Raw genomic sequence first — 72,089 nt, forward strand, 5'->3', positions numbered from 1 at the left:
AAGGAGGTGATGGAATGTAGAGTACAGTGTATGTTTCATAAGGGAGGAGGAAACACCTCTTTCACTTAGACTGGAGGGGAGGAAGAAAGGATGGACACTAACAGGACACTTAAAGAGATGACAGGGTAAGGACTGTTTTCTAGAGGATCTTCATTTTCACTGTGAAAGAGGAGACAAGGCTCAAATTTCAGGTGACTTCTCAGTATGGGCATCGAATCAGCCAGGATGAAGGCAGGGCTGGGGCTGTGATGGTGGGTGGGGGAGCTATAACCTGGGTGCCCACATCCTTCCTCCAGGAAGTCGTTAGGTGACAAGGAATGGAGAGTGTTAGAGCTTAAAATGAAGGCTGGAGGAGTGATGAGCTTGGAATAACAATGAAGTGAGCTGAGTGGCAATCCCTTCAGGACACATGATACAGGGCATGAGTTGCCAGTATATATGTGTGCATGTATAGGACAGTGGGGTGGTGAGGAAATAAATTGCACTGGCTGAAACAGCTTCAGAGCACATGATGTTCTGAGTGAGACTCAAGTACCAGTTAAAGGAAGAGGCAGAAGGAACATCAGTGCAGCAACTGGGTAGGGTTGAGAGAGGGGTACATTCTCAGTGGAGCCAAAACTCATGGGGATTGGCTCACTTGATAGAGTTACTGCCCTCTCAAGATTCCTCCTGGAACTGTGATATAAAGGTGTGACTGGGTGAGGGAGCACACTAAGTTGCTGGGGCCTGTAAATAGGTAGAGTCTGGCACTTGAAGACGTTTGCTTATTGTGGTCAAGCAAGCAATTTCTGACTTTGGGGTTGTTGGGTTTTTTTTTTTTTCAAGTTCCTAACACTAAGAGACTGAGAAATGATTTTGTGCTGAGGCAAAACAGCCTCAGATTAGGTGGTTAGGCCTAAAGAAACAGGTAAATTAATTTGCTAGGTCTTCTGGGGTAACCAAGATAGGTCTGGGGAGGGGCCAGCGGGGAGACTGGGAACGATCCTTACCTGGGTTCCTTATACGCCAGCCCTGTATGAACAGGGCAGTGTAGTTAGGCTGGAGCCAGAGTCTAGGGGACAGGCAGCCTTGACATTTCTTGGGAAGGTACAGACAGACCCAGATACTATCCAAAGAAAATGGGCTCACAGTCCCTGGGATAGTTCCCGATGCGACAGGGACAGAATTTGGAGTTGAACACCGGTTCTGGGTCTTAAAAAAAAAAAGCTCACTATCCTCACAGAACTTAAAGAGCTGGTTAGTGGGAGTGAATCCAGAATGGAGTAGCTTGGAGTTGCCTGGATGTTATTTGTCTTAGCAAGGGGGTTATATGGCCACAAGATGAAAACGTTTGAGAATCAGGACTTCCAGGCAGAATGATAGGAATTGGACTGATAGCACCACTGGTGATATGCAAAATTTGAGAAAGAATTCATGTTTGTAAGGGGGGAAATGAGCTCATTTTAAAGCACTTGTAGTTGTTGAGCTTTGTAGGTCCCACAGCAAGATGTGCTTAGTATCCCACTAGTGGGTAGAGGACCGAAGGGAGAGTGACAGGTCAGGGCTTGGGATTTGTAGTGCATCCATGTAGAGGTATAAATGAAAGTCCAGAGAAAGCAAAAAGCCCACACAGACTACGATGTGATTTTGTTAAGTATGGAGACAACAGGAAGCCACTGTTCTTGAAGAGGCAAGAACTGTGGATCTTCTGGTGTGTGCCATGTAGAGAGGCTGAGAGTAGAGAAAATGCTCTTGGAGGAAGAGAGATGAGAAAGGGTGTCAAAGGTGACTTCCCAGCCAAGGAAATCTGCGTTAAAACAGCAGGAAAAGGGAGCAAGAGGGGGGTAGAAAAGCACCACACCTCAAAAGATTTCCTCTTTGGGAAGGGAGAAGAGTGTTTGGAGCTCGGGTAAATTTGAGCACACGGATTGAATCTTCTCTGCGAGATGGACGAGTGTCTCTGTACAGGTTTCTGATGTGAGAGAGGATTCGCACCTGAGCATACAGACACATGCATATTCCTTGCCTTTGAGTCAGTTCTTTTATGAACTACTACAGTGGTGTTTTTTTTTTTCCCCAGTGAGAACAGAACAAGGAGAATCCGATTTATTTATTTTTTAAGAATTTATTTATTTATTCATGGCAGACACACACACACAGAGGCAGAGACACAGGCAAAGGGAGAAGCAGGCTCCAGGCAGGGATCCCGACGTGGGACTCATCCTGGGACTCCAGGATCACGCCCCAGGCCAAAGGCGGCGCTAAACCGCTGAGCCACCGGGGCTGCCCGAATCCGATTTAAATGACAGAGATGGAGTTTTAGGCATCTCCCAAGGGGACAACTTCTTATCCAGTTAAGAGACACTGGGGGACAATATTGAGATGGTTTATGAACGCTTGATTCCCCTGAGATCTCTAAGAATAGGACCAAAGTAGACCTAGCTTGATCCACCTCTTCTTGATTACCCCGAGCTGAGGTCTCTTTTCCAGAAGGCCATGGGCTAGATTCGACAGCCTTTCGTTCCCTGGCAGCACCTGAGCGTCCGTGTCCGGGGCTAAGGGGGAGCTGGTGCGGTGGAGGCCGGAAGGGCAAAGGAATGGGGCTGAGCTAGCCGGGTTGGGGGGGGGATGGGGGAAATGTGTGTGACGCGTCCCCTTTAAGAGCAGCGCGGTGGAGGCGGCGGCGGCGGCGCGCGCTCCGGCGGCTACCCTGGGGCCCCGCCCCTTTCCCGTGAGCCCTCGGGGAGTGGTCCGACCGCGGGCGGCTGCGGGTGAGAAGCGGGGCGGGGGGCGGGGGGAGTCATGGCTCGGCGCGGCTGGCAGCGGGCGCCCCTCAGCCGCGGCGGCGGTGGCGGTGGCGGCGGCTCCGGGGCCCGCGGGCTCATGCGGCCGCTCTGGTTGCTCCTCGCAGTGGGCGTCTTTGGCTGGGCCGGGGCTTCGGACGGCGCCAGCGGCACGGCGAGAGCCATGGACGAGGAGATAGTGTCCGAGAAGCAAGCGGAGGAGAGCCACCGGCAGGACAGCGCCAACCTGCTCATCTTCATCCTGCTCCTCACCCTCACCATTCTCACCATCTGGCTCTTCAAGCACCGCCGGGCCCGCTTCCTGCACGAAACCGGCCTGGCTATGATTTATGGCAAGTGCCTCAACCCATGTCCGCCCTCTGGCGCTCCCCCTTCCTTTGCCCGCCGGCTGCTTCGCCTCCTCTCTTGGTCCGGCTCGGCCTGTGTTCGACTCCCCTTCTGATTCCTTTCATTTTTGCCTCGCCCACCCCCACCCCCGTTTTCTGCCTTGTCCCCTTTTTTTCTGCTATGTCCCCCTTTCTCTGCCTCACCCCATTTCCTCCTCAGCCTCGCCCCCCGTTTTCTTTGCTTTCGCACACCCTTTCCTTTGCTTGTCCACACCTTTTTTTCCTCCGACCCCACCCCCTTTTTCTTCCACGCATCTCCCCCCACCCCCGCCTCTGCCTACCAAGCTCAAGACCCGGGACTGAGGATGGGAAGGGAGTGGGTGCGGTGTCTCGAATTGGGCTGGGGACTGGGGGAAGGGAAGACAACACAGCGATCTATTTCTCTGGGGTGTCAGTTTGTTTAAGGTCCATTGAAGCTGCAGTAATATCGCTACTGCTCAGGATCTGGTGTTCTTTAGGAGGCAGAGTCCACCTTTTCCCATCACCCAGCTCTTGCTACGCCCTGTCCTTTTGAGGTTGAGAATGAAAACCATACTGCCATGTAGCCCAAGTGAAACTCGAATGCAAAAAAAAAAAAAAAAAAAGCTACAAGAAAGGCTTAGGGTGTTTTTAATGACGTCCTGATTTATTGTACTATGCTCAGCATATCTGATTAGGATACGTACGGTCTACCCTCCTAATCCAGGCGTACCGAGGTGAGGACAGGAAAGAGTTAAAAGATCTCCCAGCAGTGTGTTGTACGATGATCAGGACAGTTCAACCAAATAGTGATTAGGAACACCACGCATATGCAGTATGGGTGACTTGCTGGTGGCATAACGTTATTGATGTGATCGTTGAGTAAATGGCTTCATTTCTTGCATTTTAGAGTGCTTTCTTTTTGAGGTTTCTTATGTATTTTTATATTTTGGTCATAAAGCGAGAAGGGCAAATGAAACCATGGACTCACAGGCATTTTGGCCTGCTGGGAGGCCTCATGAGAGGTAAAGATGCGTATTGCTGTCTTAACGTGACTGTGAGGGTATAGATGGCTGAAGAGATGGTGCACAAACAATCCTTTCCGTGCAGTCTCTGAATGAAGATTATCTTCATATGGAATGGGCTTAAAACTGATGAGCTTGTTGAGCTTTACTTCTCAGACTTGCAAATAGGTAGAAGCAGTTTTGGCACACACAAAAAAGATATTTCTCCAGGACCTCCCTCCCCAGCCCATTCCAGTAAATACAGACTTCTGGAATATGCATATGTTCATCTCAAGGGTGGCAAAACAAGGTAGTTGTGTGCATCAGGAAAATGCATGAACTCAAGGTTATGTTTCATCTGTAAGGTAATACGATTCTAAGCCTGTGTACAAATATCTGTTTCTTAGGATTCTTAGTTTTTAAACATGTTAGGTGGTTTTCATATTTCATATTTTTGGCATTTTACTTGCAGCACCCTTTAAGCTACACCTCTATATTATTTCTCTGTAGAACAATGTATGATTTATATTTACTATCTTCAAACATTTGCTAGTCAGCCAACTATCTATTAAGCACAGAAAATACAAAAGAAAGATCCCCACTTTCAAGGAACTTAGCTTTCCTGGGTAGACAGGTCATATAAAGAAAACAGTGGTGTCTTAAATTCAATTAAATGTCAAATGAGTATTATGGTGTTAAAATAAGGAGCCCATCACAGAAGCCTCTTTCCTTCATATGGAGAGAGTATGATGTATTGGTTAAAGGTGCAGGGCTTTAGGCCAGAGGTCTGCAAATTTTTTCTGTAAAGGGCCAGAGAGTAAATACTCTTGGCTTTGTGGATCACAATAGGTCTCTATATTCTCTCTTGCATTTTCTTCTTTTTGTTTTTTCTTTTTACAAACCTAAAACACTTAAAAACTGTTCTTAGCTCTTGAGCTATACAGAAACAAACCATCGCTGTGGTTTGCCAACCCCTGCTTTAGAGTCCGACCTGGATTCCTGTCCCATTGTGCCAGTAGTTCTGTGTGATCTTAGGCAAGTCTCTTACCCTTTTACACTGTCATCTATAAATTGGGGAAAATGATAGAAGGATTTTGTGAGGAAGAAACGTTTTTAGCTTAGTACCTGACCCCTAAGTAAGTGTTCAATAAACAATAGCTGTAATACTATTATTATTGCTTTCATAACCGCATTTTCTCAGGTTAGGCTCAAAACAGTTCTTTTAATTGCTTAGTCTGATAAGAGGCAAATACAGTATTTATTTTTAATATCAAATAAGGACTTAGAAGTGCCCTGAAAATATTTGCTCCTCAGTAGTTGATATCATTAACTTCCTCTAATTCTTGAGTAAAATAGAAAAGTGGGATTATTTACTGCATTTCCTGATGTTTTTGAGTCAGTAAAAGGTAATGGAGTACCTTAGTGTTAGTGTTTTGTGAAGGAAAAACAAGGGTATTTCTTGTGGAATATAAAGGGGATGGGTTATCTGGGAGTCAGATCTGGGCTTGATTTGCCACGACTTGGCATTCTTTAGCCTGTTTCATTTTCTCAATATGGCAATGGGGGCTATGAATAAACAGCCTCCTGACCAATTCCCAAGTCTAGTTTGTGAATAGATGGGATTGGATCAAAGTATTTTAAGTGCCATGGAAATCGATATTTTCTAATACTAATTACTGTCTGCCATTTACCTTTTATTTGAGTCTTATACCATCATAGCTGTTATACTAATATATTATAAGACCTTTATTTTTCAACTTGACTTCTGGATGAAAAAGCTCCATATTCTGGGAATATCCAGCCCTCCAAGATTCAGTTCACTGATGATTTTATGTCTGTGATGTTGGTTTAGCTACCTAACTTCTGGAAAAATGCTATTTAAAATAAGCCTCTCCTTTATCTTTTTGAGAATCAAGAGTAAAAAAAGAAAAGATTAAATTGTGGTCAGTTTCTAGATTGTAATATAGCCTAATTACTCCAGTTACAAACACAATGTGAAAGCACCGATGTGTTCTGTTCTTTGGGCTAGCTTGCTTAAGAAGCTTAAAAGCGAGTAAAAATTGTCAGGGTAGTTAAGTCTGAAAAGTTATCACTCACTGTAGTATGCTTACAGATGGTATAGAAAGCGAGGGACTGGGAAGAAATATTTTGCCTGAAACTTAGAGAAACTAGAGTCCTACACTTAACTGACATGATTCATCAGTAAATATTAAGTGTCTTTGACGTATGAGATATGATGGGAAATACAGATATGAGTCATCATCCCAAACCACAATGCACTTACAATCTTGTGCCTTAATAGGTAATGTTTATTGACCATTCTAATATATTTATTTAAACCTCTTAACACTGTAAGATGGATACTATTATTTTTCCCATTTTGTAGACAAGGAAATTGGGGCAGAGAGAAGTTAAATGACCTTCCTGAAGTCCCATAATTTGTAAGTATTGAGCCAGGATTCAGACCCAGTCAGTCTGGCTCAGAAATCCCATTCTCTTAGCCCCTAACTTTATTGCCTTATATTGAAGAGATAAAACTTAATTATAAAGATAAACTGGTTAGTGTTATTATCACTACACATAAGGAAACTGAGATTCAAGGAGAGGTTATCCATCCTAAAGTCACAGACTAGAACTTGATGAAGCTGGAATTCATACATCCATCTGACTTTCAAAGTTGTGCTTTTTTTCCTACATCATACTATACTAAATTTTGTAAGATCATATATGTAGAGAGATAATACTTAGGTTGTAGGGGTTTTGGAGGTGGATTGTGAGGGAAGGCTGTGAGGGAGTAGAAGCCTTAACCACTGGAGCAGTTCATTGTGACATGAGAGCAAGGAGATGATTAGAAAATTAGAGAGGCTTACGCCTCCTGGGGTGTTCAGTTGGTTAAGTGTCCACTTCTTGATTTCAGCTCAGGTCTAGATCTCAGAGTCGTGAGTTCAAGCCCCACATTGAGCTCCACACCAACATGGAGCCTACTACTTAAAGAAGAAGGAGAAGGAAAAGATTAGAGAGGCTTTGGAAATAGAAAAACCAGACTTCAATGCTGGTTTTATCACCTAATGCCAAATACTGTTGGCCAAGTCATTTATCCCCATTTTAGAGATAAGGAAACAATGACTGAGAGATTTATAGTATTATCTACTGCATAAGATTATGAGGAGCAGATTATATGTGCAGAAAGAATTAGGATGGGGACTGATTGGAAAGAATCCCCTTGGAAAAGAGGTTGATCTTTCCCCAGAATGGGGGCTAAAGACAAATGAGCTAATGTTGACACAGGGAGGCTTGGAATTGAGGCAGCTTACATCAGATGGCCTGCGGCTTCTCTGAAAAGTAGGCAGTGAGATTGAGGATTTGAGAAGGAAGATAAAGGTTGGAGGAACTGCTGTAGAGAATGTGCTAGGAGACAAAAAGTTGAATGAACACATGTAAAACTAACCAGAGGATGGCAAAGACCTTGCTTTTTTTTTTTTTTTTTTTTTTAGCTGTCTTGGAGTTGAATTAGCTTTTAAGACAAAATCTAACAGCATTCTTCAAGAAGTAGATAAACATTATACACACACACACATATAAATCTATGTACATACACTTGTTTATCTGTAGAAATTTTATCAATTTTGACTACTTTTGATATCCCAGTGTTGTTTCTTCCATATTTTTGACTATCAGAGGCACCTAGTGTCATAGCCTGGGAGAATGGGCTGAGATCCGTTAGAAAACCAATTTCCATTGACCGTGAGCCCCATCCAGTATTGGGGCCTTGGGTGATACTGGGTTCTTTATCCCTGGAAGGGGGTCCAGCGTCCAGCACAAGAGGGTCAGGAATGTGTAGGAGAGGTGGTACCTCTCTGTTTTGTGAACAATATCTCTTTGCAGTTGAATTCTTTGTTGCCTGTTAGTGGTAATTTTAAACTTTGAGATACCAATATTTTTTGTGCCTCTATGTAGGAGCCTAGAAGTTTCTGCCTTATCCCCTTAACAAAGCACTTTTTTGTATACTTTCTCTTCACTGAGAATTACTTTAACTCTATGATTACGATTTGACCTTTTACAGAACCCAAAGTAAACTATCAACTTTATTCAGAGAAATTCCAATTTTTCAGATATCTGATGCTGTAATGAAAGGATCTCAATTTTTTTCCAGCCTAAGTAATTATTCTCCCTGCTGAAGCTTTAACTGCCAAAGCATGTGTTTCAAATTTGTCCAAGTGTTGATCCCTCCTTAAGGTGCCCAGCAACATTTCGGCATTGGGTTGGAGTGCTGTAGAACTGGTAGATACCATTCCTTACACAATCAGACTGTGTTAGGACACGGAAAGAATTTGTACTGCTGTTATTATTACTTACAGTAGCTTAGCTATGATTTTTGCACATAAATATAAGGGGGGCAACTTTTACTGAGCCTCTTAATTAGGAGATCTTATGGGATAGCAGAGAAAAGAGCTCTTTATTTATCATATAAGCAGGATGACTATGGATCTATAGCCTTTTCTCACCCAGGTAATGTTTATCAAACTCAGCTGATACCCAACCATAACTTTTTTATTTTGTTTATTAAGAGAATAGATATTTTCACGATATATTTTTCATTTTTAAAATTTTTAAATAAATGAATACATCTTGACTCATTTCTTCCACCTCCCACTCCCCACCTCTGGCAATCACCAGTCTGTTCTCTGTATCTATGAACTTGGTCTTTTGTTTTGTTTTATTCTTTTTTTTTTTTAGATTTTTTTAAATTTTTATTTATTTATGATAGTCACACAGGGAGAGAGAGAGAAAGGCAGAGACACAGGCAGAGGGAGAAGCAGGCTCCATGCACCGGGAGCCCGACGCGGGACTCGATCCGGGGTCTCCAGGATCGCGCCCCGGGCCAAAGGCAGGCGCCAAACCGCTGCGCCACCCAGGGATCCCTTTTGTTTTGTTTTAGATATAAGAGGGATCATATGGTATCTGTCTTTCTCTGTATGACTTGTTTTCACTTGGCATAATGCCTTCAGGGTCTAGCCATATTGTTGCAGATGACAAGATTTCATTCTTTTTTATGGCTGGATAATATTCCATAGTGCATATACAGCACATTTCCTTTATCTTTTTTGTCCATTGATGGGCACTTAGGTTGTTTCCATGTCTTGGCTATTGTAGATGATTTTGCAATGAACATGCAAGTACATAGATCTTTTTGAGTTAGTGTTTTTGTTTACTTCAGATAAATACCCAAAAGTGGAATTGCTAGATCATATGGTAGTTCTGTTTTTAAATTTTTTTAAGATTTTATTTATTTATTCATGAGAAACACAGAGAGAGAGGCAGAGACATAGGCAGAGGGATAAGTAGGCTCCCTGCAGGGAGCCTGATATGGAACTGGATCCCAGGATCCTGGGATCACAACCTGAGCCGCAGGCAGATGCTCAACCACTGAGCCACCCAGGCATCCCTATTTTAAATTTTTTAATTAACCTCTGTACTGTTTTCCACAATGACTGCACCAGTTTTCATTCCCACCAACAGTGCATGAGGGTTTCCTGTTCTCCACAGCCTTGCCAGCACTTGTTATTTCTTGTCTTTTTGATCTTGCCATTCTGAAAGGTGTAAGGTGATTTCATCATGGTTTTAATTTGTACTTCCCTGATGCTTAATGATGTTGAGCATTTTTTCATATACCTGGTGGCCATCTCTATGTCTTCTTTGGAAAAATGTCCAGATCTTCTGGCCATTTTTTAATCAGATTTTTTTTTCCTATTGACTTATGTGAGTTCTTTATGTGTTTTGCATATTAGCCCCTTATCAGATAGATGATTTGCAAATATTTTCTCTTCCATTTATTTTCAACCTGGAACTTTGTTAAAAACTTTTTTAAAGAGTTTATTTATTCATTAATGAAAGACATAAAGAGAGAGAGGCAGAGACACAGGCAGAGGGAGAAGCAGGCTCCATGCAGGAAGCCTGATGTGGGACTCGATCCTAGGACTCCAGGATCATGCCCTGGGCCAAAGGCAGACACTCAACCATTGAGCCATGCTGATGTCCCTGTTAAAAACTTTTTTAAAAGTTGAGGTCATCCTACTGTTTAGCAGTTATTCATTGCCACTCACTTTAAAAATCGTGTGACTGCAAGTTGCCTCAAAGAATCCCCCATCTCTGTGCCTTCCCCACTTCCCAGCTCCTTTCCCCTCCCTGCATTTTATCATTTCCCACTCTGGACTGGCTTCTGCTCCCTCTGCTCCACTGGAACTACCCTTACCAAGGTCACCCGTGAGCTCCTCATTCCCAAACCTGACGGACACTTCATAACACCTGTCATCCTTGACTTGACCACAGAATTGGCTAGTTTTCATCACTTCTTCCTGTTCTCTTCCTACTCCTGCTACTTGTCGTCCTTTGATTCCTTCATCAGCTCCTCTTCCCCACCAGCTCCTTTATGTTGGCTAGTAAATGTTGGGGTAAAACTCTGGGCATATATCCATAGTCCTCTTCGCATTTTATTTGCTCTTCAGGTTATCTCAGAGGTACCTGGCTTCAGCTATCTCCACTCAAGACCCCCCCAAACACTTCCTTGAGCTTCAGATCCTATACACTCGACAGTGCCTGTGTCACAAGTACTTCACACTCAACAGATCCGAAACAGAACTGTAGGATTTCCACCATGAACCTGTTCCCTTTCTCCCCAAATGGCCCTGCTACATATCTGGCTGCTTAGGCCAGCTTACCCACCCAATTGCCAAGTCAGCTTGGCTTCCCTTAGTCTTTCTCCCCATCTCCCTTCCTCCTGGTGTACTCAGTCACTGAGTTCTTCTAAAAACTAATACCTTCCAAAAATCTCTCCATGCCTTTCTCTGCTCTCTGGGATGAGGCCCGAAGCCCTCAGTGCCTGAAAGACTGCAGTGGCCTTCTGTCTGGACTTTTCGAACCTCTGTGGTCTAGAGCAATCTGTCTTTCTAAAATAGAAATCTTATGTCAAGCCCCTGTTTATTTATAACCCTTCCATGGCTTCCTTTTGCTTTTGAGATAAAGTCTAACTTCCCTTCCCCAACTCACAAGGTCTTTTATGACAGTGCTCCTGCCAATCTTGCACACCTCAACTCCATCACTTTGTAACCCAGCCATCCCAAATTACGTGCAATTCCCTGAATGGACTGTGTTCTCTCACTCTTCTATGACTGGATGTGTACTACTGTACCTCCTACCTGGAAAACCATTTCTTTTCCTTTGTTTCCTTGCTTATGTGACACCTCTGGAAAGATTTCCCTGTTGTCCCTCTTCCGTCTGGCTTGGTTAGGCACCAGGTACCTCTTTTCCATTTTTATAACACCTTGTCTCCATATATATCATACTGTCACTGTTTATTCAGTCTGTTTTCACTAACTAGACTGAGAGCTACATGAAGGAGGGACCTTGTTTTCATCTCAGAACCCTGGGGGCCTATTCAGCATGGTACTCTAGCCTCTGTACCTCTTGGAGTAAAGGAAAGTTCCAGAAGTTTGAGTTCAATTTGCAGTTGAGATAGATCCATACCATGGAATATTATTTAACTACGAAAAGGAATGAAGTTCTAATACATGCTACAACATGGATAAACCTTAAAAACATGATGCTGAATGAAAAATGCCAGACATGAAAATTCACATATTGTTGGATTCTGTTTCTTTTTTTTTTTAGATTTTTAATTTATTTATTCATAAGAAATACAGAGAAAGAGACAGAGACATACACAGAGAATCAAGTTCCCTGCAGGGAGCCTGATGCGAGACTTGATCCCAGGACCCTGGGATCAACACCCTGAGCCAAAGGCAGATGCTCAACCACTGAGCCACCCAGGCATCCCTAGGATTCTGTTTCTATGAAATGTCCAGAGTTGGCAAATCTATATAGAAAGTAAGGATAGTAGTGGTTTCCAGGGGCTGGGAGTTGGGGGGTAAGGTGGAAAATTACTGCTAATAGGTATGGGGTTTCTTTTTGGAGCAATGAAAATGTTTTGGAATTAGATTGTGATGATCAATATACGACTTTGTGAATATAGTAAAAGCCACTGAACTGTATGGTTTAAAAGGGTAAACTTTATGATATGTGAATTACATCTCAATAAAGCCATTATTAAACAGGTCAATGTAGGTTTTAGTACCTAGAACATTGTGTACGTTTGAATATCAATATGATTATCCAAGTACAATTCTTGGGACACCCAGGTGGCTAAGCATTTGGGTGTCTGCCTTTGGCTCAGGGCGCGATTCTGGAGTTCCCGGATCGAGTCCCACATCAGGCTCCCTGCGTGGAGCCTGCTTCTCCCTCTGCCTGTGTCTCTGCCTCTCTCTCTCTCTCATGAATAAATAAATAAAATCTTAAAAAAAATCCAAGTACAATTCTTGCAATATATTGATGTCATAGTGTTGGACGGAGGACTTCTATTCCATGTTTTGATTTTGAAACACATGTTTTTAAATAAAAATCTGAGCTTTTAGTGGTAGAAGAACTCAGTTGATCTACAAATATTATTGATGCTCCAATTTGTTAAATGTGTATTATTTGGCCAGCCAGGTGCTGGAGGAATAATTTGAGAAGTGTTGTGTGTTTAAGTCTTATAAATTGATGGATGGAGATGGAGGTGGTAAACACATTTCTAACATGATTGCACTGTCATGTTGGGATACCTTATTCTATGTACAGATAATTTGAAGTTATTTTTTATTTTGTTACATTCCTAATCACTTACTTCTATCTTGATCTAGAAATGCCGTGATATATGCTGTACCCTAGGGAATGTTTTCCCCTCTTGTCCCACTGGATTATATGAATATTAAACTCTTAGATTTGCAAATATAGTAATACTTTTAAATGTAACTGCATTCAGTCTAGAAATTTGTTCTGAACCACAGAGGACTATGCTAAGAGTTCTTCTGTTATCAATCCAAAGGGACGTGTGTGGTACAGAAGTAACCTTTGTCCAAAAGAAGAGCTTATATGGTTCTTTTATTATTTCCAGGTCTTTTGGTGGGCCTTGTGCTTCGATATGGCATTCACGTTCCGAGTGATGTAAATAATGTGACCCTGAGCTGTGAAGTACAGTCAAGCCCAACTACCTTATTGGTAAATGTTAGTGGAAAGTTTTATGAATATACGCTTAAAGGAGAGATTAGTTCACACGAACTCAATAACGTTCAAGATAATGAAATGCTTAGAAAGGTAAGTTCTTTGTTAAAGGGAACATTTGGATTTTTTTAAGTGTATAACTAGCAGCAAAGCAATTCAGGAGAAGAATTAATAATTTTTAATGATGTTTAAAATCATTCTTTTAAAATGGAGAAAAATCTCAAGTGTAATATAATGCTAAGGAAATGAATGGACATCTGTCCATTTCATTTTCTGATTGAGGCTAAGTACTCTAATCCTTTTTGTTTCATTCAGTGATATTTATAATTGTAATAAATGGTGATCTGTATTGACTTAAGTAGAATTTATAAGCATTTCTTTCAATTTACAGATGGTCCTTAGAGTTTTATGGTCCTTCAGCACATTGAGTTTATTTAATAATACCTAAAATATTCCATTAATATTTCTTAGGATATTATTATTTTTTTCTTGTTTTGACTGCATTGTGTCTGGAGGACAATTCAATCTTTCTTTGATTCATAATCTGGCACAACGTCAGGGGCTTCATTCTGAGTATCAGTCACTGTACCATGCTGTGTATCGAGCTCCATGTGGGAGGCTATACTGCAGTTTTCCTGGCACCCAGACATTCCTGGCACTGCTTTCTGCTGTCCCCTGCCATAGTCCCCCTGCCGAAGCTTCTCGGGGCCTCTTTGCTCGTGTCTCTTCTCTTCCACCCACCCATGGCTATGTGCCTCCACTTCTGTCTTCTGCATGGGCAGGACTTGGCTTTCATAGCTACTTGGTTGTGGTTCAGACCATCTTTAATGCTTTTTACAATTTCATCCGAGCTTACTTGACTTTGCAAGAGTTCTTTCTACCTGTGGAAAATTCCAGTTCCTTAAAAGTCCTAGTAAACGAAAATTTTAGCATGGATATGTGTGTAGCTGCTTTGTGTTCATGTCAGATCCTGTTGCAGCCTCATGAACAGAAAAGGGCACCTATGTTATTATAGGGACTAGAATGAAAACAAATAGGCTGTCAGGACTAGAAATCTTAGTCATACCATAATATGCTGCCATATACCTTTAGAGGCATGACCTATACAAGAAGTCAGTTTCTTCTTGCCAGCAATCGTGCCATACCTCCAAATTTTGTTACCAGCTTAGGGTCTCTTTTATTTAAAGCAAAGATATGTTCATGCTTTTTCCTATTTTTAAGATTTTTAATGTCATAGTATTTTATCACCCTTTCCACAGATATGACTTAACTGATTGCTCCAATACTGTCTCCTTGTCATTTGGTTGAGAAATATAACAACAGCTATCCTATATGAAATACTTTTCAGTGACCACAATAATGTACTTGCCTTTTCCCCAGTTTAACAATCTTTTTTCTTTTTGATTATTTGATAATGTAATACGAACTCTTCTAAGGGATTTCATCTAAAAGAACTCTTTATTTTAACAGGTTACCTTTGATCCAGAAGTATTTTTCAACATATTACTTCCTCCTATCATATTTTATGCAGGATATAGTCTGAAAAGAGTAAGTGCTTGTGTATTTCATATACTTTGAACAACTTGAAACTCCATGGACTTTGTCATTGTCTGACACTTCAGAAACAGGCAGTTTTTTTTCCAGCTTTCCCTCCTTTCTCCTCTCCTTGCTGAAATTTATGCCTGTACAAAAAATTCTCTTACTTATTTCCTTTAATGAATAATACATTTAATATTAGCAAAGCACCCTAGAATAGAAAGCCTTTTCTTTTTCAAATAATCGGTAAGTATTCTAACACACTGTAACTTTTTTCTTTTCTTTCTTTCTTTTTTTTTGTTAGAGACATTTCTTTCGAAACCTTGGGTCTATCCTAGCATATGCTTTTCTTGGAACAGCAATTTCTTGTTTTGTAATTGGGTAAGTACTTGAAGGTGAAAACACTTTTTATCCTTCTAATTATGCTTTTTTAAAAACAATGCATATTTAATTTATGCAGTACTGTATTCCTGAGTGTGTTTGCGGACCTTTTTCAGTAAAATGCATTCACTTAGATAATAAATTGTGTGAATTTTCCTTAAAGGTCAAGGTATTACCATACTTAAATGACATGAGTTAAATTTGAGATTAGTCACAGAATACTACAGCAGACACATCTTTTTCTTCCTACTATATTCTAACTTCTTTAACAGTTGCTGTTTTTTCTAAAGTAGAAATGTGTCTATTGACCAGGTCAATAATGTACGGCTGTGTTACACTGATGAAAGTAACCGGACAGCTTGCAGGAGATTTTTACTTTACAGACTGTCTGCTATTTGGTGCCATTGTATCAGCAACTGACCCAGGTACGTGCATGTGAGAGTGGAACTTCAGGACTTAACGTACCATGTTTTGCTAGCAAAAGCACACATGTGTAATCCTTCCTTTAGGTGTAGATTCATAAATTCCCACAGTATGATACTTCCATTTGTAGAGGAAAAAACAAAATTCATGGATCCTTTTGGCTTAAACACACTGATTTTATTTTATTTTATTTTATTTTATTTTATTTTATTTATTTTATTTTATTTTATTTCATTTCATTTCATTTCATTTCACTTTATTTATTTTATGCTCATTACTGGCCCTCAGTTTGATGCTGTTGAGATGAGGGCTTTATGGCCTTTTCTTCAGAAATTCAGGTTGGTGTCTATCTTTAGTAATTGGGGATTTGGAGAATATGAACTAGATTAGTTAAAATGGGTAATAATGGTACACACTTATTTCATGCTTCGGGAAAGCCAGTTCCCTAAATATCCTCTGTTTGTATTCAGCTATCCGCATGTGAGAGCAGGAAAAACAGTTATTAAATGATTGTTAGAAGACAGTTCTGCTACTGTCCATGGGATTTGGTGTCACTGGTAGGCCTTACTATGCATTAGTTGTTTTTATATAAAATCGACTTTATGGTTATGAAATAGAGTTTTTTAAAGGTTTTATTTATTTACTTATTTTAGAGAGAGAGAGAGTGTGCGAGCAAGCAGTGGGAGGGGTATAGGGAGGGAATCTCAAGCAGACTCCGTGCTGAGTGCAGAGCTCCATGCAGGGCTCGAGCTCACAACCCTGAGACCATGACCTGAGCCAAAACCAAGAGTCGAACGCTTACTTGACTGAGCCCCCCCAGGCACCCCTGATGTAGTTCTGATATGAGCACAGCTGGAAAATGGATGTCATTCTATATAGTTAGGTTGTAGTTTTCCTACTGTGGTATTGATGAGTCTCACAGCTATGCTTATGGTAGGAACTTAGAGAGGATGCAGGCTGAAGACCTAGCCATGGGACTGGAGACTGGAGTTTTTGAACTAAGGATGCAAGGTTTTTTTCACTGGACTTTAGGACCTTGGCAAAGGTTTGTTCTACCTTTTTAGCCTTGTAAGTTAATCATCCCCTTTAATTGTCATTCAGCACAATAAAAGGTAGGATCCTAAGGTTATCTCTGAATTCCTATATTAACTCTGATAACATAGGGCATTATATATAGAAAGTAGGAAAATTTGTTCTCTATATGAGATGATTTTATAAAGGTCAGAGGGCATTTTAGAGAGGCGTTTGCATAGTTTAGCATTTTAAAAACAAAATCAAATTGTTCCCTTCAAGACCACCAAGGCTGCCCCCTTTACTGTTTAGAGTTGCTCCCATTATCTGTATGAAGATACGATGGTTTTTGCAAGGAGCCAGTGGTCTCCGTTTTCTGTGTCCTTTTGCTTAGAAGCAAGGTCCTCGACTTTTCAATGTCTTTGAGAAATCTTGTCAGTTGGATTGGCTACATTACTTCAACCTTCTGGCTTTGTGTTGGTAGAAGAATTGCCTGAATGGCTCAAGATAAACTGTTTTGCTCATATTAAGTTGGACAGTTACATTTCTTCTGAGTTATATAGGCATTTATTTGCTCCTATAATCATTTGTTATTCTGCAATTGTTTATTTGTTAAAAGAGTGAGCCCTAGGTTCTCTTTGCAAAATTCTTCAGTACTACTTCTGTCCTCCTTTTCTCTTCTTGGTAAGTTTTTGTATCAGTATTTTCCAGATGAAATGCTTTGCAGTAAAAACTACATCTTTTAAAATGCAAGTTTCCTGTTTTGTTGGTTGGCATTTGAAGGGGCTCTCCAATCCCTGGTTATAATAATCTCTCATGTCTGCTTGGATTTATTTAGTGGTGAGCTATATATGACTCAGCAATTAAGGTTATAATGCAACTTCAATCTCATCTGATTTTCTAAGAATTTCTCATAGAATTGTTGCCTAGAAGAAGGGTTGTTTTGTTTTGTTTTTAATCTTCTCAGGCTGTAATAGCCTAATTGTTGGCTTCTCATTAAGTTAAATATAGCAGCTGTAATTCTGATCATAAATTTTATCTCAACCAAAACCAAACTTGTGCTTTCATTTCCTACTGTCTTTGCTAAACTAAACCAGTGTGCTTGAAATTTGCAAGTCAAATAGAAATGAGTTATAAAGCTCCAAGGAGAAGGTGAAGTTTGCAGCAAAAAATGCTTTTAGTAATACCCTTCTTCATCAAAGATTAATGATCACCTGGTCTGTAAGAAATTCTGCATATATTCCTTATGGAGAAGAAATGTACAAGACAAGATTGTTAGTATTTGCATGAAACATGTAGGTCAGCTGAGTCCTCCAGGGTTAATTTCAACTATTTATAAGATAAAGGAAATATTGCGGGTACACAATTAGGGAAAACAGAAGTATGGACAAGGGACATACTGAATCTTTAATATGGTAAAAGAATGTTTATTGGGATCAGATCCTAAGAGGAAAAGATGCATTTCTTAGTAACCATCATAATCATCTATGAAGGAGACTATGTTATTTTTGTAATGTCTAAATACTCCTCTGACTCTTTCTACTTGCTAGTGACTGTACTTGCCATATTCCACGAGCTTCAAGTAGATGTTGAACTCTATGCACTTCTGTTTGGGGAGAGTGTCCTCAACGATGCTGTTGCCATAGTGCTGTCTTCGTAAGTGTTTGTTTTCTTGTTATCTTCTATATTTTGAATGTTAGGGTACTAGGAACCAAAAGTCACTTATTGAATGAAGTGCATTACAAATGCAGACGTTTGAAAGACTGAGGTATTTTTTTCCTCTTAAAGAAATATCTACTTACAGACAACATGGAAAATGTGAGGAAGAAAAAAATGGTATATCCTTCTCACACCTAAAGACAATTACTATAAAAATTTGAGGGCACTGCCTTTTATTCTTACTTTATATGCATGCTGTTTTTACATAGTTGTGATTGTGGTGTGTATATACTTTTTTATTCTGTTTTAACATTATAACATGAACATTTTCTTTTTAAATTAAATTATATTTTTGGAACAGATAATGTATTTACATGGTTCAAGAATCAAAAATGTATAGAGGTAACCTAGAAAAGCCACATTCTTATTCCTGTTCTCATCCACCTGTCCCTCCAGCCCCTTATATGTAACCATTTTGATTAGTTTCTTGTGCATCCTTGTACTTCTTTATCCAAATACAGGCACACATATGAATAAATATACTTATTTGCCTCTTATTTCTTATTTTAAAAGTAGCACGCTAAACATGTTCTATGCCTAGCTTTCTCTCACATAACTATATCCTGGAGATCTTATCATATGGAAGCAGAGAATTTTCTCATTCTTTGTTTGCAGCTACAGAGTATCCTATGTGATTTACTATGAACTTATAGTTGGTTTAATCAGTCTCATATTGCTAGAAGCATAAAAGAGTTTTCAGTCCTCTGCTATCCCAAACAATGGTGCAGTGATTAACCTTGAACTCACCTGTTTTATACATGCATAGATATATTAGTAGGATAATTTTCCAGTAGTAAGATTACTATGTTAAAGGGTAAATACATTCATAATTCTGTTAGACATTGCTACATTACCTGTCAAAGAGATTATGCCATTTTGCACAGTAACCACTGAATTATGGGAGTGCCTGTTTCCTCATAGCTTCCCCAACAGAATATTTGTCAGACTTGTATTTTTGCCAGTTTGATGATTGAGCAATATCTCATTGTAGTTTAATCTGTATTTCTCATATTTAACATAAGCACTGCAGAAATGTCTGTTAATTTTGAGAAGTTTTAAATAATATATACTTTGAAAACACAATTATTGAAATGAGCAATACTTTAATCTACCTATAGAAGTTACTATACATGTTATTAGAAGGTGTTTGCAGGTGAAAAAATGAATCTGAACCTCTTAGGAACTCAGTCCTGCCAACCCACTCCTACTAAGCAAATATCTAGCCCCGTAGACAGTTGCCTTTACTTCATACCATCTAGTGGGTGAAGGCCAGCAATGCTGCTCAATATTCTTCAGTATACAGGGCAGCACCCACCACCCAACACATAATTATCTGGCCCCAAATACCAATAGTGCCAGGACTGAGACACCCTGATGTTTTAATCAAAGTCACTAGAATGTTGTTCTTCATATTGCAATTGGTATCACCTACACTTTTATATATCATCTCTTTGTCTTTATTTATGACAACAAAATTAATACATGTTTGTAACAAAAACATCAAAGTATTTGACTTAAAAGGTAGAAAATTTCTGAAATTTCAGTCCTCAGATAACCACTGTTAAGGTTTTCATCTAGGCTTTTCCTTTAGGATATTAACATGCATCTAAATATATTAATAATTTTTATTTTATTTTTAATTTTATTTAAATTTAGAGTGTATTATTAGTTTCAGAAGTAGAGTTCAGTGATTCATCAGTTGCATATAACACCCAGTGCTCATTCCATCAAGCACCCTCCTTAATGCCCATCACCCACTTATCCTATATCCCCCACCCATATATTAATAATTTTTAAGCAAAAAAAGGCATAGTACTAAACATACTCTTCTGTAATTTGCTTTTCTCACTTGGACATTTTACTGTGTTAATACTTCTATTATCCCATTGTATGGATACAGCACAAGTTTACCTCTCATATCCCTTACTGATTAACGTTTGGTGTTTTCTAATAATGTATTATTGTGAATGGCACTGCAGTGAACATATTTATGTGTAAGTCTCTGTGAATCCTTGTGAGCTTTTCTGTAGAATGCTTTTTAGAAGTAGAATTTCTAGGCTAATGCATATTATCAGTAAAAAAAAATTGAAAAGTACAGTCTTATTTCCCTCTAAAAATGTAATAAACATCTACTTGAAACCAGTTGTACTACATGTAAAAAGAGCTATACGTATGATAATACCCAGCTTCTAGCAATGTAGCATAGGGAAATAGTCATAGGGAAATAGTCCAAAATTTGTAAAAAAGTGCGAATATGCGAATATGCTCTTTCACATTTTTATTTTTAGTAGCAAAAATACTAGAAGCACCTTTTACATGTCTAACAGTGGGGAAATGGTTAAACAAATGCTTACATCCATTTGGACCACTTTTGAAGTCTTAAAAACCGTAGAGAGACTAGTAATTTATGTCATTATCAGATGAAGAAGCAGAATTCAAAACTATATATTCCCTACAGTCATAACTAAACATGAAATAACATACATGTAACAAGAAGAGGGAGAGAAATACAGAAGGCAAATAAGATAGCCTTGTCAGGGCAGTAGAAGGATGGGGTGATTTTTCCCTCTGAGTTGTACACATTGTATTACCTTTATGATTAAAAAAAAGTATTTATAAAATGTTGCTGCCTGAAGATAAAATATTGAAATTTTGGGAAAAATGAGTTAAGATTTCAATCCAGAGGCCAGTGTTTGGCAAAGAAGAAGGAAACAAGGGGCACCTGGGTGGCTCAGTTGGTTCAGTGTCTGCCTTCAGCTCAGGTCATGCTCTCTAGGTCCTGGGATCGAGCCCTGCATTGGGCTTCCTTGCTCAGTGGGGAATCTACTTCTCCTTCTCCTTCTGTCCCTCTCTCCTGCTCTCTCACTGTCTCTCAAATAAAAAAATGAAATCTTAAAAAAAAAGAAAAAGAAGATGAAAACAAGCCTCTCATCTGTTCTCAGCCCACCATGCTTTCATGTGCTCTTGTACATTTTCATGATTAAAAAAATAAAATAATGATTGCTGTGAATCTTGAATTTATATGAATTAATTCAGGGAAAACAGTCTCAGGAGGCATGGCATAGACATTTTGTTCCAGCCAGCATTTTTTTTTTGAGTGAGAGAGAGGGGGCCGGGGAGGAGAAGAGGGACAGAGGGAGAGCGAGAATCCCAAGTAGACTGTCCACACAACACAGAGCCCAACATGAGGCTCGATCTCACAACCCAGAGATCATGACCTGAGCTGAAATAAAGAGTCCAATGCCCAATGGACTGAGCTACCCAGGCACTCCCAAGCTAGCATTTTGAAAATTGTCAGCAGAGAGAAAAAAGGTTGTAGCAGCAAGATTCTTTCTGTTCTCCCAGCAGCTGCTTTATTTTCCTGTTATAATGTGGTCAGATATCATTTATGGTGGTGGGACCCTTTATGTATAGATGAGATAGCATGACATTAGAGGCCATTTCATATTTATTAAAATATTTTTTTAATTGTGAAGGTATGAAAAAGACTTGGTGTACATGGTATAGCAAGCCCACTTTTCAGCCTTGAACGTTAAAATACATCATGGTAACCACAGGGAGAATTACTTATATTCCTAGGAATGTGTTTTTTCTTCTTCTTTTCTTTGACATGACTTGCATGATGTCTTTGAGTCCAGATTTTTTATAAAAACACTAAAATGTCAATTAGCTGCAATGAGAACTGATTTAGTAATGGTAGGCACTCTCGCCAGACACCTGCTGGCAACAGTGATTTTTCTCAGCCATTTCTATTTCCCAGGGTGACCGTTTCAAAAAGAAGTATTTCTAGACCAGGTTTGGACTTGTAAGTTCAAGATGGAAAGTGTCTTCTGTAATTGCGTTTCTTGGCCTCTCACAGAGTGACTTTCTTTCCAGAGTTTGAGGTAGAGGTCCAGCTGGGTAAGCTAAGTGGATTCTAATTCCTTGGATGGACTTTCAAGCCCTTTTCCCTATAAAAGTCCATTTCAGTGAGTGAATAGATGTTAGGCATTGGGCCCATTCTGGTATTCTAAAAGTTGAAAGGGTACTTCAGTCATCTTTTTTTCCCATAAGAAAAACAAAATGTGACCAGGTTGAGTATTGAGCAGTATTCTTTATATTCTTATGCCTCTGCTGAAAACAAGTAGAATTTTTCATTAGTTCATTCACATTAGTATGTTGGGGCTTGTAGGCACTCAGTGCTAGTAAGTCTTGAACAGAGTCATAAAAGAATAATTCTGCACAGTATCTTTACACTGTAGAAAAAGGCTTGGTACAACTTCATATAGAGGACCTTAAAACATTCTCTCTCTTGAAATTATCGTTTAAGTAAAAGAGGGATTTTCTTGCTAGCTAGATCCACCACAGGGTGTTTTGGTAACCTTCTGTCCTTATTTTGGCAATTCAGATCAAAAGTTTTTGTCCTCTTTCCCCTCCCCTTAACCTCTCCCCCCACCCTGATTTTATCTTTTAAGCTACATTCGAGAAGGTATTTATTGTTTTTGATACTACATTAGAGAAGGTGTTTATTATTTTTGAAGATAAATTTTAAAGTAAAAATTGCTTCTAGAAGTAAAAACAATCTCTCTTTTGTAGCTCAATCGTGGCATATCAGCCAGCTGGAGACAACAGCCACACCTTTGATGTCACAGCCATGTTCAAGTCTATTGGGATTTTCCTTGGGATCTTCAGTGGATCTTTTGCGATGGGTGCTGCTACTGGTGTGGTGACAGCTTTAATATCCTTTTATTAATCTTTCCTTGTTAACCTAAAAAGTGGTTGAATACTGTATTCCATGGTCTCTCCTAGTTCCATAATTTCCATTGTGTTAAAATTGTTTTTTTTAAGATTTATTTATTTATTTTAAAGAGAAAGGAAAAACAGAGTGAGAGTGGGGGGTGTGGTGCCAGAGGACAGAAGTCTTCAAGCAGACTCCCCACTGAGTACAGAGCCTGATGTGGGGCTCCATCCCGTGATCCGTGAGATCATGACCTGAGCTGAAACTACAAGTCAGGGCAGCGCCGTTTGCCCAGCGGTTTAGCGCCACCTTCAGCCCAGGGCATGATGCTGGAGACTAGGGATCGAGTCCCACGTCAGGCTCCCTGCATGGAGCCTGTTTATCCCTCTGCCTGTGTCTCTGCCCCTCTCTCTCTCTCTCTCTCTCTCTCTCTCTCTCATGAATAAATAAATAAATCTTAAAAAAAAAGAAACCACGAGTCATATGCTTAACCGACTGAGCTACCCAGGCACCTCCATTGTGTTATAGTTCTTAACCTTTGTTTTTAATGAATTTATTTATTTACTCACGAGAGAGACAGAGAGAGAGGCAGAGAGGCAGAGACACAGGCAGGAGGAGGAGCAGGCTCCATGCAGGGAGCCCGATGTGGGACTTGATCCCAGGACTCCAGGATCACGCCCTGAGCCAAAGGCAGACGCTCAACCTCTGAGCCACCCAGGTATCCCTATAATTCTTAACCTTATGACCAAAGACTTGGTTTGAAAACATTAGGTAATCACCCTTACCAATAAATAAATAAAGGAATTTCATTGTTTTGCATTAGGCTCCATGCTCTCCAACTTTCACTACAAAAGTCTAATTAGACACAGTGACCCTCTGGGAGTGAATTTTAAGGTTGTAGACTAAATTGACATAAAGGTAAATACATTTCAATGAGCCCCTAGATATTCTGCACTGTTGTTCATTTGCTCTTTGTTGAATAGGACAAATAGGAATTGTACGACAATGATGTCAGTTGAACAAAGTAGGCTTCTTGGGTTTGGACAGATGGGAATTCATCTCAGCTCTTACAAGTTTTAACCTTCGGTTCTCGAGTCATTGGCACTGCTACTAGTTTGCTATTAGAAAAGTCATTCTTGTGCTCATTCAGAAAATGCTTCCTGAAATGCTTGCCTGCTGCATGCCAGATGCTATGCTCTGGGCATCAAAGATGGACAAGACAGACATGGCCTCTGCCTTATTGGAGCTTATGGTATAGAAGAACCAACACTTGACCTGTGGGCCCTCAGTCTAGGAAGGTGGCAGATGGGGACAGCAGGAATATGAGTGGGACTAGATGATCTCTAAAGAACTTCTAGCTCTAAAACTTCTAAGAAATTTTCATATAAAACAAATACTTTTGGGGGCACCTGACTGATTCAGTTAATAGAGCAAGTGATTCTTAACCGCAAGGTTATGAGTTTGAGCCCCACATTGGGTGTAGAGATTACTAAAAATTAAGATCTTTAAAGAAAATTTAAAAAACAAATACCCTTTTCAAGGATTTGTAAGTTTGCTCTAAATCAGCTTTGTGCTGGAAGAGACTTGTCTTTTGGCTTTTTACAGGTGAACTGAGGCACAGATAGACAGTAAAAAAGTTCTGAAAGATAAGTCAGGACAAATCATACTGCTGTCCCATTATAATCTTCTTGAGGGTAGGGAGAGAGTTCATCTGAGATTTGTCACAGGTCTACACGGGCCCTTCTCTGGTTGACTAACAAATACTTTTTAGATTAGAGTAAGTGAGTGACATGCCATGGTTTCTTCATCACAGAATACTCTACATCACGGAGGTGCTAGGGGATTAAATAAACATGAAATCTCATGGAAATGCCATATTCTTAGTAAGTGTAAATTGCTATAATTATGGAAGCTGTCTTGCTTTGGATTGCAGGTTAATAGACGCGGCCTGTTGTATATCTGATCTGTTGTTCATGTCTCTGTCCTTTATAATCTGGTTTCTGGCAAGGCGTGCGATACCCATAAAACAATTGGATTGACAAAACTGTGGCTCCCTCATAGAAGCAAAGACTGCTGACTCCTCAGTCCAATGCTCATTTTAAGAGGTCCTTCACGTCGGCACCTCCTTATTCTGTGACCTGTGTTAGATTGGAGAACCCTTCTTGCCCTTTCATGGTTGCCTTGCCTCGACTATTATCTTTTGTAGTCTTACTTCTGTTTTACGAGATCTCATTACCGACCTTGACAGTCTTACGTGACAAAGTTCACCAAATTACGGGAGTTCCAGCTGTTGGAGACAGGCTTGTTCTTCTTGATGTCCTGGAGTACCTTCCTCTTGGCTGAAGCATGGGGTTTCACAGGTAGGGTCCTTTCTCTTTTTGACTATAAGCCTTCATGGGGAATGACTTTGCCAGTCATTTTTTCTACACGTGGGCACATCCTCTAGCATCTGAACATACTTACTAGGGTTGGGATTTATGCTGTCCCTTTAGAATATAAAAAAGATTTTTAATAGAAGTGATTCATCTTAACAAAGTAAGTCACAACTGGAAATGTCAGTGCTAAGCACATGATCTTCTGTAAAATTAAAGCCTCAATATGAATCGGAGAAGGACAAACACTATATGGTCTCATCCATTTGGGGAATATAAAAAATAGTGAAAGGGAATAAAGGGGAAAGGAGAGAAAATGAGTGGGAAATATCAGTGAGGGTGACAGAACATGAGAGACACCTAACTCTGGGAAACGAACAAGGGGAAATGGAAAGGGAGGTGTGCAGGGGGATGGGGTGACTGGGTGACAGGCACTGAGGGGAGCACTTGATGGAATGAGCACTGGGTGTTATTCTGTATGTTGACAAATTGAACACCAATAAAAAATATACAAAAAAAGCCTCAATATGAAAGTCAAGAAGTCTCCTTTGATGTGAACTTGGAACTTGTTGTCTTTATAGGTGTGGTTGCAGTGTTGTTTTGCGGTATCACACAGGCCCATTATACATACAATAATTTGTCCACAGAATCCCAGCATAGAACTAAACAGGTAAGAGAAACTTTATAGTTTGTGAATAAACTTTTCCTCCTTACAGCAAGACCAAAGTTTTTTTAACTGAAAAATCATTAGTTGGTTCCAAACAATGTCTACTCCTTTCAGCTCCTCTTCCTTTGACTCTAGAGATAGATGGGATTGGCGGGTTGAAGAGTAGAAGCTTTAAGGTAGAGATAGTTCAGCAGAATAGCTAGGGGCCATTATTACTGTGGCTCCAGGGATCAGTTGGCTTCCTTTCCTTGTTTCCCTAGTCAAATTGCTTTTAAGAGGAATGTTTTGGAAGTTCACTCAGGTCTGACTAGCAGTACCGCTCAGTGATAGAAACAAGATTAATTTCTGATCTGACTGGATCTACTGCCGGCTGATACAGAGAAGATCGACCTGTTTCAGGCCCTTCGCAGCTGCTCTGTTTCCAGGAATGTCAGCTACACCAGTGGTCAGGTTTCATATGGTACTGAATGATCAGGTGTGCAGAGTACCTGGAAGGAACTATAAAGGAAATAGGCATAGCATTTCCTAGTCTTTGTTTAAGATTTTATTTATTTATTCATTAGAGACACAGAGAGAGGCAGAGATATAGGCAGAGGGAGAAGCAGGCTCCATGCAGGGACCCTGACGCAGGGACTCAGTCCCTGGACCCCAGGATCACGCCCTGAGCCGAAGGCAGATGCTCAACCACTGAGCCATCCAGGTGTCCCAGCATTTCCTAGTCTTATGAGGCATTTGGGACCATGAATGAACAATATGTAATGTCTACAATAGAAACAAATGCATACTTGATTATAATTAGATGCTTTCAGTTTTGCCAGATGACTACACAGTGAGATTAGCCTGGAAAGGGCTCCTTTTTAAAAATTTTTATTTATTTATTCATGAGAGACAGAGAGAGAGGCAGAGAGACACAGGCAGAGGGAGAAGCAGGCTCCGCATGGGGAGCCTGACGCAGGACTCAATCCCAATACCCCGGGGATCATGACCTAAGCCAAAGGCACATGCTTAACCACTGAGCCACCCAGGTACCCTGGAAAGGGCTCCTGATAAAGCAGGAGCAAATGTCCTTATTCTTTTTTTCTTTATTCTGGAGCTACAAATTTAGTATATGGCCTGTGTTTTTTTCCTAACTTCTCAAAAGAGATTAGATTTTTCTTCCCCCAAGCATATACACTGGGCTACAAATCCCTTTTATGAATTAATTCACTGCAGTAAGCATAGAGAGGAAAATCAGCTGGGGTGTTCAGTATTTTTCTAGGCAATGGAGTGGAGAATTCGAGGAAAACAAGGTAGGAGTTTCTAGTCTTGTTGGTAATACGAAGCTGTATAACATTAAAAAAAACAAACCCAGGGGATCCCTGGATGGCTCAGCAGTTTAGTGCCTGCCTTTGGCCGGAGGCATGATCCTGGAATCCCAGGATTGAGTCCCGCATCAGGCTCCCTGCATAGAGCCTGCTTCTCCCTCTGCCTGTGTCTCTGCTTCTCTCTCTCTGTCACTCATGAATAAATAAATAAAATCTTTTTAAAAACCCAGATTAATAGAACTTCTATATTGTGTGTTTCACATGATATGTCATACAAGAGGTCACAAGGGAAATGGTCTGAGGCTTGAGGAGGCTAGAAAACTATCATAGAAGAAATGGTTAACCTAGAAAGACAGGAAGGATTCAGAAAAACAGAAAAAGCATAAGAAAAAAATCAGAAGGGAAACAATACTGGCAAAGACAGGAACAAAAAGGTAGCTAATGTTTGCGAAAGGAAGGCCACAAAGTCTGGCACAGGGGTGGGCAAATGATGGCCAAACCTCCCTGTAAAGTCTGTGAGCTGAGGATGATTTTTACATTTCTAAATGTTTGGAAACAAAAGATTTTGTGACACACGAAAATTATATGACATACAAATTTCAGTGTCCATTAGTAGTTTTATTGGCACACTGCCACTGCGATTTTTTTAACATGTAGTCTGTGGCTGCTTTTGTGCTACATTGGTAGAATTGAATGTGATGGGCCCTATGTGGCCTGCACAGCCTCAAAATATTTACTCTCTCTCTCTGGTCCTTCATAGGAAAAATTTGCCAGCTCTTGATTTTATGGATTAAAGCAGAGAGTCTGTGTTGTTCCAAATCCTGGTTCCACTACTTGCTGACTGTGTGACCAGGGGCAAGTTCCATAACTTCTCTATGCTTCAGTTTTGTCATTCTTAAAATGAGGGTAACAATAGTACCTACCTCGTAGAGTTGTGAGATTAAAATGAAATAATGCTTGTAAAGTCCTTAGCATAGTATCAGGCACATAGTAAAAAAATGGATAAAGTTAAGCCATTATCATTAAACAAATAAGTAACTAATGATAATAGTATATTAAGTCATTTAAATTAAGTACATGCTTACTTATTTCCATTTTTAATTCCCATTTTTCAAGAATGAGGCAAGCCCAGTTTAGAAAGGTTATCTTGCCCAAAGCCACACAGCCAGCAAGTGGGAAAAGCAAGATTCAAGCCAAGGCATTTTGACTCCTGGGCCCATGTTGTTACTTAACCACCACCCTGTTTTAGTGGGACAGAGGGCTTGTGTTCAAGAGCAGTGATAGATAACTCGGATGGACAGAGGGATGCTGGATTACAGAGGGCTTGGAATTCATTTGGCAAGTCACCAGGCTCAGATCCCTGCTCTGTCAGGAACACTTGACAAGCTGTGGCATGAAGGGGCAGGGGTGGGCAGACAGCAGCAGGGGGACAGAGAACAGGGCTATCATGCGTAAACCCATACTCCCTGAACAAGGGCTGAGACCCATGTAAAAAGTGAAATCAGCAACAAGGTGGTGATATGAAAGTTGTCATGAAACATTTGATGCCAAGAGAAAAGAATTTGAACTGGATCTTCCAGTCTAAAAGAGGGTGGCGTCTTCAAACTGCCATGTCAAGAGAGACTCACTGGGTGAGGGTGCAGAACAGGGGCAACAGGAATACAGTTCAGGGCCCTTTGCATTATTATGGGTGGGGTGTAATGAGAGCTATAGACTAAGGCAGTGACAGGCAAGAAACATCCCCAAAGAAAACTTGACAGGGTTTGGAGGAGGAGGAGGAGGAGGACAGTGACTGAACATGGGGATTGACAAAGGAAGCTAATGGGGGATATACGGGAACATTTCTGGCTTTTTCTGAGGGACCAGAAAATGTCATCTCTGCATTTGCTTCCTCCCCAAGCACATATTTTAGGGATATACGTGAGCTTTATGTATGTGAGGTGTCTTCATCTTTATCTCCATGATGTTTGTGTTTTCAGATTACATAACTTAATGTATTTACTGGACTAACCTTTTAAAATTTCGTTTCAGTTGTTTGAGCTTCTCAATTTCTTGGCAGAGAATTTCATCTTCTCCTACATGGGACTGACACTGTTCACTTTCCAGAACCATGTCTTTAACCCAACATTTGTAGTAGGCGCATTTGTATCCTTTATTACGTGTTCTGTTTTGAAAACTTCTTTTCAGTTGAGATTCGCACATGTTTTCTGGATGATGGGTGATAAGAATACATTTAAATATATAAAATTTTCCTCAGTAAAACAAAGAAGGATTCCAACTCTTGTTCCTGTTCTATTTTTTATTCTGTTCTCTTTTCATTTTTGTTTATTACACAAATAACACAGGTTGAAATGACAGACAAAAAAAGCCTTCGCTCATTCCACCAGTCCCTGAGAATAAAACTGTTTATCCTCTGTCACTAAGTGGAAGAGAGAGAGAGAGAGTAGATCCTGGGAAAGAGTTTGCCAGTCTGTACCACAGGGCAGTAGTTGCAAGATGGTGAAAGGCTAAATGAGGCTGCTTTCCTCTGGCTCTGGCTCTGGCTTTAAAAACCAGCCAAAGTGGGAAAGCTGGGTACATGAAAGAGAGCACTCAGTAGTGCCAGCCTCAGGAGAAGGCAGGAGAAAATGAAATCCAACATGTGGGCAGGGTTTGGCCTCCACAAGGAGGAGGAACAGCCCCACCATTGTTCCAGGAGAGGACAGGGAATGTAAGGATGCAGGTAAACACCTGTAAGATGGAGTTCCTGTTTGATGGCTTCTATTTTTATCTGTAAAGTAGGTGGTGAGAGCATCTGCTGAGAGGGAGGGAGGAGTAGGTGGCCTATCAGTTATTTATTGTATAACAAAGTCCCCTAAAATGTAGCAGCTTAAAACAACAAACATGTATTACCTCACACAGTTTCTGAGGGTCAGGAATCCAAGAACAGTTTATTTTTTTAATAAGGATTTTTTTTAATTCATTTATTCAGAGAGAGAGAGAGACTGAGAGGCAGAGACACAGGCAGAGGGAGAAGCGGGCTTCATGCAGGGAGCCCGACACGGGACTCGATCCTGGGTCTCCAGGATCAGACCCCGGGCTGCAGGCGGTGCTAAACCGCTGCGCCACTGGGGGTGCCCCCAAGAACAGTTTAGTTGGGTTCTGGCACAGCGATCTCTCGTGAGGATGCGTCACGCTCTGGACTGGGGCTATACTCTTTCAGGACTTGACTGAGGCTTGCAGGATCCTCCCCAAGTTCACTCACATGGTCATTAATCAGAGGTCTAAGTTTTGCTTCAGGGGACCTCTCCGTGGGGCAGCTCACAACATAGCTTCCCCCAGAGGGAGTAAGCTGAGAGAGCACCAAGATGGAAGCTGAAGTGCTGTTTATAACCTAATCTTGAAAGTGACCATCATCCCTTCCGCCACATTCTATTGGTCACACTGGTGGACCCTGGTATGGTGTGAGCAGGGACTACACGAAGGTGTGAATACCAGGAAGCAGGGATTGGGAACCATCTTGAAGGCTGGCTTCCATGGATGATAGGAGTTTTGAGGAGAAGGCTTGGAAATAGACATAGAGAGCGGACGAGCAAGTGAGTGAGTTGACTGAAGAAATGCAGTAGGATTGCCGAGCAGCACTAAGGACTCATTTGAGTTTGAGGAATAGGTACTAATGGTAGAATCAAGTCTGCCCTGTTGTACAACTTTGTTCAGGAGTACTTGGCTGGAAGCATGGAGGAAAGAGAGAGATGGGTCCTTTGAGGTTTGGGGTTTAGTCAAGTGAGTACAGTGAAAACCCAGAGAGGGGCAAATGAGTGTAGGGTACAGGGAAGAGTGTTATTAAGATGTGGCTGAGAAAGGAAGTGAAAAAATGAGGACTGGTTGTTTGAGGGAAGATTTGAGGCCTCTTTGGATGGGAGGTCCCAGGGAGGTAGAGGTGAGGAGCCATCCAAGGGGAATAGATAAACGTGAAACATGAAAGCAGAGAATGTGTTTAGAGAGGGAGATGTTTAAATTAGTGGTTTCCAAAAGAACTGTTTTTTAAAACTACTTCAGAATGAAGCCAAAGAGATTACCAGAAATATTTTTAAAATTAAAGCTTGAAGCAGGATCTCTATTAGAAAGCAAGGTATTACTGAAATGCCATTCTGTATTTAATCTTCTGGGAATGAACTTCAGGCAAAAAAAAAAAAAAAGAGGAAAACCCTATTAAGAGAAGAAACCTAGCTGGAAGACTCCCATGAGATCAGTCACTTCATATCCTGCTAGTCTTTGAGAAACATTTGAGCAGTCAACTGGCTCGATCTTATCCTGAAATGAGGCTAAATATTCTCTATAGGTTTCTGAGCCTGTGAGGACTCAGGTTCCTCAGTGCAAAAGCCTACCATGAAAATTGACTTTTACCAGGAGAGAGTTGTCCTCTTACTAGCTGTATTAGTTAGGATATAGGTTTGACTTTATGTGCCAGTGACCCAAATTAACCAAGGTTTGTTTATTTTTTTTATTTTTTCAGTTTTTTAAAAAGATTTTTATTTATTTATTCATGAGAGAGAGAGAGAGAGAGAGAGGCAGAGACATAAGCAGGGGGAGAAGCAGGCCCCATGCAGGAAGCCCCATGTGGGACTCGATCCTGGGACTCCAGGATCACGCCCTGGGCTAAAGGTGGAGCTAAACCGCTGAGCCACCTGGGCTGCCCTAACCAAGGTTTAAACAAGACAGAAGTTTCTTTCTTTCTCATGTCAGAGTCTGAACTGTTGTGGCAGCTGTGCTCCACAGGGTCATCAGGGACCCAAGCAGCCTTTTTACACCCATCTTTAGGGAGTTGCCATTATTCTTAGGGACCAGCATGGCTCACCCCTGTGTCTGCTGTTTCCTTTTAAGGACATGACCCCAAATAGGCACACATCACTTCCACTTAACATCCATTGGGTTACATGGACTTACAAGAGAAGCTGGGCATTCTATTCTTTAGGTGTCTATGTATGCAGATGAAATTTGGAGGTAAAAGTGAGGAGGGTCTATGACTAGAGAGGAAGAAAAGTCTAGACAATGAGGATATAACTAGCAGTCACTGCTACATTGGCCCATGTGTTTTGTTACTATTTTCTTATTTTTTTTTTAGGGAATTGCTATTTAATTGTTATTTATTTAATTGTTATTTATTGTTATTAAAACCTTTGCAATCTAAAGTAGTTTTAGATTTATAGGAAAATTGTGAAGATAATACAGGAAGTTCTCATATACCCCACACCCATGTTTGCCTGTTATTAATATCTCACATTAGCATGATACACTTGCCACAATTAATGAACCAGTATTGACACATTATCTTTAGATCAAGCTCATACTTAATGCAGATTCTCAGAATCATCCTCTTGATAATCTGTGAACTCCCATTCCGGTAGTGAGAAACCTGGCTTCCACCGTCCACCATCCTATTCCCTTAATTGTTCCATTCCAGCACATATAGGAGTATCAGAATTGTTAACCAGTACTCCCATAGCAAACAACTTGACTAACAAGCACATGATGCTTATGTGCAGTTCCTTGTGCTGGTAATCTTACAGCCTCTGTCCACCTCCAGTGTTACTTAGGTCAACACTGTTTACTCCAACTAGTTTGTTTTTTCTCCTCCTCCAGTTTCCCCAACCTTGTTTTTTTTTTTCATCTTAAATGTTCCTTTATATCCCTTTTAGAAAATGGGACGGAGACTGTATTATGACAAAATAAACATTGTAATTGCAAAGCAGGAATCTCTATACACAGCAAGCTGGGCAAAAAGACATGAGGACTGGTTTCTAGTTAAAGCCAGTCTGAATTTCCATTAAGACTTCCATTTGAAGCAGGGTGGAAGTGTAGACTTGGAGGAACACATCTAGGCTAGTAGGAATTTCAGTTGTAGGAGAGATTAGAGCTGCCCTTTTCTTTGTTCTGAGGAAGCAAGGGCAAGTTTAGTCTGTATAACTTTCCCTCCCACCAACACAGACTTAAATTAAGATGGCTTAACCTATGATATTAATAATCTTACCAATATACCAAAGAAGATCAGCTTTTAAATGTGTTTCTATTCATCTAATGCATTTTGCATATGTTAGAGCTGTACTGTCCAATTTGGTAGTAATTAACTGTGTGTAATTATTTAAATTTAAGTTAATTTAAATGAAATAAAATTGAAAGTTTATTTCCTTGCTACTCTAGCCACATTTCAGGCACTCACCATGTTAGTGCAGGTATAGAACATTGTTGTCATCACAGAAAGTTGCATTAGATAGCACTGTTAGCAGAGGTAAAAGACTGTTAGAGACTGAATTTTTTTTAAGATTTTATTTATTTATTTGAGAGAGAGTGGGCATGCGTGGTGGTGGGGGGAAGGACAAGCACAGGGCTCAATCTCATGACCTTGAGATGACCTGAGCCAAAAATCAAGAGATGCTTAACTGAGCTACCCAGGTACCCCAGAGACTGAGCTCCTGAAGATAGTCTCTCACCATCTTGAATGTGTAGCCTAGATAATATTAATAGTAAAAAGAAATCTGCCTTAACATTTTAATTTCAGATTGCTATTTTCTTGGGAAGAGCTGCTAATATTTATCCCTTGTCCCTCTTACTTAATTTGGGTAGAAGAAGTAAGATTGGATCAAATTTTCAGCACATGATGATGTTTGCTGGTAAGTTGTAATTTTCCCTCTCTTGGCCCACTCCAAGAAACCACTCACAACACATATGCTAGCTTGATTTTAAACAGAAATGATGTGCTAATAATATAAGACTCCCTTAAACCTTGAAGTTGCAACCTCCAATGGAAAATTCTTTTTATAGTGTCCTGTTCCGTTATGTGAGAATTTTTTTCTGGTTTCAAATTCCTGGTTCAGAAATATGTCACATGTAGTGGATAAGATAAAGATACCTGCATTTTCACACAAAAATCTATATGTGAGTTTTTATGGCAGTTATAGTCATAATTGCCAAAACCTGGAAACAGCCCAGTGGGTGAATGAATAGGCAAATCGTAGGACATCCATGAGGCCATGGGGTGTTCCTTAGCACTAAAACGTCAAACTAGTGATACATACAACAACATGGATGCACCTCAGAGGCATCACCCTGAGTGAATGAAGCCAGTTTCCAAGGATTATATCCTCAAAAAGATAAAAGCACAGTGGTGGTGAACCCCCTTAGTGGCTACCTGGGGTTTGGCAGGGTGACAGAGAGGTTGGGCTAAAAAGATATAGCACCAAGGATTTGGTGAGGGGGAAGGTAGGGGTGGTGACACTGCTCTGTGCTTTGGTTGTGCTAATGGACATGCACCTGTGCATTGTTAAAACTCACAGGACTGAATGTGAAAAAAGAGTGGATTTTACTGGATGTAAATATAAAAATAAATTTTAAAATATTTCTAAAGGCCAGCACATGTCAGGATCCTCTAATTCTCTGTACCTATACATACTTTTGTATGTTAATATATACTACATATTTGTTCACATGCTTCTAAGTTCTTAGACTGTTCCTTATTTTTCTGAATTTCCGAAGCTTGCACTGGTAATGAGTTATTGAAGAAATGCCTCTTTCATGCCCTTGCAGGCCTCCGTGGCGCAATGGCATTTGCTTTGGCCATTCGAGATACCGCCACTTACGCACGGCAAATGATGTTCAGCACCACACTTCTGATTGTGTTTTTTACTGTGTGGGTATTTGGTGGTGGCACCACTGCCATGCTGTCGTGCTTGCATATAAGGTAGGTCATGTCTGGGGACCTCATTTTAATATTAAACTCTAATAGGGTTTTTTTTCTTTCAATTATGAGAAAAGTTTAAGCTTTGGCGAATGTATAATGTTTTATTTTTTCTTTTTAAAAATTGTGTAACCTGTAGTACAGAGAAAATGGGAAATGTGCAAAAGAAAGTTAAAACCATTGTTTGCACTTTGAGGGTTGCCTTTCCAGATCTCTTGCTATGTGTTATATGTATTTTTAACAAAAAGGGACAGCACTGCAGGTATTCTTGTAAAGCGATTTTTAAATGTAATATAGCATGGACATGTATGTTAGGAAATATATTTGCATTAGAAATTTATGGCTGCATACATCATAATTTATTTAACCAAATCCCTATCTTTGTATTTTTGCATAGTTTCTAGGATTTTTCTGTTACCATTACCATTTGAGAATTTTGCTATTAATGTTAACCATTAACAGTGTGAACATTCATAAAAACACACACTATTGTGCACTTGTTTGATTATTTCCTTAAGATCCATTCCTAGGAGTGGCATTGCTTGGTCAAAAGATAATGCATATATTAAGGCTTTTGATCCGTATCACCCGATCAGACCAAAAATGTTTCTTCTCATCTACAGCATATGAAAGAGTCCAGTTTATCCCAACCCTAATCAGTACTAAACATTATCCTTCTTTTTCAGCTTTATGATCAGCGTTGTTTCTAACCTGATTATCCAAACACAAGATTTGGAGGACTTAGTGTTAAATGCATACTAGTTAATGTATTCAATTGGAAAGCTCCGGTCTCTCAAGAGTTCTGTATTGTTTCCATGGATACAGCAGCCTGTGTTGCTAAAGCTTTTGTAGATTTTAGTTCTGTGTTTGGCTGAAACTTCATAGACCTTCTACTGAGCCTATAGAATGTGTAGAGTTCATTACAGAAAACAGTATTTCACATTTTATAGAATCTGTTCTCCATTTTTTCATTGTATTATAACTTTCTTTTAAACATTCTAAAGACCAGCTGGCCCTAAATCACACTTTGTATGTTGTTATTGGTCTTTATTTCTTTTTACTGTTCAAACTCCTTTCTTAACATTTCTGTGCTATTATTGTGTATAATCAAAAAGAATGTTCTTATAATTCTGATAATTACTTCAGGGAGGGCCTGGCATTTGTTGAGCACCTACTATATGCTGGGCATTGTGCTAAGTGCATGTCACATATTTATCTAATCACAATAGCTCCATTTTACAAATGAGGAAATAGTGGCTTTAAAAGTTTCTAAGTTGTTCAAGGTCATACAGAGAATTAAGTAGCAGACAGAGGAGCCTCCAGTCTCACCTCATTTCTCATAGACTATGCTGCCTCAAGAAAGGAGGGTGTTAACTTTTGCAAGGATTAAACTCCTTTCCTTAAGAGCTTGTAAATGAAGATTCTTCCTTATTCTACTGAGAACAAATTAAATATAAGATATTGGATGAAAAATAATGGTCTTCAGTAGAGTCTCAGTGTTTCCATGGACTCCATTCTCTTTCTTGGCAGCTCTCCACACAAAATACTCATGCCTATCCCCCCCCCCAACTAAAAACCCCACCTAGAATTGAATCTACCTCAGCACACTTGCAAGCCCTTTGGCCCCATCTTGCCTGTCCTGGAGCATAGCTTGACACTTAATTATACGCATTGCCTTAGGTTAGTTCTTGTTGTGGTTGTTTGGGGGGTTTTTTGGCCTCTGTGAGCAGAGGCTGGATTTTAAGTTTCTTTTCCCTCCTCCTCCCCACTCCAGATTTGTCTAGGACAATTCTGAAGATGCTGAGAAGTCCTTAAAGTTTAAGATTCATACAGACTGAAGTTTGAGTTTGAGTTCTTGCTCCTTCATTCTCCAATTCTGTATTCTTGGGCAAGTTCTTGACTCTTTTTATCCCTCAAGTTCCTCATTTGTAACCTGTGTGATAGTACCTGCCTCCTCCAGGGTTGTTGTGAGGATTCAGTGAGCTAATGTCTGTAAAGCTCTTAGCACAGCACTTCCAACGTGCCTTTTATTTATTTGTTTGATTAATGCCAAATGATCACCAGCCATGTGCCAGGCACTGTTTTAGGCTTTTAGTGGTTCTCAGTGGAGGAGTGCAATTTGGCAATGTCTGGAGACATTTTTGATTGTCACAATCAAAGAGTGGAGGCTGCTCCCAGCATCTAGTTGGCAGAGGCCAAGGATGCCTCTAGACATCCTATAGGGCACAGAATAGCACCCCTGCAACAAAGAATTGTCTGGGCCAAAATATCAGTAATGCAAAAGCTAAAAGACCCTGCTTTGGAGGGATACAGTGGTAGCAATAAAATAGGAAAGGTCTCTGGTCTCATGAAGTCTACATTTTACTGGAAGAAGACAGTAAGCTAGTAAACAAATGGATGAAAACAATTTAGGTGATGTTAAGTGCTGTGATAACAAACAGAATATTGTGATAGTGACCAGGGATAGAGTGAATTTTATACACAGAGGTCTGGTAAGGTCTCTTTGAGGTTCCATTTGAGCCCAGTCTACCTGAATGACAAGATATGGCGAGTTAAACAGTGAGCAGGAAGAAGAGTGGTCCAAGCAGTACAGGGAAGAAGTGCAAAGGCTCTGAGGCAAGAGCATACTTTGCCTGTTTAGTGAACAGAAAAAAAGCCCACATAGCTGGAATATGGTGATTGCAGGGTAGGTAGGAGATGAGGTAGGCAAGATCCTACAGGGGCAGGGGTTGGCAAATGTGTCCTGTAAAGGGCTAGATAGTAAATATTCTAGGCTTTGCAGGCCATATGGTATCTGTCTCAGCTATTCAACTCTTGCATGAAAGCAGCCATAGACAACACATAAATCAGTTGGCGTGGCTGTATTCCAACAAAACAGGAGGCACACTGGACATGGCCTGTGGGCCGTAGTTTGGTGAACCCTGCTATCTGGCCTTGAAGGCCATAGTAAGGAGTTTGAATTTTAAAATCCAATCGGAAATCTTGTAGGACTTTAAAGAAAAGGAGTGACATGATCTATTTGACAGTGTGAAAGGATCGCTCCAGCTGTTGTGCGGACAAAGGATCCTCAGTGAGCTAGAGCCAGCTAGCCAGCTCTCCCTGCATCTTCTCACATGGTTTGTGACAGTCACACTTGGCTCCCTGTCATTTCCCACATAGACTTGGCACTTATTGGTCTCTGAGCCTTTGCTCATACTGTTTCCTCTGCCGGGACTTCCCCTTCACTCCCAGGAAACAGCACAGCTCACAGCCCTTCCTCCCTTTGCCCTGTTCTGTCATACCCCTCCTCCCTTTGCTTTACGTGGGCATGCCTGTTAGAGCGCTTATCTCAGCCAGCCTTGTAATCATAGCAGTGCCAGAAGGGCTACTGTTCAGGGAGTGTGAGCTGAGGCATCAGACACTTCTAAAATCTTTAGATACATTTTCTCATTTAATCCTTGTATCAACTTTATGTGGTGGATATTGTCCCCGTTTTCCAGGTGATAAAATCAGGGTTCTTCAGGCTACGTAACCTAAGTTCACCTAGCTAGAAAGGAGCTGAGGCCAGACATGGAGCCCAGCTGTCTCCGATTGCAAAGCCCTTGGGGATAGTGCTCTAGTTATGTCTGTACCCCCCACCAGTCTGTGAGCTCCTTGAGGGCAGGCGCTGTGTCTCATTCGTGTCTATGCCCTGTGCCTAGCACAGTGCCTGGCAGATAATAAATGCTCTATAAATGTTTATTACACTGAACTGGCTTCCAGTAACGTTCCATCTTAGTATTACAAATGTGCTATCTCCAAGACCACTAGATGTCACTTTCGATGCACAAATATGCCTAGAGTTTAATGTGGCTGAGAAGGTATTAAACAGCTTCTGGCCATTTAACAAAGACGAGACGAGCCTTTCTTTTAATTATGAATCTGGTCGTGGCCATCTGTTTTCAAGTACTTGACCATGACTCACTTGCCTTCCAGATGAGGTCTTGCATCAGTTTCCTCCCTATGGTGTATTCGCATTCTGGGATGCTACTGCTACAGCTTCTTACACTGCTATTTTTTTGTGTGTTATCTGTAGTAGTGACCTTAATCGATAAACATTTGAGCACCTATTGTGTATCAGGTACTGTGCTAGACTCTGGGGCTACAGAGATGAATTGAGACATGGCCTTTACCCTCAAGGAGCTCACAGTCTATTTGGGGAGACTGACAGGTAAATAATTACACTCTACTGTGTTAAGTATTGTAATAGAGGAATATAGAAAGTGCTGTTGAAGCCCAGAAGAAAGAATGGTTCCACCTGCAGGGGTCATAGAATGGTTTATTTGGAACTCACCAAAGGAATAAGGAAAACATAGGGGACAGTGGATTTCAGATAGAGGGCAAAGGCATGGAGGCTTGGGAGAGGACGAGTTTGGGAAGAGGAGTAGATGGTATAAATATATGTCTAATGTAAGGTATGTAGAAGAGAATGAGAGGAATGAGAGTGGAAAGGTAGCTTGGGGTGGCAGGGCTCGCTAGTCTATAGAGAGCCTTCAGTGCCACCCAAAGGGCTTTAGACCTGACCCTCTAGGTTGTAAGCCACTCTGAGAGTCTTTTGCCGGGGGAACGACCCAGTGTGTTTTATGCTTTAGACAGCTAACTGCAGAGGACAGCCTGGCAGCTGGACAACCTTATTACCAATTGCGACAGACCTCATGAGTCACAACGAGGCCTTGAGCTTGAGCTGTTGGAATGGAAATGAGAGAAGATGTGAGAAATGGAATGGTTTAGAGAAAGAACAGACAGAGTAGTGGGTGCCGGTGTTGAGAGAGTGGAGTCAAAACTTCATAATGAAGCTGTTCCCTGGGATACAGGAAGCAGGAATTTTAAGCAGATGAAAGAGAATTATGAAGAACCCAGGCTAATATCTGTCCATTAGCCTACGGGGCGGGGCGGCGGTAGGGGGGACTGTAACTGGGCCCTCTCTTCAGTCATCATAACAGAATGTTGTCATGAGAGCCGAGAGGTCTGAAAACACGCAGCTCTCTCCTGGAACTGCACTATGCCAGCCTTGCTTTTGGAACTACCCATTGGTTCCTATTTAGCAACTAGGGCAGTGTTGCTTTCCCCGCCTCTGCTTCCAGTGCCCTGCCATTCAGGGAAGAGAATGTTATTTTTCTGAAACTGGTAAGTGGGATTGCAGGAGGAGAATTGTTAGTAGACCATGCCTGCCTCAGGATCCAGGCTGTTGCTAAGGAAAGTAACAGGAGCCAAAAATGGACATCAGCAACCAGAGAGAAGCAAGAAAATGTTAATCATTCCAGAGCTTGTGTGTCAGGGAAAGTAGCGGCCCAATGTGGCACATATGTGAATAGACCTCATTTTGGCCTCAATATCTCATTTGCCTTTTGTGTTTCTCCTTTAGGGTTGGTGTTGATTCCGACCAAGAACATTTGGTAAATATGCATTTGTGTTGTCTCTAGCATTCCCATCAAACGTGCAGCCGTTCAGAAAGAAAATGGCCTCCCGTAGACTTCATGCCACTATTGTTTTAGATGCTGTCCTGTTTGTACCAGCTTTTAACTGACATCATTACTGGCTTTTCTCACTGCTCCATAGAGACAAAACCAAATTTTAGACAACATGTGGTTATCAGGGGTGACGGCTCTCCTATCTGTGGGCCAGCCTGAGCTTTGGCCGTGGAGGGGAACAGTCTCTTAAGCGCTCCTGGGTTTTCAAGCGACTGCTCTGGCACATGGAGCCTTTTTCCACTCTGGTTTGCGCATGAAGGCTTGTCTCTGATGTCAGTCCCACTCCAGCTGCTCTTCCTGTGTAACTTTCAAATTGGATGACCAGCAGCTGCCCTTGAGAACCTCCTAGAAGCTTTGAAATCTTTAACCAGTCTTCCCTGGCTGTTCAGGAGAATGTACTTTTTTATACTTTCCCCCTGCCTTTACCTTGCCCATGAATCCTTGCTTAATTCGAGGTGTCCTTTTCTCATTTGTTCCTCTGAACCTGAGCCCGGTAGGTCACTTCTCTAGACTGGCCACCTTTTCTGCTGTTTTCCATCTGCTTTTTAATGGCTTCTGAACACCACTGAATACATGACGCTATCCTAGACATTAGATAGGAAATCACAGAAATTATGTTTTTAAAGATGGAAAGCCTCTCTTCCAAAACATATTCTTTTTCTTGTCTGAAACAAGCTGTGGTCTATTTGTCTTCAGGGTGTAGTTCAAAAAAGAAAAACATTTCTCAGATTCATTTCCTAAATGCTAATTTTGTTAGCTGTTGAGTGATGAGTGTGTATGTAATACAGTAAGTACTTGCCTCTTTTGTGGTCAGAACTGGACAAGTATAGTTTCACGGGCTAGAAATACTTGTGCAAACCAGGCTGGATAAATCCCCATGATGCCGAGATGCTGGGCTAGTTTCTAAGAGGTAGTAGTTCTTCAGTGCTTCCACCCTCGTGTCCGAACAAGAATAAAGTATCATACAATTCACCAGACAAATGCTTGGTCATGATCCACATAAGTCTCCGTCTGCTATGTCACCTCTGTCACCACAGAGGAGAAAGGGGAATGGAGAATCCCAGGTAGGTGAGTACTAGCTGTAAGATACAGAAAAAAAATACCATTTTTCCCTTGCTTTCCAAACCCTATGGGTGTCTTGCTTTGTTATATTGTGTAGGCAATATTTCAAGTGTCCCCTGGGAAGCAGAGAGGAATGTGATAGTAAGTAATGAAGTATATAGGGTTTAGGTGTATAAGTGTTTTGCGGTGAGGGAATCATGAGATTTATAGATCACACTACTACCTGTGTGAAAGGAAGGAAGTACAGGTGTTTTTCAGCTCTCCTAAGCCCATACAGCATTCTCAAACATTCTTATATTGTATATGTTTTGATACATGTTGAGAGGAAGATTGATTAATTGATTTTGAAGATTAGGAAGGATAGGAAAGAACCAAAATCCAGTATATAAACTCCGTGTTCTCAGAAAGCATAGAACCGTGGAACATCCACGCTAGAAAGGGCCTTTGAGATTCTTTACACCTTGCACCGCATACACAAAGAAATCCAGGCTCAGAGGGGGGAAGGGACTTGTCCAACTAGTTCATGTCAGAGCTGAGATGAACCAGATTACCTAACTCCCATTGCTGACTGTGCCACATTACAAATAAGGACCCAGTTTGTTTTTGGAAACTATTTTAGAAGAGGCCTGCTTGCTATGTTAGTTTTCAGTTCTAGCCAGTCAGGCTTACCATGGAATTTTTTTTTTTTTGCTAGCTTTCATTTTGCTAGTGTTTTAAGAACATAGTAGCATCTTTGCAAATGCCAGTTACTTTTGGAACCCATAACAACTCCCAAAGATAGGGATAAGATGTCAATGTGATGTTTTCTACTTAAGATGCAGTTCACATTGTGGGTATAAGTCTTTCAGATTTAAGGATGAATTATTCTACATTGATTTTTTTTAAATGACAATAGACTCACAAATCAGCAGGCAGCCTGAGTAATAGAGGTGTTTGGAAAAACATTTCAATTTTGTATTCCAAAGCTGCAATATACAAGCTATTAAGTTTCTAATGTTACCCATGATAGAGAGTATCTTGTATGAAGTAGGCCCTCTTTCCAAGTCTACAAATAAATGATTCTAAATAAATGGTTTTTTGTCTTGGTATATGTATTGATTTCTTTATTATCTGTTTGCAGGGTATTCCTGAAAATGAGAGAAGAACCACCAAAGCAGAGAGTGCCTGGCTTTTCCGGATATGGTACAACTTTGACCATAAGTATCCTTAACTGAGGGGAAAACATGGTAGTGTGAACATGGCCAGTTTCAACTTAGTGGAACAGCTCTTCTGACTCTTCCCTTCCTGAAGTGGAATACAAAACCTACCTTGGGTCTTCCCTTTCCCCTTCAGTGTGGTGGCTGGAGAAGGTTATTAAAGGCAATCCACACAAACCAGTTCCCCTGAAAAACCCATGAAGCCACCAGGGACCAGTTCATGCAAAACGTGGCTGTGTGAAGAGCCTCAGGAGCCCTTATGGTAGACTTTTCTTCCATCTTTTGTCCTATTTATTGAGCAGTCATTGTCTTTTACCTGATTTAGTGAATCTTGCAAAAGATACTTGCTGGTCCTTGTCAGTGCACTTGCTAGGGTAAAAGAGGAAAGGCTGCCTTAGGGAAGAGCTCAAGGATGAGATGAAAATAGAGTCATATTAGAGATAACAGTAGCCAGTGATGGGCCTGTTTTTCCTAAGCTTTCAGGAGGCTGGAAGATTTGCCTCTCTACTCAGGGTGCCAGTGCTTCATTGTTCACCAAATCTCTTTCTTCTCCTGTTGTAACTGTCTTCTTCATAATGCTACTTTGGGTCGTGTTATGTTCTATGACCTGTTTAAAGTGTGCCTTTTAAAAAACATTTTATCCCTTACTATTTATTAAAATGAATTTTCTTTTAAAGATTTTTACTAGGGACACCTGGGTGGCTCAGCGGTTGGGTCCCTGCCTTCGGCTCAGGTCCTGATCCCGGGATCAGAGATCGAGTCCCACATTGGGCTCCCTGCGAGGAGCCTACTTCTCCCTCTGCCTGTGTCTCTGCCTCTCTCTCTCTCTCTCTGTCTGTCTCACTCATGAACAAATAAATAAATCTTAAAAAAAGATTTTTAACTTATTTGGGAGAGAGAGCAAACATGAGAGAGAGAAAGAGAGCATGAGCAGAGGGGAAGGGTAAAAGGAGAAGCAGACTCCCCACTAAACAGGGAGCCCAATGCAGAACTCGATCCCAGGATCTTGGGATCATGACCTGAGCCAAAGGCAGATGCTTAACTGAGCCACTCAGGGACCCTGAAATCAACTTCTTAGTTGAAAATTGAACTGGAAAAAGCTAACATGTAGTTCTTTCAGGCTGAGGCTTATTAGTAAATGAATCAAAAAGTGATTCATGTTCCACCAAAGAGAATTTGGGACAACCATGTAAAAAATGTTTCCCTTGTTATTGACTTTCTGATGGAAGCCTTATATATTTAAGAAAAATGCACATGGTACTTACCATTAGAAGCTACTATTTACTATATTGCCTTTGTGAGATCTTTATAGTCACTTTTTGCAAGTACTCAAGATTAAATTACTATATGGAAATAAGAATGCAAGCATGTGTGTGGTATTAAGACTCCCAATAGGGAGAGAGATCCTGCCTCTTTAAAATTGTTTAATGATTATGTCATTAATTTTGGCTCCATTATCAGCATTTTGGGTTATAAGCCACTCCCATATCTCTTGGAGCTTTTTCTTCCCTCTGATTTAACAAAAATTGTCTACTGTTTGTTGCATAAAATGTTTTGTACATTTTCTGCATAATGTATGTACAAAACAAATAATCCTAATGCAGAGAAAGAGTAGAATAATAGCTTATTTTTTCTGTATATTCTTATAGAAGTAAACACTAAGATTTGACTCAGTACTACACTGTTAAGTACTACTAGACTAAGACTCAGTAATTTTTTTTTTTTTTTTTTTTTTTTTTTTTTAGTGAGAGAGAGAAGAGAGAGAGATTGAGAGCTGGGGCAGGGAGGGGCAGATGGAGAGGAGGAGAGAGAATTCTAAGCAGACTCCACACCCGACGTGAGGCTCAGTCTCTTGACCTTGAGATCATGACCTGAGCTGAAATCAAGATGGGATGCTTAACTGATTGAGCCACCCAGGCACCCCAAGACCCAGTAATTTTAATACCTAGTGCCCTAGTAGAATTAATCATTCATCATTCTAGATTTCAAGTCCTTTGTGTAGCCAGATTGTTATAATTGAGATATAACTTAAATAATATACCCAGATCTTAAGCTTGCAACCTATGTGTATATACCTATGTGGTTGCTACTCATGTGAAGATACATAGAACATTCCCAGCATCCCAGAAGCTGCCCTGTGTTCCCTTACAGTCAGTAGTGCCTTCCCTGCCACTCCCTTCCCCATAAAGGGCAACCAGTTATTCTGATTTCTAGCAACATGGATTGGTTTTACCTGGCTTTGATCTTCATATAAATGGAATCATATATTATGTATTATTTTATCTCTTGCTTTTTTCACTTAGCAACATGTAATTTATCCATATTGTTGCTTGTAGCAGTAATTCCTTCTTCTTCATTCCTGTATGGCGTTCCATAGTGTGATTATACTACAGATTTCTTTGGGGTTTTTTTCCAACCATTCTATGGATGAACATTTGGGTTGTTTCCAGCTTTTGGCTATTACGAACAAAGTTAAACATCCTTGTATGCATCTCTTGCTGACCATCAGCACTCATATCTCTTGGGTATGTGCCTAGGAGAAAAATCTAAGGCAAGTATATTGTTCAGCTTTAATAGATATTGTCAACCAGTTTTCCACAAGGGTCATAACCAATTTACATGCCCACTGGCAACTCAAGGGAGTCCCACTTGTTCCACATCTCCACCAAAACTTGATGTTTAATCAACCTTTTAAATTTTAGCCATTTCCATGGGTGTGTAGTGATAACGCATGTGGTGTAATTTGCACTTCTGTCATGGCCAATGAGATCATGCATCCCTTCATATGTTTATTGGCTATTTGGACTTCTTTTTTTTGAAGTGTGTTTTAGTTATTTTGCCCATTATTTTTTTTTATTTTTTTTTATTTACGGTAGTCATACAGAGAGAGAGAGAGGCAGAGACACAGGCAGAGGGAGAAGCAGGCTCCATGCACCGGGAGCCTGACGTGGGATTCAATCCCGGGTCTCCAGGATCGCGCCCCGGGCCAAAGGCAGGCGCCAAACCGCTGCACCACCCAGGGATCCCATATTTTGCCCATTATTTAATTGAATTGTCTTATCTTTTTCTTACTGACTTGTAGTTCTTTTTTGTTCCAGAATTGGATTCTCTGTTGGTTATATGTACTATGAATATCTTCTATGTGGTCTCTGTATACAATGGAATATTACTCAGCCATTAGAAACAACAACAAATATGTTGGCAAATTGAACTGCAATTTAAATTTTTTAATTAATTAATTAATTAATTTTAAAAAGAATATCTTCTCCTAGAGTGTAGCTCACCTTTTCTTTTTCTTGTTCCTGTCTTGTGAGGAACAGAAATTCTTCATTTTAATGAAGTTTACTTTTCTTTTGGTGCTTTTGTGTCTTTATAAATCTTTTATATCCCAAGGTCCTGTGTTTTCTTCTAAAAATGTGATTGTCTTAGCTATCATATTTAAGTCTTTGACCCACCACAAATTAGTTTTTGTGTATGGTGTGAGGTATGGGTCAAGACCTACTTTTTTCCCATATGAGTAAGCAATTGACCCAGCACCACTTATTGAAAAGGCTATCCTTAATCCACTAAATTGCAGTGGAACCTTTGTTGTAAATCACTTGGCCATATGAGTAGAAGTCTGTTTCTGGACTTTCTTTTCTCTTTGACTTTTTTTTCCACATCAATACCACATTCTGTTAATGATTGTACTTTGTAATAAATCTTGCTATCCAATATGGGAAATTCTACAGGTATGTTATTCCTTAGTGTTGCCTTGTTTATTTTAGGTTCATTGCATTTTCATCTGAATTATAAAAACAGCTTGCCACTTTCCATACACTCACTCACTCACTCATCCACTCACCAAAAAGACCTGCTGGCAATTCTCTCAGGTTTGTATTAAATCAACAGATGAATTTGGAGAGAACTGACATCTTAAAAATGTTAGGTCTTCTAGTCTGTGAACACAGTAGATCCTTCCATTTCTTTAGATCTTCTTTAATGTCTCTCATTAATGTTTTATAGTTTTCAGTGACAGGTCTTGCACATCTTTATAATATTTACTATCCCTAAGTATTTGATGCTATTGCAAAAGGTATTTATTTTATCTTCTACTTGTTTGCTCTTAATATTTAGATCTACAATGGGTTTTTTATATATTGACCTTGTATCCAACAATCTTGTTAAGTTCACTTATTATTATAAAATAGTTTGTAGATTCTTTCTTATTTACTGTTCATAAAATCAAATGAAAAATAATGTGTTCTTTTTTCTTTTGTAACACTTTACATTTTTTTATGTCTTATTACACTGGCCGGACCTCTCCAGTACAGTGTTGAATATAAGTGATGATAATGGAAATTTTTGTCCTATTCTTGACCTCAGAAGGAAAATTTTTAATAAATCACCATTAAGTATGATGTTAGCTATTGTGTTTTGAGATAGCCTTTGTCAGATTAAGGATACCCCTTCTGGGCAGCCTGGGTGGCTCAGCGGTTTAGCATCGCCTTCAGCCCAGGGCCTGATCCTGGAGACCCGGGATCAAGTCCCACGTCGGGCTCCCTGCATGGCGCCTGCTTCTCCCTCTGCCTGTGTCTCTGCCTTCTCTCTCTCTCTCTCTCTCTCTCTCTCTCTCTCTCTCTCTCATAAATAAAATCTTTATTAAAAAAAGGATATCCTTTTCTTTTTATAAATTAAAAAATAAATAAATAATAATAGTTTAATCATACATAAAGATATTCATTACTACACAATTTCAATGCCAAAGTAAATTAATATAAATATCTTGTAATGTAGACAAAATTGAATAAATTAAAAAAACATCATCTCACTGGAAAAAAAAAAAGGATATCCCCTTCTATTTCTAGTCTGCCGAGAGTTTTATCATGAACAGGCATTGAATATTATTAGATGCTCTTTCTGCATCAATTGAGATGATCATGTATTTAATTTGTTCTCCTTTAATCTGTCATCATTTTGCTTATTTTCATTGAATACTAAACCAGTCTTGCATGGCTGGAACAAAAACCCACTTGGTTGTGATACACATCCCTTGTGTGTGTGTCACAGGATTTAGTTTATTGACATTTTTGTGTCTGATTTTTGTGTCTGTTTTCATGAGAGATACTGGTTTGTGGGGTTTTTGTCATTGTTGTAATGTCCTTGTCAAGCATCTATAACAAGATAATGCTGGTTTAATGAAGTGAGTGGGGAAGAATTTTTCTCTTTTTTGATTTTCTGGAGAATTGATATTTTTTCTTCCTTTTTTTTTAAATGTTTTTTTTTATTTATGATAGTCACACACACAGAGAGAGAGAGAGAGAGAGAGAGGCAGAGACACAGGCAGAGGGAGAAGCAGGCTCCATGCACCGGGAGCCCGACGTGGGATTCGATCCCGGGTCTCCAGGATCGCGCCCTGGGCCAAAGGCAGGCGCCAAACCGCTGCGCCACCCAGGGATCCCATATTTTTTCTTCCTTAAGTGCTGGGAAGACTGTACCAGTGAAGTCACTTGGGCCTGGAATATTTTGTCTGAGAAGGATTTTTAATAGATATAGGACTAGTTCTCCTTTTTATTTCTTATATATTTTTTAAGATTTTATTTATTGATGACACACACACACACACGGGGGGGGGGCAGAGACACAGGTGGAGGGAGAAGAAGGCTCCATGCAGGGAGCCTGATGTGGGACTCAATCCTAGGACTCCAGGATCACGCCCTGAACCGAAGACAGATGCTAAACCGCTGAGCTACCCAGGGATCCCCTAGTTCTCATGTTTAAAAGACTATTTGAGAGAGAGAGAGCTTGTGCACGCACAGGTTGGGGGAGGAGCAGAGGGAGAGGCAGAGAAGAATCTCAGGCAGACTCTGCACCAAGTGTGGAGCCCAGCATAGGACTCAATCGCACAACCCTGAAATCACGACCTGAGCTGAAACCAAGAGTCAGACACTTAACCAACTGAGTCACCTAGGTGTCCCAAGACTATTCCTCATTTTTAACTGAGGACAGCCTTAGGTTGTGACTTTAGAAAGTGAAGAATATTTATATGTGTTTTTCTCCCATTGTCTCTACTTTTTCTTGATTCCCTCTTGTTTTCTTCCTGGTATCATATATATTATCATGACTTTTTTATTTTTTGGTGAATAAATGAATACTGAAATGAGGGTCTATGATAGAGGAATTCATGATACATATTTTTTTCAACTTTTTTGGAATTGAATTTCCCTTGATACAAAGTTTCAACACCTTCAAGAGGCCAGCTGAATTCACAATAAATGATTAAAAACATTTTTGCTGCTAAATTCTGCAACTGGAAAATTTCATCTTTTTTCTAACTCTTAGTACTCTTTACTTTCTACCATTCTCTCCTTCAGTGCTAAATTGAGAGCGATTCTGTCTTCCCTTTGGTTTTAGTAAAATCAGAAAGGCAATATGATGTAGTGGACATGGCAGAGGACTTGGAATCCAACCAATCTGGATTTGTGTGTGGGTCCTTCACTTGCTTCATTGTGTGACTTTTAAGCAGATCATTCCTTTGCCTGAACCTTGGTTTCCATTTCTATGAAACAGAGATCATAACAAAATCTCCCTTTCCTGTCTCACTGGCATAATGTGGTGATGAAATGAGGCAACATATGTGAAAGCCCTTTGCTGTCCTTTGAAGTGGCGGGTACACCTTGAGGGTGGTGGTAGTGATCATGTGACTTGTTCTTTTGCATTTGCGAAGACAGGTATGTGGCTATTCCTTAACCAGCACAGCTATCTGAAGCCTCTGTTGACGCACAGTGGACCTCCTCTCACTACAACACTCCCTGCCTGCTGCGGGCCCATCGCCAGATGCCTGACCAGTCCCCAAGCTTATGAAGTAAGTTGGTTTTATCCAAAACCTAAGTTCTTCATGAAGTTAAATTTATCTGCTCTGTGACTGCATCACTGGTTTGTTTTTGCTTTGCTTGCCTTTAAGGTGATAAAACCCGTAAGAGGGAATATAAGCTTATTTTGCCCAGCCAGAAAGTACATACAGATACATAGAGAAATCTATAGATGCAATTCACAGTCTCTGAAACATCATTTGAAAACAGATCTAGGGTATGACCTCATCTAACTGTCAGTGATTTCGGTAAATAATTCTATTTTCACAGGGTTTTCATTTATTTGCAGTATGTGGCCAAAGCTTGGTGCTGAATGTGTTATGTTTTCATCTACTAATTAGAGTGGTCACACTCATGTTGAAAGGATTAATAAAACAATTTTTGATACCTCTAAAGTGCAACAGATGGTCCTTTACTTCAAACCTGCCAACTTTTGGACATCCAGGAGAGTTTATCTACCAGTGTTCCGCATTGCTAGGCAGCATGAGCATGTCTAGTTAGAACCTAGACAGTATTTTTTTTCCTTAGCTATAAACATGTGATTGGTGATTCAGCAAGCATTGCAACACAGAAAGAAATGACAAATGCTAACCAGCCTTTTTTTTTATTTCAAATGTACAACTTTATTTATTTTTAAATTTTTAAAATTTTTTATTGGAGTTCATTTGCCAACATTTGGCATAACACCCAGTGCTCATCCCGTTAAGTGCCCCCCTCGGTGCCCATCACCCATTCACCCCAACACCCCACCCACCTCCCCTTCCACTACCCTTTGTTCGTTTCCCAGAGTTAAGTGTCTCTCATGTTTTGTCACCCTCACTGATATTTTCACTCATTTTCTGTCCTTTCCCTTTATTCCCTTTCACTAATTTTTATATTCCCCAAATGAATGAGACCATATAATGTTTGTCCTTTTCCGATTGATTTATTTCACTCAACACAATACCCTCCAGTTCCATCCAGTTCGAAGCAAATAGTGGGTATTTGTTGTTTCTATTGGCTGAGGAATATTCCATTGTATACATAGACCACATCTTCTTTATCCATTCATCTTTCCATGGACACTGAGGCTCCGTCCACAGTTTGGCTATTGTGGACATTGCTGCTATAAACATTGGAGTGCAAGTGTCCCAGCATTTCACTGCATCTGTATCTTTGGGGTAAATCCCCAGCAGTGCAATTGCTGGGTCATAGGGCAGATCTATTTTTACCTTTTTGAGGAACCTCCACACAGTTTTCAGAGTGGCTGTACCAATTCACATTCCCACCAACAGTGCAAGAGGGTTCCCCTTTCTCCACATCCTCTCCAACATTTGTTGATTCCTGTCTTGTGAATTTTCCCCATTCTCACTGGTGTGAGGTGGTATCTCATTGTGCTGTTGAGTTGTATTTCCCGGATGGCAAGTGATGCGGAGCATTTTCTCATGTGCTTGTGGCCATGTCTTTGTCTTCCTCTGTGAAATTCTGAGCTGTCTTTTGCCCATTTCATGATTGGATTGTTTGTCTCTTTGCTGTAAAGTTAAATACGTTCTTTATAGATCTTGGATACTAGTCCTTTATCTGATAGGTCATTTGCAAATATCTTCTACCATTCTGTAGGTTGTCTTTTAGTTTTGTTGACTGTTTCTTTTGCTGTGCAGAAGCTTGTTATCTTGATGAAGTCCCAATAATTCATTTTTGCTTTTGTTTCTCTTGCCTTCATGGATGTATCTTGCAAGAAGTTGCTATGGCCAAGTTCAGAAAGGGTGTTGCCTGTGTTCTCCTCTAGGATTTTGATGGACTCTTGTCTCACATTTAGATCTTTCATCCATTTTGAGTTTATCTTTGTGTCTGGTGTAAGAGAATGGTCTAGTTTCATTCTTCTGCACGTGGTGGTCCAATTTTCCCAGCACCATTTATTGAAGAGACTGTCTTTTGTCCAGTGGATAGTCTGTCCTGCTTTGTCGAATATTAGTTGACCATAGAGTTAAGGACCCACTTCTGGGTTCTCTATTCTGTTCCATGGATCTATATGTCTGTTTTTGTGCCAGTACCACACTGTCTTGATGACCACAGCTTTGTAGTACAACCTGGAATATGGCATTGTTATGCCCCTAGCTATGGTTTTCTTTTTTAATATTCCCCTGGCTATTCGGGGTCTTTTCTGATTCCACACAAATCTTAAGATGATTTTGTTCCAACTCCCTGAAGAAAGTCCATGGTATTTTGATAGGGATTGCATTAAATGTGTAAATTGCCCTGGGTAACATTGACATTTTCACAATATTAATTCTGCCAATCCATGAGCATGCAATATTTTTCCATCTCTTTGTGTCTTCCTCAATTTCTTTCAGAAGTGTTCTGTAGTTTTTAGGGTATAGGTTTTTACCTCTTTGGTTGGTTTATTCCTAGGTATCATATGCTTTTGGGTGCAATTGTAAATGGGATTGACTCCTTCATTTCTCTTCCTTCAGTCTCATTGTTAGTGTATAGAAATGCCACCAATTTCTGGGCATTGATTTTGTATCCTGCCACACTGCCGAATTGCTGTATGAGTTCTAGCAATCATGGGGTGGAGTCTTTTGGGTTTTCTATGTACAGTATCATGTCATCTGCGAAGAGGGAGAGTTTGACTTCTTCAATGCCAATTTGAATACCTTTTATTTCTTTTTGTTGCCTGATTGCTGAGGCTAGGACTTCTAATTCTATGTTGAATAGCGTTATGAAAGTGGGCATCCCTATCATATTCCTGATCTTAGGGGAAAGGCTCCCAGTGTTTCCCTATTGAGAATGATATTTGCTGTGGGCTTTTGTAGATGGCTTTTAAGACGTTGAGGAATGTTCCCTCTATCCCTACATTCTGAAGAGTTTTGATCAGGAATGGATGCTGTATTTTGTCAAATGCTTTCTCTGCATCTATTAGAGGATCATATGCTTCTTGTGTTTTCTCTTGTTGATATGATCAATCACATTGATTGCTTTACGAGTGTTGAACCAGCCTTGCATCCCAGGGATAAATCCCACTTGGTCATGGTGAATAATCTTCTTTTTTTGAATCCTTTTTTAAGATTGATTGATTGATTGATTGATTGATTTATGAGAGAGAGAGAGAGAGAGAGAGAGAGAGAGAGAGAGAGAGAGGCAGAGACCAGGAGGAAGGAGAAGCAGGCTCCATGCGGGAGCCCGACGTGGGACTCTATCCTGGGACTCCAGGATCGTGTCCTGGACCAAAGGCAGGCGCTAAACTGCTGAGCCACCCAGGGATCCCCTGAATAATCTTAATGTACTGTTGGATCCTATTGGCTAGTATCTTGTTGAGAATTTTTCCATCTGTGTTCATCAGGGAGATTGGTCTATAATTCTCCTTTTTGGTGGGGTCTTTGTCTGGTTTTGGAATTAAGGTGATGCTGGACTCATAGAACGAGTTTGGAAGTATTCCATCTCTTTCTATCTTTCCAAAAGCTTTAGTATAATAGGTATGATTTCTTCTTTAAACGTTTGATAGAATTCCCCTGGGAAGCCATCTGGCCCTGGACTTCTGTGTCTTGGGAGGTTTTTGATGACTGCTTCAATTTCCTCTCTGGTTATCGGCCTGTTCAGGTTTTCTATTCCTGTTCCAGTTTGGTAGTTTGTGGTTTTCCAGAAATGCGTCCGTTTCTTCTATATTGCCTAATTTATTGGCGTATAGCTTCTCATAGTAAGTTTTTAAAACCTTTTGTATTTCCTTGGTATTGGTGGTGATCTCTCCTTTCTCATTCATGATTTTATTAATTTGAGTCTTTTCTCTCTTCTTTTTTAAGGCTGGCTAATGATTTATCTATCTTATGAATTTTTTCAAAGAATCAACTCCTGGCTAACCAGCCTTTATTTTAAAACATGAACTTCTTATTTTTCAAGTTCTTTTTTTAAAAAAAAACTTTTCTTCCAACCCAACCCTTCAGAAATAATCTGTGGCATCAAATATAGTACCCACATGAACAAAGCCCACCACCTGGACTAGTCTGATGCAACCACTTGAATAGAGCAGCAAGGCAATGGCAAAGCAGTGTAGTCATGCAGCATGTAGTTTTCTACAACGTCCTCTGTGGTATGTTAGGGCAGAGCCCACAGAGGATGGACAGGAAAAGGAGTCTTAATGGAGGTGGCACCCACAGGGCAGGGTGCCCTATAGCTTTGTGGTACATTGAGTCCATGTACCTTTCTGACAGGTCATACCGGGGTGAGGGGAGCACCTATGTTGTCTTGTCTCTCTGCTACATTGCCCAGTCTCCCCTCTCCAGCAGTTTCCTTTTCCTCTGTGCCCTGTCAGACGAGACTTTGTGTAGAGTGCAGCCAGCTTTGTCAGTTCAGTCAGCGAGGCTTGGCTCTTAGATTCCAGAGACCCACTCACTGTCACCAGAAGCCAGGAGTTCCACAATAACTGTGTGTCCTGTGGAATATAGCAAAATACAACATTGTTGTATTCATTTCCTAGGACTGCCATAATGAAGTGCCATAGACTGAATGGCTCAACAGAGATGTGTTGTCTCATAGTTCTGGAGGCTCGAAGTCTGAGGTCAAAGTGTGGGCAGGGGTGGTTCCTGCTGAGAGCTATGAGGAAGAATCTGCTCCAGGCCTCTCCTCAGCTTTTGTCTTTATCTTCACATGACATTGTGTGTGTGTGGGGGGCAAATGTCCCCTTTTTTAAGGACACTCAACAGTCATATTGGATCAGGGCCCACGCTAATGACTTCTTCTTAACCTGATCATCTGCAAAGACCCTATTTCCAAGTAAGATTGCATTCACAGGTACTGGTGGTTGGGATTTCAACATCTTTTGGGGAGATCTCATCTAACCCATAACAACCATAAAACTTAATTTTTAATGTTATTTTTCATTTAATTACCTGCTTTTTTAGTTATAAAAGTTACCATACTTGTGGCCAGATATTCAAACAGTATGGAACAAAGTAAAAAACCAAAGTTTGCTCCTTCTCCCAACTACATCCCCCCCAGAGGTAGTCTTTATGAAGGATTTATTGTGTGTCCTTCCTGATATATTTTATCTGCACAAACATACATATCTATATAGCTTTGTTACAGTTTTATATAAATGAGATCGTAATTGCATTGTCCTGCTACTTGGTTTTTTTTTCACTTGATGACATAGCATGGCTACCTTTCTATGAGTACCTGAAGACCATTACCTTCTCTTTATCCATGGCTGAATAGTGTGGCTGGACCATCATTGATTTAATCAGTCTCTTACAGCTAGACCTTTAGGTTGTTTCTTTTCCTTTTTTTGTCATTACAAACCATGTTTATAGTAAATATTCTTGTACTTAGGAATTTATCCAAGTATATAAAGGTATGTAAAATAGATTTTAAAGGTTAAATTGCTGAGTCAAACGGCATATATGCATTTTAAAATTTGATAGATACTGCCCCAAACCTCAAACTTAATAAAGACCTTAGAAGGTGCTGAAGAGCCCCTGCTGGTGTGCAAAGGCACCCCAGAGCTTTGTTGTGAGTATTGCTCAGGAAGGGGACAGACCCTGGTGAGCTTTCACGTTATACTGCACCAGTCAAGAGGGCATTCTGGTTGGTTGGTGGAATGAGTTTGTTTCATTTTTAATTCACATGGCTTTGAGTATTTAGGCAAATTTCAAGCAATAGCAAATTAAAACTTTTACATTTGTATCAGTCTCCTTAGTCTATCATAGACAAATTTAAGATTTCCAAACACAGTTTAGAAGAGCTGGATGTCAAAGTTTGTATCAACTCTACTTCTCTGAAGGAGTATTAGTCACAGAAGCTTTTTTGCCAGATCCATAGGAGTTTTTAGAATGATTGTTTCACTTTATATTAGAAAACAATGACTTTTGGATTTTTAAAAGTCATATGTACTTATTATAATACAATTTCAAACAGTGTGGAACATAAGATAAATCACTAGCAATTTTATTATGCAGAATTAATGATCATCGTTTTGTTGATTACCTTTCCAAACTTTTCTCTGCACGCATAACATTCTTTTATTTACCAAATTGGCATTACATATGCTTGATTTTTTTCCCCCCTTTTGTAGAACTTTACTTAATTCTACTCTTTTGGCCACAAAGTCTCCATTAGAACCAAAAGCTTATTGAGCTGGAACACAAGTATATGGTGAGGGTTCTGCATATTTGGGGAATATTATATCTCTAGGCATTGCTCATATAGAAGTAATAGCTTCACTTACATAAATCCACTCAATAATCCATCAAATTTACATTTGGAGGATACTTTCTGTGTGCCCCTACCTGTTAGGTGTTTGGACTACAGCAAAGGGGCTCAGAGGCTAGTAGTGTAGGATGTGAGAGCAGACCAGTGCACCTGCAGTTGTGGTACAGGGATAAAGGGCACTGTAGGGCCAGAAGTCAGCACAGGATGCCGGGAGAGAACACAGGAGGCACACTGAAGCCAGTTTTGCTAGATCATAGAAGACGTCCAGCAGGAAGGGACTTTAACCAAGACCTCAGTGATAAACAGGCTCTAGTCCCAGGAAGGAGGGCAGGGGAGACAGGAGGTAAGAGGAAGCATGAGTGATTTGGGCACCTTTCAGCAGTTCAGACAGCAGGCACACAATGTGGAGGCTGGAGTGGGTGAGGCAGATGCAGGGGGCTGGGGGTGGGGAGGGGAGGGCCAGACTCACACAATATCTTTAAGCTAAGGTGAGGGCTATAGGCTTTATCCTGAGGGCTGCAGGCTAGCCCTAAAGGGTTTTTAATAGGGAACCCTTGCAAATTCTTCTATTGAAAATGTTTGTTGAGTCGCATAGCAATTCTTAAGACTTATTTTATTTGCATTTAGAACCAGGAGCAATTGAAAGATGATGACTCCGATCTTATTCTCAATGATGGTGATATTAGTTTGACATATGGGGATTCTACTGTGAACACCGAATCAGGAGCATCTGGTGCCCCTAGAAGGTTTATGGGAAACAGTTCCGAAGATGCCTTGGATCGGGAGCTTGCATTTGGGGACCACGAACTGGTCATTCGGGGAACACGCCTGGTTCTTCCTATGGATGATTCCGAACCCCCATTAAATTTGTTAGATAATACAAGACACAGTCCAGCCTAAGCTTACTAATACTCCCTTAGTGATTTGTAAAATTTGCACATGTGATTGTGAAGAAATTTGTACTACCTAAAAAGTCCCAGTGCATGTTTCTGAATGTTTAAGCTATATAAATGCTCTTTATATGGCATTGAGAGAATATAAATATCCTGTACAAGGCAGATTGTGAACAAACTATTCTTTTACATTTCATTGGCTGCACTATGTAGATTGGATCTGTTCTAGAAAAAAGTTATTTTCACAGTGATGTTGTGTGTTCTGTTAGTTTTATGTCTCAGTTAAAGTATAAGAAGTGACAGATTTACTCTTTACACTTACCGGATACTTAACTAGAGTACCAAGTTCTTGTGCCGTGAATTAATTTTGTTTTGTGGGAGGGGAGGGAGAGGAAAGAGGGAGTGCTATCTCTGGGGAAGCCCAGGGAGAGAGAATATCCTTTGTTGGGAAACTTGTGTTTATTGCTGCTGCCTTGGTCATGACCTTTGCCTTTCCTTTTCCTCTGGTGGCCTGTTGTGGCATTAGAGGTTGATGGCAATCAAATCATATCCCGTTGGAGTTGGGAGTGAAGTGGTTGGGGGGGGGCGCCTCTTTCCCCATCCCTCACTGTGAAGGAACATATTCGTTGACTATAGCACACTGGTGTTTAGAAAAGAAGGGGTACAAATGACATCCAAGACTTTGTTGCTTTTCTCCCAGACCAAGACCATAGGAAGAAGGAGTCACATCACCCGGCCAGGTTAGCCAGAGTACAGGTACACATAGTGCAGGGCACATGGTTTCCACTAGCAGGGGCTGGAGCAGAGCACAGGAGCTGAGTAAAGAGAAAGGGGGGAAGTGCTTCGGAGATCTCTCTTCCCACACGTGTAAATAGTCAATACCAGATAAGTTTAAATAAGAAACTCAGTTGCTGCTTACTTTTTGATTATATACTTTATCTGTATAGCAAGCTTTGTGGTCAGATGTTTTTATATCAATTTAAATTGCTGCTCTTTAGCAGCTGAACAGGAGCAAAATGTAAAATTTTTGAACTTTACTGTGTCTAATTGTCATTCGTTAGTCTGTAGTTGATGTTTAAAGTTAATTTATGACTCCATGATCGTTCCACACTACATCGAAGTCAGTCCGTAGAGAAGTGCACCACTCCGGAGAGCTTATCATAAGGGCAGTCATTCCTTTATGTGTACTGGCTGGAGTTGTCTTCGTTTCCATGTTACTTTTTAATATGAAATACTTAAGCTGCCATGTAGGTGTGTGTGTGTGTGTGTGTGTGTGTGTGTGTGTGTGTGTGTGTGTCTGGGCGGGTGGGTGGGTGAGTGTGAGTGTGGGGTTTTTTTTTCTTTTACAGTTTTCAAGGAAGAGTACATAGCAACTTCCCATTTCCTAGTCAGAGAATGACAGTAGATGCTATTTTGTAACACTGAAAATGCCTCCAGGTGCATTGAATGCTTAGAAGGGGGCTACTTTCTGATGCTGATCCTGACATGTTAATGTTTTGGAAGACAGATTTGAATTTTTGTGGGTCTTTCCCCACTCAGGTCCGAGTAGCAATGCCTTAAATCTTACCCAATTCAAAAACTGATTTGTTCACATGATGTTCAAATTTCCCAGCAAAAGCTGTTTTTCCAAACAAAGTATGTACTTATTCTCCCCCAAGGTACTTGTTGCAAACACTCCTTGAGATTTTAAGGGAATTCTACTATTGTACCCTTGAGTGGCAGCTCTAACTGTTGGCATAGCCATTTGTTATGTAGTGGTAGTGACTTTCCTGCTATGCAGGAACCCTGTGAAGTGTGCATTTTATATGACGTGTGCCTCTTCATGCTGTCTCTAATTTCTTGTTAATGTGTGTTTGAGGGGCTTTGAGCTTCAGCGTCATTCACCCACGAAGTTATTCAAGTTGTAAAAGGTTATACAAGAAATTAACAACTACCTTTTTATTCTGTCAGGTTACTGAGCTCACTTTATGAAAATGGCTGTAAATACTTAGCATGACAAATTCAGTAACTTGTCTATTTCAGCATGCATAAGACTTTTTCTTAGGGAAACCGATACAGCTTGAGTCAACTAAATCTGCCTTCGTACTCTATCAAAGGAGAACCAAGGCTGCTGTGCTTATGTCAGCATCTGGAAGATTCTCCTCTACTCGAATCTGTGTGCACATCTCTAAGCAAAGAAGAAACAACAAACTGTGCTCATATACCCGTTGGTTTTCAACACCTGAGTCAACTTGAATGAAGGACAGTCTGAGTTACCATCACGCACAAGTAGAGCTGCTCTTGGACTTGCTGTTCTTTTCTCTGTGAACCCTACACGTTTGAATGACTCAAACACTGCATCTTTTAAAGTTATTTTGTAAGGTTCCTTGGCATTTTATCCTCGTTGTCCGTGTTTGGCAATGTGCTGTTAAAGAAATAGACTTAATCTATATGTATTTTTTGTTTTCCCTTGGAGTACTTGGACAGATGTTATAGTGGTTTCTTTTAGGAAAATCTGTCATTAAAAAAATTATAGCCTTGCAAATAACCACTCACCATATTTGAGTCACAGTTTATTCTAGTGAGTAGTAAAGAGTGCTGACTTCATTTGTTTTTCTACCTATACACCTACTGGGAAAGCAGGGAAGACTGATATTTTAAAAAAGAACAAACAAAACTACCAGAACATAAGGTATGGGGTTGCTAATCTGGGGGGCTTTTGTGTAAGGCTGGACATATTTGCTTGTGGTCACAATTGGACCATTTAAGAAATGACACTCAAAGCAGTCAAATTCTGTCACACTGATTTGTAGCCTGTTAGCTCGGTAGTGGATAATGTCTTGAAAATGTTAGTTCCATGATATGGGGAGAGTAGATTCTGTGTCCAGTTAGGTAGAAAGACCATCCACAAGTTTGATTGAAAGCAGGCTCATGCAAATAGCCCTTTTTCTGAGTTAAAGAAACTCTCTCTGTACATGAGCAGTTTCATAGGTTAGGGTTTGCTGACAGCAGCTTTGTCTAGCAAAGGCACCAGCCAAATTAGTTCTGAGTTTTGTTGCCAGCTTGTTTGTTTATGATCCAGTGAGAGACATAGGTAGTGGGTGTACACACATCTCCTTTCTGGAACAAACCATGTTTTCTAATTCACAAATAAAACCCAACGTTCAATTTGAGTAAGTACATTCGTTAACCTCACTCAGCACAGGAGTGTAAAGAGATGAAGTGTAGGGACGCCTGGCTGGCACGGTTAGTGGAGCATGTGACTCGATCTCAGGGTTGTGGGTTTGAGCCCCATGTTGGCAGGGGGTTTCTTTCCTTAAGTTTATTTAAGTTACTTTAGTTACTTAAACTTAAGTTTACTTAACAAAAAGAGATGAAAGTACTGATGTTTTAACTTCATCAGGCAACCCTTGATAGGTAGCACCTCTCACAGATGATGCAGTATAAGGTGTGAGGCTTGGAATAAATTGGAAATGATAATACTACTAATTCTCATTTTTTGAGCCCCTCTTAGATACAGGCTATGTGTAAACATGGGCTTTTTTTAAATCTACATTTCATTTTAATCATGCTGTGAGAGCACATTCTTTTTTTTTTGAGATTTTATTTTTATTTATTTGACAGTACAAGCTGGGGGAGAGGGAGAGAGAGAAGAAGCAGGTTCTCCACTGAGCAGGGAACCCAATGTGGGCTCGATCCCAGGCCCTTGGGATCACAACCTGAGCCGAAGACAGATGCTTAACTGACTGAGCCACCCAGGTGCCCCAAGTACATTCTATTTTTCTCATTTCACAGATGCGAAAGATGAGGTGCTGAGAGGTCACACTGTTAGTGACAGAGCCAGGACTGAAATCCAGTCCTGATCAAAGTCTAGATCATTAACTACTGCTCTAGTGGCTCCAGTGAAGGGCTATGGGCTAATCCATCTTGAGAACTAGAAGGATGGTTCGGGATTTCCATCTCCTGCCCACCACTTGCTTGACATCAGGCCAGGGTAGGGTCGGGCATGAAGTCTTAGCACTGTCCCTCAAAGTGCATTTGCTGCACTCTTGGCTGCCAGACATGAGTTTGCCTGGTTGGGAAGTTTCTTGAATTCTTGGTAAAGTGACCTCCTGTGTCTCTTTGAGCCCATTAGCAAGGCAACCTAGCTAGCACCATGCCTTCCCACTCTGCCTTCCACCATTTTCACCATCTTCTGTGGCAGAGCGTGTGGTCCTGAATAGTGGTTCTGTGCCCATGTCATTTGGCATAGTAGAAAAATCCCAGGCTTTGGAGTTACACAGATCTGGTTTCAAATCCAGGCTCCACTATTTGCTTATCATGTAATGCCAGCTAGTTACTTGACTTTGCCAAGCCTTTCTACTTCCTTAGCTATAAAGTTAATTCATTCGGGAAATATTTGAGTGCTTACTTTGTGCCACATGCAGTGGCTGTAGTAGCAAACAACTCCATAACAATCCCTGCTCTCACAGAGCATATTCTACAGGAGATGCCAATAACTGTTTCATGGGGTTGTTAGGAATCACAACATGCAAGAAAGATGGAGTGCCTTCTGATAGGGGAATATCTGTCTTAAATCATCAGATGATAACATAAGATACAGTCACCATAAAGGATAACTGTATGATGGCAGAGTACTGGAGGCTGGGAGAGGGGACTATTGTTGTCTGGTGTTAGGGGAGCAGGGCAGATATTCCTGATGAAGTGGTAGTTAACTGAGACCTTGAAGCTAAGCAAGGGGTCAACCAGATGAAGGGGGGTGAGGACAAGGAGCATTCTGGGCAGGGTGAACAGTGACAACTCGTCACCTATTACTGATCTTCCACACAACCTTCCTTCCAATCAAATAGCTACTGAGTGACAAACATACCATGCACTACGCTATATACATAGAGTGAGGAATAAAATAGACACAGGCTACCGTCATACCACTTGTGTTTCACGGTGGATGACAGCACCCAACGGTTGTAACAAGGGGCACCTCATAGCCAAACCTGTCCCTGCGACTTCCTCCACTTAAGACCTTTCTGCTTTACCTGCAAGGCAAGTCCATGCCCTCTGTTTGCATATAGCCTTTAGACATTTGAAAAGAGCTGGTATGTCTTCTGGGTCTTTCCGTCCCCAGCTGACAACCCCATTCTCTTCCTATCTTCTGAACACGCACCAGGAGTCTGTTATTCTAGACTTATTTATGAATGAGCTCGAGACCATGTTGGCTTTTTGTTTCAGTGACCACATCTCCCTCATCTTACACTGGGCTGACTGTCCCCAGGAAGTCTGGGCAGCGAGCCCCCTGCCCCCACAGAGCTTATATTCCAGTCAGAGCAGGCCAACCATAAATAAATGTGCACATAAAATAGAGATTGTGATAAGAGAGGATGATGGGCATGAGGAGGCAGTGGGGGGAATGTGGGAGGGCTCAGGAGGTAGCGTTAAAACCAAGGCCTGAGGGAACCAGCCAGGCAGACCACAAACAGAAGAGTGGTACCAAGGTCTGGTTTAGGGTAGATGCTCAACAAATGTGTGTTGAAGAGGAGCAAAATGTCCTCCTGACCTTTACTCAGTTGGACTTCCTGGTGGAATAAGAGAAGCGATAGGCCAAAGGCCCCACCCTACCTACCACTGAGCACTCTTGGGAAGCCACTTAAACATCTCTGAGCCTGTTTTTTCCCTTATAGAATGACGCCAGTTCACTGATTCAGTAAACATTTACTGAGCTGCTGTCAGGTGCCAGCACTGTGGTAGGTACTGGATTCTGATCCCAGCCCCATGGAGCTGCCAGCCTTGTTCGGGGAATCAGATGAAGTGACGTATGTCAAAACATTTTGACCAGGATTCAGAAGGCTCTTGAAACTAAAGTTGAGTACTCTGTAAGGTTTTGCTGATGAGGTGCTATATGAGTAAAATATGGAAAACACTTTACAGACCATGATTCGACTCCAGGCTGCTTCCCTTTGAAATCTCCAGTTCAGCAAGTTGGAGGTGTCCCAAGCAGTTGCCACGGTGAAGACTGAACTCTGAAAACTGGCTTAGCTGGGGCTGTCATAGCTGGAGCCGGAACTCCATGAGACCCGACAGTTTCTGGACAATTCTGTCTGCCCTAGTGAAAGAGCTTCTCTCCTTTTCCATGCACCATACTGCAATAGTAGCCTAGGAGTCCTGCCCTTGGCATCCGCCTGGACACCAGGTTGACTAATTTTCCACTTGGTGCTGTCTGATGGGAGCTGGGTCCATCTAAAGAGACACAGCTTAGACGTACGAGTTATTTCTTTTGCAATGATGAAAAATGCATCGAAGGCTCAGTGAGCACTTCTTGGAAACAAGGTTTAATTTCTCCAGATTTGTTGTAACTGAAGTGGCTCGTTGTGTGTATAAATACTAATCTTTTAAAATTGCTTGAGAAGTATTCAATTCTTGGTTGCTCTGGGAGTCACAAGGCTTTATTGCATGCTTTTTTTTTCTTTTGTTCATTTGAATTTCCTATACAGCTGTGTTCCCGTGTAGACTAGGCAAAAAGCATGTGAGCTGTTTTTTTTTTTTTTTTGTCTGGAAAATCTGGAAGACTTCTCTCAAATAATGGAAGATGCCTGTTTTGTTTTGTTTTTAACTGTGGAGCTGGTTTAGTGTGAGAAAGCAAGAGAATGGCAGTTGGACACCTGATTGTGATACAAAATTGTTTTTTTTAACACTTTCTTGAAACCTCAACAGTCAAAGTTCCATTTTCTAAGAGGAGCCAAGAGATTGATATTTGAACATTCCAGCCAACTGACACTTCACTCCCTAACTTCCAGTCAGCAAACACTGAACATGTCATATGGACTGAGCCCAGGGCCAGGCCCTGGGGACACAAAGGTGACTCAGTCCTGGTTTTGATCTCCAGGTGACTGTGGCCAATTAGGCAAAAGCATTGCAATTGTGTGAAAAGCATTAGCAAGGGGCTTCAGATGGAATTACCACACCCATTGCTGCTTCTTTTGGGCAGACTAGTGGTCCCTAAAAGATGTCAGTGGGACATCCTGGGAACCTGTGAATATATGAGGTTACACAGCAAAGAGAATTAAGGTTGTAGGTGAAACCAGGATTGGGAGTCAGCTGATCTTGAGAAGGGGAGATTATCCTGGGCCCAATCTAATCACACAGGCTCACAAAACCAGAGACCCTTTGTGGGCTGTGTTCAGAGAAAGAGATGTGACAACAGAAACAGACTCTAAGAGATGTGACATTGCTGGATTTGAAGCAAAAGGAAGTCAGTCTCTGGAAGCAGGAAAAGGCAAGGAAATGGATTCTCCCATACAACCTCCAGAAGGAATGCGGCCCGCTGATACCTTGACTTTAGCCCAGTGAAACCAGGTCAGGCTTCTGACCTACAGAACCATAAGATGACAGGCGGGCATCGTTTTAAGCCACTAAGTCTGTGATAATTTGTTACGGCAGCAATTGGTCACTAACATGCTGCCTTCGAGGAAGAGAGTGTCATCTCGGTTGCCAGTTAGTTCTGAATGTCTGCTCTGTGCCAGGCCCTGTTCTCAGTGCTGCAGACAGACCACTGAAAAAGATCCACAGTCCACAGCCCAGTGGGGAAGGCTAGCAAGTATATGGGCAACACGGCACCATGATGGAGGAAAGTCCAGATGACAAGTGCACAGCCAGGGGAAGGAGCAGGAGGTTGGGAGGGCCCTGCCATTTCCATGACTTGAACACTTCCACATCACTCATTGGGGTAAGGAATTTACCCAGGCCACCATGCCCACTGCATTTGCAGGGGGTGGCAGTATATGGAAAACATGATCCCATTTGGGTTCTAGAAAGGTTGCTCTCCTTGGGGGCCGCAGTGGGATGGATGAATTATCCAGATGGGGCTAGAAGTGGACACAGAAGAATGGTTTAGAACCCTTGGCCAGATGAGAGAGCTGGCCCAGGCTAGAGAAAAGTCATTTAGTGGACAGGCTCGGCAGGACTCAGCAACTAAATATAGGGAATGACCAGAGTGGGGGGGGGCAGTTACAGTGACACCTCGCAATCTGGGTTGGGCACATGAGGGGGCAGAATGGCAGTAACTGCATTTCTAGAAAATACTTTCCTGACAAAGAAGAGATGTAGGGGCACCTGGGTGGCTCAGTGGTTGAGCATCTGCCTTTGGCCCAGGTCATGATCCCAGAGTCCTGGGATCGAGTCCCTCATCAGGCTCCCCGCACAGAGCCTGCTTCTCCCTCTGCCTATGTCTCTGCCTCTCTGTGTCTCTCATGAATAAATAAATAGAATCTTTAAAAAAAATTAAGAGAGGTAGCCATCAAGGTACAAATCTAAGTTTGCCCCTGGATCACTGAGGGAAGAAAAGACAGAGCCCTACTGGGAAGGGGGTGGGAGGAGGGGACTAGGGGCCCCCAACAAGAAAGCTGAGGGAGAATGCCAAGTTTGAGAAACACCAGGACTTGTAATCCACTCTCCCATTATAACCCAAGAACATCTGGAGCTTTCTGGTATGGGTGGTGTCTAGGGAAAAGAATTGCTTGAACCAAAGTACAATAGATGGAGGAAGAAATAAATTATTTTCCCTCCTTACAAAAAGCAGAAAGCTTCCGAAGTTCTCAGGAAACGATGGGTGGTGTTGTTAGGAAATTAAAAAGTACTTTACTCTGGATTTCAGTGTATCCCCAACTGGTCTGGCCAGAGGAATGAAAATATATGTTGTGGGCTCTTGAAAATGCAGTTCTTAGCATTTTCCAGGAGGGTCAAGGGCCAAGGAATGAATACTGGATCTGGAGAGGAAGCCGCGGCTGGTTGGCCAGACTCTGGCTGGTTCCATAGAGGTTAATGTGCAAGCGCAGAGACTGCTGCACTCTCTGCTTTTCCCCAAAGGCTGTCACAAGCTTCTCTAGCAAACCCCGAGCTCACTGGTGGACTATTCTCCAACACTCTGCTGTTGGCTTGCTGAAGGGTCGGTTCCTGAGCCACAGTCTTTGTGGAAGTTTGAGCCAACTAGCAACTGTGTTGAGACCAAGTACATCACATATGCAAGGACCAAAACTTTTTAAAAAATTGATCTTTGCCTCAATAGAAGGAAATCAGCAACAGACAGTGTCAGTGACCAAAAAGCATAGGGACCTATAGTAAAGTGAAGGAAACATCTGGTTTTTGTTTTCTTAACTTTTATTAATTCATCTGAGGTGTGAGTCACCAGCTGGCCCAGCCAATGTTTTCAAAATGGAGGCTTCATTGCCTTCAGAATCATTGGGGAAAGTCACTTCAGAACCACCTTGAGAGAAAGATGATCTGCAGAGAGGTGTCGTTTCGTTTTGGTTTTTTTTTTTTTCAATGTAGTATTAGTCCTGATAGGTATTTCCTAAAATTGCTTTTATGTTTAACTCTTATAGTCCTTCCTCAGCGGGATTTTAGTCCTCCACCCAGATATTGTAAGACTACTGTGCTGACCTAAAAATGTGCATTAAGCTCAGAACTTCACAAAGTATACCTTTCACACTACAAAGAAGACTTTCTTGGCTCCCGTAAGTCTTTCCCAGTAGAGGCTGGGGTGAGACACAGAGTCCCTGGAAACGCTGCAGGAGGAAGAAAGTCTCTCCCTCTCTCCAACATTTTCTTGAACCAGCACCAACCCCACCCCACAAAGGGAGCTCAGGTGGAGACACCAAGGAGAGGGGAAGATAATGTGCTGAGGCCAGACCCTACCACCTCTGGGGCTTTTAATTCTCTGTTCTCATCCACGCCTCTTGGTGACCAACATTACATTTGCAAGATGGCAGGTCAGAGTTCAAAGTTGGCTGATGGCTGCTATCCAGGATAAGCTGGCTGGTCTGTGGAATGATAGAGCCAGCAACTTTGCTCTCATTACTCTGTACTGTATCCAACTGAGCTCTACTTTTTCTGACCCGTTGGTAGTGATATCAGTAGTCGGAGTCAAACTTCTACCTTTCATAGGTGACTGATTACTTGATTCTACTAATCATTTATTTACTCAACATACTTTGTCTGAGTGACTACCCTGGCCACTGGGAATTCAAAGGTGAATAAGAAAGGGGGAGACCTGGGTGGCTCAGTCAGTTAAGCATCTGACTCTTGGTATCTTCTCAGGTCATGATGTCATGGTAGTGGGATTGAGCCCCACATTGGGCTCTGCGTTCAGTACAGTCTGCTTGAGATTCTCTGTCCCTCTCCTTCTCCCTCTCAAATAAATAAATAAAATCTTTTTTAAAAAAAGGTGAATAAGGCAAGGCTTGTGCCCTTGAGGAGCTCACAGAATAGTGGTAGAGACAGACCTGTGGTAAGCGGGCATTGAGTGGAGCTTTAAAAGGACATATTAGATCTCTGAGCCCAAAGCACAGGAGAGAGATCTCGGCTTTGGGTGTGGATGAGATCACCAAGAGGCAATGTACAATAGAAAGAGTTCTAGAAATAAAATATGAAATAAACCAAAACCAAACCAGAGCCAACAAAACCAGTGACATTTAAAAGGAAAGTAGAATAAAAGGGGACTGGTGGAAAAGAACTTGAGAGGTTGATGGGAAACAAGAAGAGAGTGGCGCCACAGACACCCAGGGAGAAAAAGTTTTCATAAGGAAGGGATGGTCAGTAATGTCAAAATCAGTCAAGAGACCAAGTAATAGACTGAGGAGCATCCACTGAGTCCAGGAATATGGAGACATCAATGACCAACAGTGATGGTAAGGGAATGGCAAAAGCAGGTTTAGGAAATACGTATTGACCACTTGGAGGTAGGAAGTGACGGAAGAGTAGAACGTTCCAGATAACTACCAGGTTTTTTTTTTAAAAAAAGATTTATTTATTTATTCATTCAGAGAGAGCGAGAGAGAGGCAGAGACACAGGCAGAGGGAGAAGCAGGCTCCATGCAGGAATCCTGACGTGGGACTCGATCCCAGGTCCCCAGGATCACACCCCAGGCTGCAGGCAGCGCTAAACCGCTGCACCACCGGGGCTGTCCAACTACCAGGTTTTTGATCCGAATGAGTGGTGAGTGGTGGTCCCATTTGCCACAATGTGGAACTCAGGAAGAGCAGATAGGGGGAGAGAGAGAGGGAAGGAGTTCAGGTTTGGACACATTGAATGAGGTACCTGTGGGTATCAACACAGGGATGGCCAGTAGGCCATTAGCTAGATGGGTCAAGAGCCTCAAAATCCGAGTTTATAAATCAAGTAAACTGACGTGGCCAGTTTTTTCTTTAGGAAACTCCATGCCACCTTTTCATTATGCCCTTAGGATCAATTGCTTAGACATTTTCTGATTCTCGGTATTTCTCTGTGAGTTCTCAACTGATTTTATTTGAACCCAAAGCATCTGTACATATAGTTTCTGTACCACACATTTGGAGCCATGTAAGGAAAAACAGAAGAATTTACAGGAGCTGGAACAGCTCTTCTCTCTGTTTTGAGCCTGTTACCCACCTCCTTTCCAAAGCATTGACGTATTATGATAGACCATTCTCATGTTGTTAACCTAAGGAAGAAACCAATGGGTAGCTTCAGATTTGATCTCATTTATACAGCAGCTAATGTCAGTAATGATGGACAATGATCTGATTCTCTAAGAAAGAAAGCGCAAAGCAGTCGCAAATATTTTTTTTAAGATTATTTATTCATGAGAGACACAGAGAGAGGTAGAGACATAAGCAAAGGGAAAAACAGGCTGCCTGCAGGGAGCCCGATGTAGGACTCGATCCCAGGACCCTGGGACCACTAACCAAGCCAAAATCAAATGTTCAAACACTGAGCTACCCAACTGCCCTGGCAGTCTTGAATGTCTTGAATATTTAAATGACATGACTAAATCCCACAGGGCCTACCCTGGTCATTCAGGACAGGAATCATAGGGCCTGTCCCTATGCCGCAGATAGAGTAAGCCCTCAGGTCCTTATGTGAGAGGGGTAGGGTCTGTGTCTAAGCATCTCTCTCTCACACCTTCTACAGATAATCATTTCTTGCCAGCTTCAGGCTCATATAGTTTCCTGCTCTAAGATAGTCTTTACATTGTGTCCTTTGCAATAAAAGGAAACTCCAAGATTCATAAAGAAAATGACATCATGGACTTGCCCTTCCTGTGATTCCCCAACCGATTGAATTTAGGTATGACACTGGCAAGAGCAACGGTATAAATGATCAATTTGTAATGCATCTGGTCCAAGGGGATTCCTTTGACAGTCAGCTCCAACTATACAAGCAGTGTTTCCAATAAAAAGTTTTATTAGGTGTTGTCACAGATGTAAATGTTTCATAAAGATATCATTCCAGTTGTAAATCATACACTTGAATTCATATTAAAGCCACCTTATTAAATACCAAGAAAAACTATGCCTTTCACATAAATCCTAGTCCCAAGTGACTTTAAAAAAAAAAAGAAAAGAAAAGGAGTAAAGAATAAAAAACAAGACTCAAGCCCCAGCCATCTAAAGCTGAAGTTGGGGAGACTGACAGGCATAGGAAAATTGTCTTCGTTTCTGTGATCTTCCTTTCAAAATTGTGTACTCCAAAATTTTCATGATCTTCCTAGGTTTATCAGATTCCCTCACAATAATAGAACTGGAGAAATGATCCACACTGTAACTTTAAAAGAATGATTTACTAATAGGAATGATTTATATACAGTGAAATTTCTCCTTTTTAGTGTATAGTTCTATGAGTCTTGAAAAACACAGTCACGTAATCACTACAAGAAGGATACAGAATATTTTTAATCACTCCTGCAAAATTCCGGGGTTTCCCCATCCCAGGCTCCTGGCAACCACTGACCTATTTTCTGTTTCTATAGTTTTGCCTTCTCCAGAATGTCACATAAACAGAGTCATACAGCATGAACCTTTTGCTGGCTATCACATTTTTTTTTTAGATTTTAGTTACTTATTCATGAGAGACAGAGAGAGAGGCAGAGACATGGGAAGAAGGAGAATCAGGCTCTGTGCAGGGAGCCCGATGTGGGGCTCGATCCCAGGACCCTGGGATCATGCCCTGAGCTGAAGGCAGACGCTCAACGGCTGAGCCACCCAGGGGTCCGTGGCTCTTTGGTTTTGAAATTAACACTATTCTTCAGATAATAAAGATTAATACATGTTCAGTGTGGGAAAAACTTAAATGTTTAGCTAAGAAACAGGAAGATATAAAAATGCTTCCCAAAGACAGCACTTATTAACATTTTGATGGGTTTCCCTCCAGTCCTTTTGCTATATATCCACTTGCACTCCTGCATACAGAAACAGTGTTATAGAAAATTGGAATCCCATTGTCTACAAGATTTTGTCTTTTCGTTTTGTATTTTGTAACTTCACGTTGTGAGCATTTTCTGAAGGATGATCTCTTGCAGGAGAGTTGGAAGCGAGAGCCTAATCGCAGGCTCGGGGCTGGTGGACAGGAGAGAAAACCGGAATCGCCCTCACCCAGAGGAGCAAAGCTCCAGAGTTGCCTCTGGCAGGTTCTGCGTCTCACTGGCTGCATTTGGTTTCCTGGGCTGCTGAGTTCCACTTGTTTTCATCAAAGTCTATTTTTTTGTTGCTGCTGCTAGCTTTTTCTCAGACTAAAACAGACACTCTCTCAAGCTGAGCTAGGGGGCCCATTCCTCTGGGGCCCACCACACCCCTGTGCTCCTCTCCTGCAGAGGACTTTGCAGGGCACATTAGAAGTGTTCGTTTTGGGGCTCCTGGGTGGCTCAGTCGGTTGGGCTTCTGCCTTCAGCTCAGGCCATGATCCTGGGGTCCTGGGATCGAACCCTATATTGGGGCCCCTGCTCAGGGGGGAATCTGCTTCTTCCTCTCCCTCTGCCCCTCCCCGCGCTTATGTTCTCTCTCTCTCTCTCTCAAATAAATAAATACATCTAAAAAAAGTGTTTGTGTCTTCCATCCAGCTCCCTCACTAGATGCTATCCCCCTCAGGCACAGTGACCTCATCCTGTTTGCCCCATTTTCCCCCCACGCCTGTGGCATATTAGTGAATAGTAGATACTAAGAATGAAATGAATGAGCAGGACAACACACCAAGATGAAACGCCCCCTTCACTGGACCAGTTGACGCCACTCATTTTTGTTCCCTCTTCTGCTTTACCCTCAGAGATCCCCCTGGGGCCTTATTTTTAGTGGGCCATCACAGAAAGAGTGGATTTTCCTTTAGGATGCCTTGGAATTTCTGATTCTCAGCTACTCAGCCCAGCACGATAGCCAACTGACAAGTTTTCACGCCACTGGGGCTCGTCCCATGCCTGGCCCCAGGGAGGCAGGCCAAAGTCGCATTGTCAAGGAGATGTGAGATGCAGAAGGTGGGCCTGGCAGGGAATAAGGAAAGAGGTGGGCCACTCAGAGTTGCTGCTTATGGGCACACAGAACCTCAGAGGATGTGTTCATGCTTCTCCCCGGTGGCCGGTCAGTTCTTGCCCGGCCTGCCCTCCTGGGGGCGTCGGGAGAGAATTGAAAGGGTCTGGGTCTAAGAGCCCAGGTAAAGTGAGAAGAAGGAGGGCAAGGGAGGGCAGAATTCAGAGTTAGGACTCTTCTTGTTTCCCCCTTTGATCCTCACCATTGCGTTATTTTTCACATGGGCTAGTGGTCACTTACGGAGTACTTGCACGCGGTCAGGGACATGGTTAAGCCCTTTGCACACACTGCCCTGATGAGTCCTTATGACAGACCTTTGAGCGATGTGCTGCTATTATCCCTCCCTTGCAGAATAAACTGCCAGTTGAGGCTCAGATTGGTTCAGTAAATGTCAGCACTTAGCACAGTACTACCGGGAACACTGTCGGTGGTAGCTGTTATGGATCTTACCACTACTATTCAGCACAAGCAGTGGCTGATGCCATGGGCTCACAGAAGCCTGATCAGTGGGCCACGAGACCCCCTGTCCCCCTTTCTGACTCTTCAAGACCTGAGAAGGCAGCTCCTTGGGTGGTGGGAAAAATTGATGCCATGCTTGTGTTTGCCTCCACAAATACCCCCAAACATTTTCCCTTGTCCAAGCGCTTTTATGAAACAGCTATAATGTGGTGGACAACATTTGTCATCGGAGCCAAGTCAAGCCTTCCTCTGGAGGAAAGGTGGAAGTGTCTAAGGGTCTGGACAGTGCTCACAGAGCCCACAGGCCCCTTCCTGGTGGCCCCTGGGGCTGAGGCCTTCCAGGCAGGCAACTGTGGGGACAGTGTGCCCACTGACCCCCACACCCCCACACCAGGTCTCCGGGTGGGGAAATTGGCACTGGGTCTGCTGGTGCAGCCTTGTTGGGGCTTCTCTCCAGCGAGCCCTTTGCTGGAGCCTCTGATCTGCTCATGATGCCATTTGCTGTTTGGGGACCACTGCGGATGGCTCAAGATGATTTCCCATCCCGTATTTTCTGCAGCCTTTTTTCCCCCAAGACCTGG

The 72,089-nt window shown here is 41.3% G+C and overlaps 1 protein-coding gene across 2 annotated transcripts; it reads left to right on the top strand.

The window, feature by feature from the left end:
* Window positions 1-2,781: 2,781 nt before the first annotated feature.
* SLC9A6 (solute carrier family 9 member A6) lies at window positions 2,782-56,908 on the top strand. 2 transcript variants are annotated; one of them, XM_055338432.1, is made up of 17 exons: window positions 2,782-3,115; window positions 13,121-13,320; window positions 14,698-14,775; window positions 15,068-15,144; window positions 15,457-15,569; window positions 18,129-18,234; window positions 22,873-23,014; window positions 25,269-25,374; window positions 25,968-26,056; window positions 29,389-29,502; window positions 33,896-34,007; window positions 34,921-35,074; window positions 39,171-39,260; window positions 40,455-40,485; window positions 42,743-42,822; window positions 49,557-49,662; window positions 56,480-56,908. In XM_055338432.1, the coding sequence occupies exons 1-17, from the start codon at window positions 2,782-2,784 to the stop codon at window positions 56,750-56,752; spliced, it is 2,205 nt and encodes a 734-aa protein (XP_055194407.1). In that variant the 3' UTR covers window positions 56,753-56,908. The 2 variants fall into 2 exon arrangements, with proteins under 2 accessions (XP_055194407.1, XP_055194406.1); XM_055338431.1 differs by lacking the exon at window positions 39,171-39,260.
* The last annotated feature ends 15,181 nt before the right edge of the window (window positions 56,909-72,089 follow it).

The sequence above is a fragment of the Nyctereutes procyonoides genome, unplaced genomic scaffold (assembly GCF_905146905.1).
Source record: "Nyctereutes procyonoides isolate TBG_1078 unplaced genomic scaffold, NYPRO_anot_genome, whole genome shotgun sequence".
NCBI lineage: Eukaryota > Metazoa > Chordata > Mammalia > Carnivora > Canidae > Nyctereutes > Nyctereutes procyonoides.

Excerpts from the sequence above, each read along its gene's own strand:
- SLC9A6 (XM_055338432.1), top strand. The coding sequence starts at position 2,782 with ATGGCTCGGCGCGGCTGGCAGCGGGCGCCCCTCAGCCGCGGCGGCGGT. Across the intron at positions 13,321-14,697 it reads ATAATGAAATGCTTAGAAAG|GTTACCTTTGATCCAGAAGT; the intron begins GTAAGTTCTTTG and ends TTATTTTAACAG. Across the intron at positions 40,486-42,742 it reads ATTCCGACCAAGAACATTTG|GGTATTCCTGAAAATGAGAG; the intron begins GTAAATATGCAT and ends ATCTGTTTGCAG.